The sequence below is a fragment of the Coloeus monedula genome (genome assembly GCF_965178545.1).
Source record: "Coloeus monedula genome assembly, chromosome: 2".
Lineage (NCBI taxonomy): Eukaryota > Metazoa > Chordata > Aves > Passeriformes > Corvidae > Coloeus > Coloeus monedula.
The window spans coordinates 25,579,641-25,651,729 of record NC_138782.1 but is presented as its reverse complement, the minus strand read 5'-3'; the positions used below and the strand labels follow the sequence as shown (position 1 = coordinate 25,651,729).

The following is a 72,089-nucleotide window of genomic DNA, read 5'->3' as shown; positions in this document are numbered from 1 at the left end:
AAACGCACAAACGAAACTGCTGATAGGGGTGTGCCTACGTTAGGCTGAGGTGTAGGCTTAGGTTAATACCCAGCTCTGTATGGTGGGAATCACAGTGGGATTTACACTGGGAACAGGAATCTTCCAGGTTAGCTGGGGATCCTTTGTCCTTAACCCAAATTATAGCAAAGATGTAGTGTTTGGCAGATGCTGGCAGGATGAAAATCCCCTCTCTCCTCTCCAGCTGCCTCTTTGCAGGGGTAGGGTGGGGGTGGATGCAGAAGGCAAGCCTCCACAGCCCTCTCAGCTGCTCCTTTCCTGGGAAAGCCTAAGAGCTCACGTGGTTCAAAGGTGTTCCTCTCCCATCATCGCTCCTTTCGATCCCATTAGGGTCTCTCTGCAGAAATGCACGCACTCGTGGCACATCTCCGCTGCTGTCATTTCTCTTTGCACAGCTCGCAGCTTGGCTCCCGCCGTGCTCCTGCTTTGGCAGAAGAGACCCATCGCCTCAGGGCACGCTCCACCCTGACCCCAGCTGCATGCCCAGCAGTGCTCCTGTGACTCGCAGCTGGCACTGGTGGCTTCCCACGCCTGCAGCCGGCACACGCTCAGTGCTCACGGCTGTCAGATTCCCACCAAGGGGTCTCAGATCAGCAGGGAAACAGACCGTGATGCCCTGAACCCTGCTGGAAGCTGTCTCCCTGCCGTCCCTCAGCCACCTGACAGCTTTCCTAATAACATCTCAGAACTTTGACAATCAATAATGTTTATGGGGTTCACCAGTTCCGCTGTTTTCCTCTCCTCCAAATGTTTGATTTCCCTCCTTACAGAGAATGTCATTTTTAGGAGGTTGTTCAACAACACTTATTCTCTCACAGCAGCAAAATCCTTATTAGTGAGCCAATGAGCAATGATTATTACCCTGACTACCACAGGGCTTTGTGTTTGCACTTCTTTTCCTTGCTGACCACCTAGTCCTGTGTGCTCATCCAAACAAGACCTTTACAAGCAACATGAGCAAACCAATGCTGTGTAGGCTGATCTGGGCAGGAACATCATCTGCTTAATTACACAGGGTGGGAAGGGTCAGACTCTGACCCGAGTTATGATAGGTATAAGCTGTCTACATTCCAAATTCCCTCATGAGAATCCAGAGTCTGACTCACATCTCCAAAGGTAAGTTTTATGGTACAGTCAAGAGACTGGGTGACATGTGCCCTCTCTAGCTGCTGTCTTTCCTTCATCTTCTTTTCTGTTTGGTCTGAGATACCTTCTCAGTGTCAAATGCTCTGTTGTGCACCATTTCTGCCCCAGAAGAGCACCACCATTTCTATTCCACTGGAGCATAAGCAGTAATAGCACTCAAGTGGAGGAGAAGAAATCACCAGAGCGTCTCTACTGCTCAAACAACATCCAAGAAGTTCCTTCCCTCTTTTCCTGAGTTTTGCCTTTAAAGTTTTCCCTCAAGACTGCAGAGCAGCTTCTCCTGATGCTGCGAGGTCCATATATCCCCCCACCCTGCAGTCCTCAGCTGCTGTGGTGCCTCAACAGCTCTGGGGTTTGGTCCAGTCTCACAAGGCAAAACTGACACAGAAATCCACATAGGCAAAGAGAAAAAGTGATCTTACAACAGTGGCTGATTTTTAAAAGTAATTTTTTCAATAAACTGAGCCTGCATTTGATCACCAAAAGCAGGTCATTTTGGGTAAAGGGCACTGACAGGGAACAGGCATTTACTGAGCTACTTTATGGCAACAGACTAAAAACCCTCTCCCACTGCAGCTTTGCCTCGAAGGGTGTGGTGAATAGGAAACAAATCCAGCCTTCCTCGATCCTCTGATCTCCAGTAATCTGGCCTGCTGGCCTCCTGCAGCAATTTTCTCCATAGCCCACCGTGCAGAGGGTGCCCTCATTGCCCTGGGCCTGCTTAACCCGGCTCTACCTTCATTTGCGCTAGCAGCAGCATTACATAAATTACTTACTCACTAATGATGCCTCTCTTAAGTAAGCAAATGGATGACATCACCCACCAGCGACAAAGCAGCTGCTCAGGGAGGGAGGGAAGGGGTGAGCCGTGGCTGCGTGGGTGTGCACACACAGACCGCTTGAGCCACGGCTGCATGGCAAAACCCAATCCTCCCAGGAATGGAGACAGGATCAGGAATAATTCAGACCTGGAAGAGACCTCAAGGGATCTCAGCCTACCCTCCTGCTGGCAATAGGGTCAGCAATGAAGCCAGACCAGGTTGCTCAGTGCTTTATACACCTGAGTCTTGAAAACTTCTGACGAAGCAGCAAACAGCTTCTCTGGGCAACCTGCTCCAGGGTTCAACTATCCTCACAGGGAAACATTGCTTCCTTGTACCCAGTCTGACTTATTTTTAGAACTTAAGGCCACTTTGCCAATTGTAAAGGTGGTTTTACACACCCTTATATACAAAAATATCATGTAGATGCATTCAAATCAATCCACATCTCTGCCCACAACTTTGTTCATAGCAGCCCAAGCCTTCTCCAGCCTTTAATAAACTTGTTATACAATATTTGAGGTACACAGCACCATTTAATTTGTCTGTGGGAGTGCAGAAATTGGTTCATCTCCTAAATACCTCAAGCAAGCAGGACTATAGCACTAAGGCAGCTAAAATGACTGCATAGCTTATGTTTTGTCCAGATGCTGCATTATTCCTTCATAGTTCAGCAACCTACTGTTCACAAATTGCTCACAGCCTCCCTCCAGGCAGGAGGATCCCTGCCAGGTGCTCATCTCCAGGAAGTTTCTTCCTGCCCAGCCCCATAGGGTCAGATGGTCTCACGCATGGGGCAGCCCTCCTCCAGCCCAAGCTGGCTGGTGACAGACACCACACTAAGTCCCCTGCATGCTGGGGGTCTGGCACTGGCCTCCGGCTGTGCTTTGGGAGGAAGATCTTCAACCTCCCCCAAACCATTGTCACCCCACAGGACTCTACCCAGCAGCACCAAACTTTGCTCCTCCCAAAAGAGTGGTCAGTAGGGTCTGGTGTGAGATGCTGCGATGGTCATGAAAGGAAATCACGTCCACCTGCCACATTCAGAAGCCATCTAGCAAACTGACAGCTGGTGAAGAGGAGGGGGTGAAGAGAGGCACTGGCAAGCACTAAAAGAAGTGGTGCTTGTTAATACCCACCTTGGGAAGGGGAACTTTGCTTGAGATGGTTTGGTGGCATAATGCACAACCAGGACAATGCCTGCTTGCATCTCTGGGCCCAGAAGTCTCCAAAACTAAATCAGCCTAATCTCTAAATCTCCAAAACTAAATAACCATTATGCACAGACCAGTTCTGCATTAGACACGTGGTGGAACCCAATATTTCCAACTGCGCTGAGACAGTTATTTCCAACACAAAATCAAGAAATGTATCAAAACCCCACTAATTCCCTATCCCTGCACTTAAAATGTGCTTTGAAAATTGCCAGCTTTAACATAAAATCAAGTTCAGGATATTTTAATTTCTCTTCTGATTTTGAGCCTCTTGGGTGTGCTCCAATTATGTTGTGAGGCTTCTTTCTAGAAAGATGAGTGCCAGAATTTTATTTTTTTTTTAATCCAAAAGCAAGACTGTCACAGAATTCTGTAAATCTGTGAAAGCACTCAAGGAGAACGAAAAACTATGCAAACTTGCACAGAAACAATGATAGCAAACTGTACCACTGCAGCTCATATTGCTCACACTGAGACACCTGTATCTGGGGAGGGGACTCTGTAAACACTAAGGAACACGCCTAAAAGGTAAAAATCCCAACGAATAGAGTAGGAAGCTTAAGGAAGGGAGGAGGTTGGCTCCTCGTGTGTTTTGCTCCCTGCCCTGCCTGAGGGACTGTTGTTGGCTGCACCACCATCCCATGCAAACACCAGTTGCAGGTTGACCGCCCACCACTCCCAGGCCCACTGGGTGTTAGTGCTTACAAAGCGCTTTGAAAACATGCCAGAGCAATTGTGCACAGAAATACAAACAGCACAGGGGTGCTGGAGATTAAGTATGCCTAGGGAATAAGGGGCTTTTCCTTCCAAAACTACCCTGAGTGAGTTGTCTCGGAGGGCAGGTGCCTGCAGAGACACTGTTTGGCATATAAGCTGCTGTATGGAATTCTTGCCTGTCATCTCATATTAGATCTGGTAACTTGTTCAAACTGGAGGAGAAAATGGATTTCTGCAGTAAATTTCAGGCATCATAAAGAAACATATGAAATTTTAGGCTCTTTAATTACCAAATTCAAAGCCAGAGGAAGCAGAGAAAGCTATTAAAATCTGCTCAAGGATAATTAAGTTAAGATTGCTTGAAAATGTTACATGGTTAAATGCTGCCCTTTGTGCATTGTGAGAGCAAGGTTACTGGCTCAGATATATCTCTTGGTTAGGAAGAAAGACCCACCTGCAGCAACCCTGCTCTACAGGCTTCTGGCAAGAAGGAGAAATTGGCTCTCCTCGGTGAGTGAGTTAGTACCATGCTCACAGAGATTGCTGGGGGATTGAGAGACGTCTCTTCTCCCTATGGCTAGATTCCTGAACAGAGCTCGCCAAGCCTACAGCCTAAAGAGCACTTCTTCAAAGTAAAATTGAGGGAAAAGTGTGTTCAGCCTGCGGGTTGCAGAAATCAGCCTCTCCCTACCCAAAGAAGAGGATCCAGCAAGCGCCAAAAATAGCACCAACTGCCCCGGAGACCCTTCTAGTAGTGCAGAAGTCCCATCTGTAACCAGAAAGTTGTGATGTCCCGCGTCAGTAATTACCAGCAGGCAACCCGAGGAACGCCAGATGTGTCTTCGCCACGAGCAGAGCGAGGCCTGAGCCTTCCAGCGCCTCCCGCTCGGGAAAGGTGCAGCGGGCTGGCGAGGCGGCAGCAGATGGAGAGCAGCCAGCTGGGAGCCGCTCCAAAGCCGGCGCCCAGACAGAGGTGAAAATCAATAACGCTGCTAATAAATCAAAGCGCAACCGCTGGCACACGGCCCGGCTTTGCCCCGGCCCCGGGTTAGTCACTTGTGGCTGCTCTCCTCTCCTGGGGCCGGGCCTCGCACCAAGCAGTGCCGCTGTCGACTCCTGCTGCCAGCACCGGGCCGGGACAGGCGGCTGCTCCCGGCCCCGCTCCCGGCCCCGGCCGTGCTCAGCCCCGCGGGCCGCCCCTTCCCGGGAGCGCTCCCGGAGCATCCGCGGGATCTGCGGGGCAGCGGAGGGAAGAGGGTCAGGCTGCTCACCCCGGGAGGGAAGGGGTCAGGCGGCTCCCAGGGCTGCAGCCCGCAGCCCCGCGCTGCGCGGCCGCCGGGCCGGCAGTGACACCGCGCGGCGGGCACCGGCACCGGCCCCGGCAGAGCGGGGACACGGCGGGGGGAGCGCCTGCTCCGCCGGGGGCCGTGGTCTCGGCTGTTGGCAGAGGGCTCTGCGTGCCCCATCCTCCACTGGGGAAGGAGCCTTCTCCTCCCTCTCCTTCTGGATATATATATACACACACACACGCACATACATATATATAAATGTATATATATAGCTGCAGCCCACCTCCCTCCTCCTCGACTCAAAGCCTATAACGCTGTCGTGTCTTGCCTCTACGCCCCGCATGCCCATTCCCACTGGTGGCGCGGAAGAGGTGCCAGCAAACCCTCCCGGCTCCGTGACACCCTCCAGGAAGCAGGCAGCCTTATCTGTAATCAAACTCACCCCGCTTTTTCCCAGCTTCAGTCCCTTACACCATCCCCATTTGGCTGGCCCTCCCGGGATGTTTTAAATGAGATTCTGTTTTCTTCAGGCCAGGGATGATCTTTCATCATGTCTGGTACAACCCTTCCCGCGCTGGATGCAGGCAGCATGGGACCTGCAGGCATAATTACAGTCCCGATAATAAGTACCAGTCATGTTGTTTGTCTCCCCGCTCAGCCTGCCACGCTGTGCTGTAATCAAACTTGCTGATTGTTTTTAAAAGGCAGGTATGTACTTTGGGCCTGATGCAAGGTTGTCCTACATTCTGCTCTGGGTCACGTCGGGATCTCTGGATTCGGTACTGAAGGGCTGCGGTAATCCTCCAGGCTCGTGTGCTGCAGGGCTCTGGTTCCCTGCCTTCCCCAGAAGACCTGAGACCCCGGCACTCAACACAGCATGTGGGCACAGTGCTCAATCAGAGGACACACCCTCTTGTTGTCTGCTGCAAAGGAGAGATGAGATGATGCTGTCCTCTCATTCCACTTTATGAGCTGCAGCACTTCCTGAAGGCTGCCAGCCCCGTGATGCCCGGCACAACGGACGTGCCGGGTACATTTCTCCTAATTTTCCCATTAATAAGCATGTGGTAAGTGCTGGTGCTGGACGGTGCTGTACTGGCAGTACCACAGACTCCCATGAGGAGACATGGCAGGACAAGAAGACTCCTCGCTGCCTATCGGATTAGCGTAAGTCAAGTCAAGCTGGTCACTCCAGCTGTGCAGATCAGGACAGGAGAGATATATCAGCACATCCTGAAATGCCAATTTGCCTCTGTGTGGCCAGCCTGCTCTGTGGGAGCCACACACCAGGGCTGCCACTGTCTCTGACGAGCACACTGGTGCTTGCAGACGCTGCTGGCACATGATGCTGCTGTGGAGCTGCACCACAGACACAAACTTCTGCAGAGTTCACATCCCTGGTTTTCCCCAAAGGGACCTGGTTAAAGGGCAAGACTTTGTCTTTGGGGAGACAACCAGATCTGTGATGTGGCAGATCACTTGGGGAAGGCTTGGGAATGCACTGAGACCCTGGACAATAGTCCTCCTTCCAGATGCTACTGTGCTGAGGCTGACAGGGCTGTGTATCTCTGTGCCCAAGGCCCCTTGGCACGTGTTGCCCAGGACCCATGGGCATGTGTTACCCCAGCCCTGGAGCTAACTCATCCCCACACGTCCAGAATGAAAATGCAGGCACATGTCTCTTCTTTCTGTTGACCCTGTCCCTTGAATACTAGCAGTTTCTTCAGTGTCTTCAGAGGCCTCAGATACTCATTTTCAAGCCCCCTCAAAAACATGGCTTGGGAAGATGCAAAACACATCCACACCTGGCATCGGGCAGATGCCCATCTGGATGCTGGAGAATGCTACAGAAGAGTCTGTTCTCTGAATATCACCGAGATCAGAGAACACTGGGCCTCTCATCTACTGAGCAAACAGTTGCATAAATGAAACTGCCTCGGGCTCGCTGGAGTAAACTCACACACCCAGTGTGTCCTGGAGTTCACGCGTTTTAGAGAAGAAAGGCACAGAAATATCACTGTCTGCTAGGGAGAGTTCACTGCTCCACCTTTTTCAGCTCTCCTCTGGCAGGTTGTCTTCACGCCTTGCCTATCACACCGTTCTCTCCTGCCCTGCACTCTGGGCAGGTTTCCAGGCTCCAGCTGGGGAATACTGACTTGATTAGATTTGATTCACAAAGGCATTTCACAACACTTGTTCACCTAAACAAAATAAAAGTCTTGGATCTAAGGATATTAATTAAGGGCAGGATAGATCCTTTTGAAGTAAACTTCTGGTAAGTCACCAAATTTAAAATAGTACACTTTCCTGCCAAAATCCCCTGCTGAGAGAAAGTTCATATAAGTTCAGCTGCCTAACCCATGACTTCCCAAAATATGAGGTGACATGTTTTTGACTTTTGGATCCCCTAGACATAAAGACTGCTGTTCCAATTTTGTCAATTAACCACTTATCAGGTATGCAGGAGGTTTTAGCCATTTTTCAGGCCTCAGACAAACAGGATGCCACCAAGGATGAGGAGGATGTTGTGTCTCTTACTCCTTTGCCTCTGGTTCTTTTTGCTTGGACTCCTAATTGATGTGTCCAACATGCACACTAGGAACAAGAGCAAAAAGCCATCACACCTGCAGCAATGTCCAGTTCCCAATAATTTCTGCTCAGCCTGACCTGAGAGGGAAAAATCCCTCCCTGGCCCAGTTCCATGCTGTGGTGTCCATCATACTCAAAATTCACTTTTCTCCCCAGCTGATTTCTCAGTAGCTACACATAGATGGGAATGAGCTGGCTCCTTTCTGAAAACTAGCAGACTTCAGTGACTACTGCTGAGTTTATAATGAGGTTTGCCACCCCATGCTCTCAGACTGACACCATATTCAGTTCCACAGCACACTTCTCATCTTGCCCATCCACAAGGCCATAGCTGGAACTGCTTTAAAAACAACAAACAAAGCATGGGGCACAAGGAGAAAACTAATGGTGACATACCAACAGCCTTCCTGGGTGCTCAGGGAGAGGAGCAAAGCTGACCTCTTTGGAACCAAGGCAGGGGAGCATCATTTGCAAGCCACTCTCTCCTGGTGAAGAGGTCAGCCTCTCTGACCAGCTCAGCCACTAGCCCCTCCTGAAGCACAGGTGAAGGGACCAGGCTGGCTTTGGTTTCCACCCTTCTGTCAGTTTCATCCTGGAAGAAAACCACTATGGGGACACATTCAGTTTCCTCTCCATTAAACCATTCCAGAAAAATAATCTCTACCAAATGCACTTTCTTAAGAAGCAGCACAAAGCCTGCTCTGTGAATCCCAGCAACAATGTGCTCATTAAAAACTTGCTGTTACGCAGTAATGAAAGTGCTCTTGGGAAATGGGTCTAAAAAAGGGGGTACGGTCAGGAGCAGAACATGGATGGAGAAAGGAATTTACAGTCAGACACTCCTTCACTAGGATAGAGTTGCTTCAGTCTTACTGCAAAATGCTCTAAGGCAAAGCAAGAGCTGTTCCTGAGCAGAGGAAAACATGCAGGCACATGTTACACTGGCCTAGGGACACTGCTCACATGATGGAAAGGGCATCTGAGGGCCACATGACAGCTCTCAGGAGAAGGCCATGGTTGAGGTGGACCTCTGAGAAGAGCAGGAGACTGTCCTGAAGCTCAGCTCTGTTCCCATCAGCTCCCAGCCTTACTGAACATAGAGGAGTTTCACGCAGCAACAGATGCAACCCAGGATTGTACCTGTGCACAATCCCCACTGTACCTGGGCACAATCCCCAATTCCTCTGGGGAAGCACAGCCCCCAGCTTGCCTGGCAGGTCTGGTGCACCACACTGCAACATGACACGAGAGAAAGCATTTTTGGTCATATCAAAATGAGTAATTCTTTTAACTGGAAATCTCAGTGAAGTGAAGACCATTGTGCAAAACATTTCCGTGTTGATGAATCAGCTTCTTCCAAGGGGAAAAGCTGAGCCATTTGTAGAACGCTGGCCCGTTATACAGCACAAGCGCTCCCCCAGAGACCTTGCAATTAAGGCCTGAGACAAGCTGGAGCAAGCAGGCAAAATAAACCCTAGGTTCACAGGTACCAATTAAGCAAGGAGAGCAGAAATCTGAGTTTACCACTGGCCTGACCAATGCCAGAGGGGAAAAGTGAGTTGTCCAATTTCAAAATTAGATTTAAAAGAAGAAAAGCTGGTTAACATGAACCAATAAGCCTCACTAGGCTGGAAAATGATGAAATAGCCCTCTGTGTGTTCTTGCCTCCCCCTTTTATGCATATGTCATAAATAATTAACTGGCTCTTTGTCTTCAGCCCTTGATGAATTCTGGGGTGTAGTAACAGGAGTAGCCGATGGTATCTTGACTCTTCTGCCTTCAGACAATACAACACTCTTGCATGTAATCCTATGATGGCACAAAGCAGGTTCTCCTTATCCTCCCAATCAGGTTTCTATCCTGTCTTCTTCCTGTGCATGTAATTATCTTCTGGAGTCACGTTCATAGAAGCAATAAGCACATACACCACTCAGCAGCACCATTCAGACTGGCAGAGCTGCTAAGGCTGGGCTGTAGTTACACAGTAGAAATCCTTCAGCAGCAGTCAGCAGCCCTGGACAATAACAGCAAGCAAGCAACACCTTGTAGGCCAGCTTACCCTTTAGCTTTTTATTATTTTTCTGGTCATGAGTCATGTGGGAGTACCTAGCAGGTAATATGTCACATACAAATGTTGGGCCTGGACACCAACAGAGCAGATGATATTTTTCTTTGGCTGTAATCTGAGCCACCCTCAAGAGGCAAGGTGTGTTATCACTGTCCTGGCAGTCATGCCGGTGGCTGGGCATGCAGCAGTGTCCCACCATGACCAGGAGTTAGGGAGTTGCCAAAGCAAATGAAACACAAGACAGGAGGTATGTGAATAAATCTGGTCTACCACCACTGCAGGCAAACACAGTTCATGCTGGGAACAAGCAACAGAGAATGGGATCCCATCCCACCCAAGGGCAGGATTGTCATATTCCACTTTCTAGCAAACCACTCAACTGTCCATAGCTTGGGAAGTTCTGCAAGACACCTTGCACACATTCGTGCACTTCCTGAGAGCACCATAAAAGCCACAGTAATCCTGGAAGTGTGACAGTACTGGAGGCTGAACTAAATCACACCACTGTGTGCATTTCATTTGATGTGGTTGAGGTGGGAAAAGGCAGCCTGGATGGAATAAGTGTGCACTTCTGGTGTGGACAGTCACCACGGGCTGGCAGAGGGAAGGGAGCTTTCTGGGGAAGGAGATGGAGCATGGCTGGCACAGAGGGCATAGATGGGAGGACTGGCCCTAGCCAGGGTGAGACAAGCAAGTTCACTTGAGATCTTGGGAGATGATTTAAAAAATGAAGCACAAAGGTAGATCTGAAGAGTTGCATGAGCAGCCACATTGAAGTAGCACGAACAGGTACCGCCAGTCTGCATCTCCCTCTCTCTCATCCACACCCCTCATCCTGCCCCAGCTGCTGGCTCCACAAGGCCTGAGTCTCCACAGCTCCCTTGTAGGAAAGGAGGGCTCCCACCCTTTCTCTCTGTCTCCTGCCAGGCTGGGAGGGCTCTGCCTTTCCCATGTACATGCTCCTGTGGGCCTCAGGAGGCCTGTGGGCTGTCCTTGGCTGGCACTGCAAAGGGGCAAGGAGCACCCACACCCCTTGAGGCCCCTTCTTGCAGGAAGCATGTACAAAAGTGCAGTGGTGAATTTCCCCCCTCCTTCCATCACGTATTACAAGCCTTTTGTGAAAGCAAATAATTAAAAAACAAATTAATAAAATCAAATTAACTGAGACATGACCTCAGCGTGGCCGCTCGGAGCAAGAGGCAGTGTCTGGACCTGATTGACTGTTGCTACACCTATGCCACAGCATTTTATAGAGTAGTCAAAGAAAAGGCAGGGTCCATGCTGCATGTTATTAATGTTTATTGGTCAAAGAACAACAGTAAATCCCCAATTTTCCAGCTTTTTCTTACGGGAAATGTAAGGGTTTGATTGGGAAGTGTTCACCCAGCTGCTGGAGCTGAGACTGAAATGAGCGTGTTGTAACAAATAAACTGCCCATTTTTTCCCGTGAAAACAAATATAAACACAGTGGGATCAAAATCTGCTCTTTTCTTTGGTAGATGAAATGCCTGGCTTGTCCCAGCTAAACTAAACACATTTCCCTCCAGCTTTGCCCTTCACTTTTCAGTCATGCCCCCAGCAAGCCTGCAATCCCAGAGCAACATGGAGACAACAGGATGCTCGATCTGGGACAAACACTCCTGTGCAGAGTGACAGACAACAAACACAAGGCAGGGTATTACTGCGGGCTAGGGAGTGTATCCACCTCAAAAATGCTGTTGACTGCAGATGTATGAGGAAACATGTCACCATTGTAGACAGCCGTGTACATGGCGATGTCTGATTGAGATCACTACTAATTACTCTGGCAGGGTACTTGAGGTGCCTTAGAAAGCCAACACCCGCTGATGAGGCGTGATCCTTCCTGGAGTGGTGCTCTGCCGCTGATTGCAGCTTGGATGTTTCAGCTTGTGCTTGTCTTTCCTCCTGAGAAGGGGGCTGCAACTTCTTCTGACCCTGAGCTCCCACAAGGAGTGTGTTCTCTGGTCTGTCATGAACTTCTGAATGACAACCCTGAAAGCAAGTAAATTTATGACAGTTTGATACTCAGCTATACGCAACTGCTCTTGGGGTGTGGGTTTTCACCCGCTTTTGCTTGGCAGTAAATTCACTCAGGAACTGAAGGAAAAGTATGATGCAAGCCATGCCCTAAGCAAGGAAGAAGGAAGGTGCTAGCTCTGCCCTCTGTCCATGCAGAGAGGCTCCAAACAAAACTAAAAGCAAAAAAGAAAAAGGCAAGAAGAAATGATGGATGTGAAATGCAAGAGGGAAATATAGTTAAGTATCAGAGGGGTAAAAAACCATTCAGGAAGAGATGTGCACTTGAAGCACCCCTTCTGCATGGCTAGGGCTTCCATTCCCAACTGTGACACCTCCAGCCCCACTGTGGCCTCTAACCCATCGCAGGGGACCTGAGAGATGTGAAGGCCACTGAGCCAAGGGTCACTCATTTGTTTTCAGGGCACGGTTCATCCTGCCCAGCCACCTCTGTATTTCAGCCATAGTGAATGAAGAGGTAAATGCCAGCTCTCCTGGACATTCCCATGGTGACACTGAAGCCACATAGCACAAACACTGATTCCTGCCAGACAGGTAGTCTTCAAACGAGTCAGTGCCCTGGGGAGTAAGTATTTAGGCATACTTGTAATTTGATTTTAAAGGTTGGAGAATTCTAGGCAAAGAGCTGGGGAAAGTGGTGTGAAAAGACCTCAGTGGTTTTCTAACTAGCATCTTCTTGGCATTGTAGCAACACGCATTAGCAGTAGCAAAAGATCCAAGACAAGACATTCAACAAAAACGAGGTCAGTGGAACAAAACACATTATTACTGAAACCACCTTGCCTCACAACATTAACTGTGCCATGAAAGACACTGACTCAAACCCGATAAGAGATGAAATATTAGAGGTTGCAGCACACATTTCTCAAGAGCTCCTCCATTGATCCTGCTGCCCAGTTGATGATCAGCCTCTTTGACGACTTCCAGTTTCACCAGGGGGGTCCTTTCATTTTCCCCCCTGTGCTGGTGTGAGGTTCCCACATGGCAACTTGTGCCATCCAGTGTTCACAGCAGTGCTGACTGCTCTGGCTTCTTCTGCATGGTACTTACAGATCCATGGCAGAGGCCTATCCCACACAGAGGCTGTGCTTTTCCATCACATTGCTCAGGCACTTGTTTTATACTTCTTTTTTTTCCAAAAAGGAAAACGGAATAATTTTTTTCAGGTTTTCTTTCTGTTTTGTTTTGGCTTGTTTTGTTTTTAAAACACCTTGATATTTTAAATCATCTTGATGCAGAAAAAGGACTTGCATTTTGGACTGATGCAAGTGGCCATGAGTGAAAGGATACTGTCATTCAAATATTGTACTGAGGTCACACAGCACAAGGAAGTCAATTAAAATATTTTTATCACTGTTATGGTAAAGACTCTTGAAAAAAACCCCAATATTTTGCAACCTTGCATTTCCTGACACATGAAGATGAATCTAAGTCCCAGCACTGGGAGCAAAGACCTTTGCTCCTTTGCTCATATGGGAAAAGAAAGTGGGAAGGCACATCTTGTGCTGCTTGTCTAGGTGCCCCCTGGAAAAATGGCAGGACCATGCTCCAACAGAAACAATTGAGCAGATGCCTGCAGGTGGACTTCAGAGCCACGACAAAGCTAAAAAACCCGCCAGTTTGGGTCAGAAAGAAAGGAAAAGCCTTTGGCTGGAGCTGAAAAAGGGCTCTTGACATTTAACAAAGTTTCCCGTCAAAGTTCCCCAAAAAATCAGAGGTGGACTCTGGCTGTTTCTCTAGAGAAAATAATGCCACAGGTATAGTGAAAACTGGAAAATGAAGGTTAGGAACAGGGTGGTTCTTTACTGATAAATCATCATGACACTCTTCTTTGCAGAGTAAACAGGAAGTTTCTCCTCTCCGGTGTACCAAGGTCTTCAGGAGGAAATGATTGCATACACAGTTGCTGAGTCTGTTACCGATAATTATAATCTGTTTTTCCACTGAAGTAAAATCCCTCACTCTTTTGCAGTTCAACTCAGGTGATAGTTTTCAACACTTACATCATCATCATAAAAAGGAGTGTCCAAAGTCTTGCAGGGACTGGGAGAGGCAAGCAGTGGGCATCGGCTCTGCCTCCTGCCCAAGAGCAGCAACAGCAGCTGGCAGGTGATAAGCAGCATTCAGTCTGGGTAGGGGCAGTATTCAAGCAGGGAAAATCAACAGGTCCTGAAGCAAAATAAATCTGCTGAGTTTTGAAATAGATTTCTACTTGAAAGAGAAAATCTAGCATGGAGGCGAAGCTGGGAGAATTAAAAGGGCTGCCAATGTGGGCTGCCCTTGCAGAGTGAAGAGGGAAACATCATCCCATCCCATGCCATCCCATCATTGCTGCTGTTTGGGGGAACCCAGGAACATTTATCCCTGGAGCAGAGCCAAAGGAGGGGAGCAACTGGCCCAGGCACCACAAGGACTGAGGGATCCCCAGGGAGGAAGCGTGGGGAGCTCACCCTGTTCCCTACACCCTCACACACAGCCCTCTGGGTCAGATCAGTACAAGTATTTAGCTGCCTACAAATGCAAATCAGGCACAACGTGGTGTTTCCCAAAGTATTTGCATCTCAGACACCCACATATTCCTAAAACTCTCCCCTTCCGCCTATGCACTCTGCGTTAGTTTCTTCATTTCTAAAATGGATATGGTAATTACCCGCCTCTCTGGCAGCAGCAGGAGAGGAGACACCTGCTCTGCTGCTGTTACCTCAGTGGTGTCAGCACCACATCCCCTTCCCATTCCCCTCTGTGCCAGGTGATGCCAGCTACTCCATCAGCACCTGCAATTGCATCTGGAGACTTTGGGAGAGGAGAGAAATGCCAGCTCTGAGTCTAGCCTTGTTTAAGATGGTTTTCTGGGATGATGCTTCCTGACCATTACCTCAATATCTTCAGGCTCCTGCCTCAGGAAAACTTCAGGCTCCCCAGACTGGCAGCACATCTGATCATTGTGTTTCACACATGCAGCTGCTGGCAGGCACGTGATGGGCACTTGCCAGAAATACCACGGGGTCATGAGCGTGCACTGCAGTGAAATGAAATCTGTGTGGGTGCCTTTCAAGGAAACCACAAGTCTTTGGGCACCCCAGCAGTCACACAGCTCAGGAGAATCTGTCTCCTGTGTGAATTTTTGCAGTGTATTTTTCCTGGATTGTCAGCCTTTTGTACTTGCCCTTCATAGCTAAGCCATATCTTCATCTCCTCTTGGCAGTGCTCATTTCTCACAGTAAGAGAATATCATCAAAACCTAAGCATAACAAACAGAAGTGTATTCTTGCCAACCAGCATAAAGCAATCCCACATTAAATTGACCTGCTGGGTAGTGCTTTGCATTCTACTTAAACATAAAATCCTGTTTTCCTTTATATAGGAAAGAGGGAAGTGTACAGGCAAAGGGGTTTCACTTCAGGAACAAGGAATACCAAAGAGAGTTCACCAATTCAGTTTGCAGGCTGAACTCAGCCATTAAAATATCACAACATGGAATCTATATGCTCAAACAAACACTTCAGCTGATCATCCACGTACTTCAGGCAGGCAATCCATCAGGTCTGACCACTCTGACACTTTTGAAAACTTGTGCAAATAAAAGCATTAGGCAGTGCAGCAAGTTAGACCTTGAGGCAGGTGCACCGGCTGTGGGCAGAGCAACACAGCTGACCTAAAAGCTCCCAGGCCAAAGAGGGCGCTATCAAGACCGAGGTCACAGCATAGCACATATGGTGGGGTCATGGTGTTAAATTCCAGGTGCTCAGGTGCTGCTCAGCATCTCAGACCTGACACAAAAGGTACCACCAAAGCAGCAATGTTGCAAGCAAGAGGATGCAGCTCCCCTTGGCTGCAGTAAATGCAGCTCGTTCTGTACAACCTCCCAGGGAGGTGTTGAGTGTAGTACACTAAATTAGCAGGAATGCTGCAGCTTGCTATTAATGCATCCTGTGAGCTGCTGGACTCACAGAAACTCCACAGAGAATGGTGGAAACAGACTCTCCTCAGCTGCAGACCTATTTTCTCAGCCATTTCAGCTCCTATTTTTCATCCGTGTCAGGCTCATCCTGAAATGGAGAGGAGCGAGCGTATGGTGATGGTGCAGCGGTCCTGAGCTTTTCCCTTGGCCACAAGTGTAACACAGAACAGCCCTGGAGTTTTAACTCAGCCCCTGGTGCTGCCTCCTGGGAATCTGCTACCAGTGTTTTTTTCTCATCTGAGCACTCAAAAAATTGTTTGGTTATCTAAACATGCCAAGATACACAAAACCAGAGGAAGATAGTAACAGTGGAGAGCTGGGCGGTAGTGATTAATAAAGACACCAGATCCTTCAGACTTTCATTAGGAAATACAGCAGAGACCTGAGTCACTGGCTGCTCCCAGGGTTTGCTGCAGCTGTGGCACTCAGCAGCACCTTGCAACACCTCTGCTGGCTCAGCCACCTCGCTTGCCTGGGAGTTCCACTACAGCCCACTCCAAACTGTGCTGGAAGATTGGAAAATTGCCCAAACCACTGTTTCTTGACCAGCACACTGGCTTATGGAGTATGTGCTTCAAATCTCATGCCATGTGGGTGAATGTCAGGGGACCCAGAGACAGGAGTCATAAGAAGAAAGCCACAAGAGCCCTGATTATTAAAAGGTCTCAGCACTTAGCTGCTCTAGGCAGGGTCTTTCTTCTATTTGCACAATGTCTGAAGCATCCCACATTGGTAAGCTCTTAAATCCCTTGTCACCTAGGGACTGTCACACTGGGTCTGATAGGTCTTTCCTTCTGTAGCTTGCCTCCAAAAGGACTCAGCAGTGGGTGCTGATGGAAAGAGGGTGAGAAACAAGGCATGCACTGCCCAGCCCCTCTCTTGGCGGGTCCTCCTTTTCAGAAATTCTTCTTTTTCCTACAAGGTGTGCAAGGCTAGAGAGGCATTTATGCTCACAGATAGCTTATGTCTCTGGTTCATCCTCAGTCCTGGGCCCCCACCTGCATGCACTGCCTACTGGCCAGCAGCAAACCTGCAAGCTTCCTTGGGCAAAACGCAAGGGGAAAAAATAGTGAACATCAGCCCTCAGAGCTACAGGGGGACTCAGGTCAAAGGGTCTCCCAAGCAGGCAGCCTGCCCACTCCTTGGCAACCCCCATTGCAAATAACCTTGCAGCAGAACCCACTTTTCCTTAGCAGGGCTTGCCAGCCACAGAGCAGAGCTGGGCCAGAGAAGCAAGTGAAAAAATTCCTGCTGATTTCAATGAAAAGCAGCAGGCCAAGCTCCAGTGCTCCAGATATTCCCACCAGACACCAATGCAAATTTTTTTGAGAGCTGGCTCTTACTGTAGTAGAAGACACAAAGCATTTATCTGGCTTCTTCTGGCATCCAGAGGTTTCTCCCTAGAGAGGAGGGATAAGTAAAGACTTTGGTAATTATTTGTGCAGCCTGGTCTCCTGCTGCTCACTCCTCTCACAAATGACACCCACAAGCATGGTGGAGGTGGGCTAGGACAGAGGCAAAGCCCTGAGATGGCTCTGGCTCAGCAAATGCTGCCTAAGGCTTACCATGGGCCAGTGCTCAAACTTCTTCAGCACACACCCCTCCACAGTGTTAGCTCCTGTTTTGCTGACAGCTGCATCTGTGGAGAGCCTTTTGCTGATTCACAGGCTTTGCAAGGGTTATTATTAGCTTATTGAGATGAAATGGCTGTTGATTTGAAAAGATTTGGTACAAAACCAGGGCAGAGTGACCTGAAAGTGGGAGGATTTCTTTTTCTTGATGGCAAGTGTCAAGCCCATCACGCTTTGCCTGTATGCACATACAAGCTGATGAGGATTAATGCACAAGTAGTACACTGTTGCCACTATTAAAACGGCAGCACCCTCCCCCTGAAGAAAAAAGGGGGAAAGAAAGAAATCCATTTACGTGGATCCCCATCCCCTAATAAACTGGGGGTGACAGCTCTGGGGGATGAGCAAGTGGGGCTGATGGTCACTGACACGAGGTGTCCACCTGCTCTGGCTGGCTGTGTTTTACTGTGCAATATTGTCTCCTAGCAAAAATGCCCAGTGTCTTTGCCCTCCATTTTCCACAACCATCTTAATCCTTCAGAGCAAGAGCTCTTGTAGCAGTAGTTGGGAAGTGGAGTCAGATGTTTCCTGAACTGTCCTATAAGGTTTCTCTGTTAAAGGTTTCAAGCAGCACTGATGCCACAGGAGAAATACAGCAGGAGTGGCTACACAATCCCTCCACCACCTCAGCAAAACAGCATAGGAAACTAAAGAAAATAATATGTCCTGTTAACAATTTATTTGTACAAATCATCCAACTCCAGAAGCAAATCAGATTGCTTCCTTGGTGCTTAATTAAGCTGATTTGCTCTCCCTCAGACACATGGGAATAGGATTGGTTACTGTCACAGCCTTGACAGACTTTTCAGGGCTCCAGATGGGTTCCCCCCTGGCTCCCTGGGTGGGTATCAGAAGGGAAGGATTGCTTTTAGTAGCAAGTCCTTGGGGAACACTCCTTGGCCAGCCACTGCACCAAGAGGTCGAAGCTGAAGTCCCTGTTGCTGTGGCACCCCGGGGTCAGCATTTGGGCCAGTGCTGTTCAGGCTGGGCGGTGCTTGACACACCAGTCCAGCTCCGCAGCCTCCTGCCGAGGGAAACAAGGGCGCTGCAGTGCTCCAGGCAGGCTCATGCTCAGCTGCATGCATCTGCCTGATGGATTCAGCCTGCGGAGCTACTTACACAGCTCTCCTGAATTTCTGCTCATCTCAGTGAAAGAAGAGAGATCAGCAACAGAGCTGACAGCTGAAGCCAGACCTGTTCAGATCTGCTGCCACCAGTGAGCCTGGCTCAGGAATCTCTTTCTGAATTTCCATTTGGACCCACAGAATTAGTTTGAGTACAAGAGGGCAGCAACAATGCACCTAATTTGTTTCACCCTGGAATACATCATCATTTAAAAGCCTGGAATATTTATTGTTGGCAAAGAGATATCGATTGCTTAGCCACAGGCAGAGTAAAAATCATTGAGGGGAAAAAAAAAGAACAAGCAACAAAACAAACCAGAAAAATTGCTCCGGTGGCTTCCTGCCGCGCTAGTGTGCCATGCGCTGCCTCAGTTTTCACTGCCTTCCAGCATCCCTCAGCCCTCACAAGCTTCCAAGGCACAAAAAATGGCCTTTCCCTTTGAATTTATTGGAGAATGGTTTCCAGCAGCTCCCAGGCACTTTATCACCTTCCTGCAGGGGAACATAAAACAGGGCCCTTGTCTCTGCCTGTGCCGTAGGAACAAATAAATAAGGGCAGCTCCCTGCGGCTCCGCCACTGGCTCATCCATGCGCAGGAGCTGGCTGCATTGTACCAGCGAGCTCAAGCTGCGGAGTTCAGAGCGAACTCAGCTCTGAACTCCCCACCGCCCCTGGATGTTTGGAGGCAGTTATTTCCTTCTTGGGGTTTGCCCAACAGGAAGGCTGGTTCCCACCCCAAAAACCTGGTTAAAAGCTAATGGTCTATTGTGGCTCTTGTAAAAGATGAATTTCCCTGCTAATGGGGGCTGCCTGCTTTCTTGTGGTGGCAGCGCTTCCAGCGCCGCTTGGACGCTGCAGTTGGGTGCGTGCGGCCGGAGCGGTTTCCTTTCAGCAAATTGCCTTTTAATAGCGTGAGGGCAATCGCTCTCCTCACTGGGGTGCTGCAGTGGCCCTGTGGCCACTCGCTGTCGCTCCATTTGCCACAAAACCCCTCGCCTAGCTTCTCCTGTGGCCTGCGCTCAGGGACGGCGGCACCGGCGCCTTCTGGGGCAGCTGTGGGGCAGCTCCGGACAGGGACCCACCAGCAGGAGAAAGCGAGGCTGATCCTGCAGGCAATGGCCTGGCCATTCACTGGCGTGGGGGCTCAGATAAAACCTCCTGGGCGAGTGAGCAGTGGCGGAGGGCTCAGGGAATTGCTGTGAGGGCTGGAAAGCTGTGGCACTGCTGCTGGCCAGGGCCTCCTCCAGCCCCAGCGCAGAGATCCCCGGGCTGCCTCAGGCCCGGGGGAGAGGCAGGGTGGTGCTGGGCCGCTTTGTGAGATAAGGGTGGGGCTGTCCCTCTGCACTGGCAGCCAAGCCTCTCTCATCTGTCTCCCGGCACCTGTCCATGGCCATCCCAGGACAGCTGGGCACGAGGACTGCAGCCATGCAAGGTGACTACAGCCATCCACAGGGACTGAAGCCAAGCACGAGGGTTGCAGTGGTGCAGCCCCTCCAGAGGCAGCCGCTCGCACAAGCCCAGGCATGGCAGAGTGAGAGACTGAAATGTTAACAAGGCTGTGCTGGCATCAAAGGGAGAGCAGCATCCCGGCACAGCCGTGCTCCCCGACACTCTGCTCTTCCCAGCACCCTCTTTGCTGGAGTGAGAAGGACGTAAATGAGCGCCTCTGTGGGTTTTTGCCACCCGCCTCTGGAGATCTGGTAGGCGTTCCTCAAGGTTTTGATTATTCTAATTTTTGCCCGGTTTTAAAGGGAAAAAAATAACATAAGGTGCCACCCATATTTCAAAAAGAAGAAATGTGGACTAACCTGTCAGTTTATTCACAGGGAACAATTTGTTGTGTTCTCATCAAGCCATACTTCTATTTCTTTTTCCAAAAAAATGTACTGTCTTTTCTCAGCCTAACCTTACTGATTATCCCTTCCCAAAAGCTTTAGATAATTATTTGGTTCAGCATTTATCACTTAAAGAGTAATTCATGTGCTAAAATGCATAATCCAACAGCCTACTTTAATTGCAAGATCTTAGCACTACAGTTGAACTGCATTGTTGGGTTTAATCTCTCTTATTCTTTTATGGTTCCTAATTAGACCCATGCAAATAACAGACTTTCTAGACGTTAGCAGCTCTGAAAGCCTTCAGCAAAAGCTACTGGGGTCCAAGTGTTTTGTTCTACTCAAAACATTGAGAGAACTTGAACTTGTAATTTCACTCACAAAAGTATTTCAAAATGGAAAGTGGTTTGGAGTCAGGGTTTTTTTATAACTATTTCAGGAAATTAAAGCATTTTACAAAACAAAAAGTCATCATCCCTTGAGTCTGTCTCTGCAGTGAAACCACCACCAGCTACTGAAATGTTTGTGCTGGTATGAAAATTTGGGGGGAGGGTGTGGATTTCTCCCCTTGCCTTAACATCACTTAAAGGAATAGATATTGAGAGCCCATGAAGTAAACCATCTGCTTAGTAAAGACCTGAGCATGGGCTTTGGGTCCCCCAGTGCCCCAGATCGTGTCTGGGCTTTCCAGTCATGCCACACGAGACGGCATCTCTGCTGTATACATAAGATTATCTTCCCCAAACAGAATAGTAGCATTTCCAAGACAATCTCAATCCTGTCTAAAGCAAACAAACCTGATTTAAGGATCCTAAATTCTATGCAAAATCACTTGTCTAAAGTACACAGGGGCTGGGAAGCACTTGGGAGTGCTACTGATGCCTCTGGGCTTTTTAGAGGTATCTAAGAAGCATGAGAACGTGGTGGTTTGTCCTTACATCCTGTGAGACAATGAGATCCACGATACTTTTGTGATACTTCTGTAGAATGACACCAGTCCTGGAGGTGGGTGTGGGCTGGATGTGGTGCTTCCTTGCCCTGAGGGAAGACAGTGAGGGAGGACAACCGAGTGCTCTGGGACAAGATGGATTTACTCTCCTGTAAAGCCACAGCTCTTGCTTGCATCCAACATGCTATGGACTCCGCCTGAGCACCAAGACAACTTCTTTTTTCAGCCCTCTGCTTCTCCCTGCCTGAGAAGCCGTGTAGCAGGGAAGCATTAGCTGCAAACAGATCACGGAGGGCTCTCATTTCACCACCTGACACATAAAAGCAAAAAATAAAGAAGTCAGAAACATTATCACCATGGAACTGTTCTGGATGAACTTCATCTGCGATTAAAACCAAACCAGGAGCATTTTCAGCATGGCAGGCATTTTCTTTAGCTTCCAGAAAAGAAAAACATGAGTCAACAGGCTAAAGAAATCTCAGAAACAGGTGGTGAGAGACACTGTATGGAGTTCAGTATTCATGCAGTTGCTCTGGTTCTTACATAGGCCTGTTTTAAATGAACCAAAATACCACTCTCTGTTTGTGGTTGATATATATTTACTGCCTTACAAGCAATGGACATCTACCATAGCTTTGCTCCAGTGACGTTTATTCATTTAATAAGACAGTCTCTTAAATCTCCTCTCTACAACCTTTAAGAAAATCAAAGTGTGACCAAATTCAGAAAAAAACCACAAAAACCTACCACATTCTTTTGGGCTTGGTTGGGGTTTTTTTTCTAGTTCTTCTGGACATCAAAGAGAACAAAATTAGGAAAATCCTTGAGTCTACCTGCTTCTGTATCCCTCCTAATTGACCTGCACAGGAGTCTGTCTCTGTATCACTTTCAAGCTGCTTTAGCTAAATTGCTTCAGGATACAAGAGGTTAAAGCATCCTGCTGGGCAGAAATCTTTTACTCTAAAGGTCTAACAGCCTTTCTCTTAATCTGCAGAGTGGAGCTGTGATCATACAACAGCTAAAGTCATGAGCTTGTTAATGCTAAAATGACAGATGTTATAACAACAGGATATTTATTAAGTTTCCCATTACCCTGCTGGGTTGTCAGACCCAAATTTCTTTCTAAGACTGCTTTTTGCTTTTTTTAATAACCAAAAGTTAACAGAAGTCTGTTTCCAGCATTCTAACAAGAAGTCACATGAGAGGAAAAAAACTAAACAGAAAACATTTGTAAACTCTTCATCTCTGTCTCAGCTTGACTCCTGTTAAAGAAGGAAGCAGTGCTACTGTCTGTCTTTCTGCCTCCATGTTATGCTATAGATTTGTTTTAGAGTAAGTATAGTTTTAACCTTTTACCTAAACACTATACAGCATTGCATGAAAAGTCAGAGTCCATGTGATTCCAAAGTCCTGGGACTTCAGTATCTATTAATTATTTAGTGAAACACTGCAAACTCTCTCATGGTGGGTGTTTCTCCTCATTGCCAGATTAGGAAGCATCCAGCAGCCCTGCCTGGAGGATACCTACCCCTATGATCAGTGGTATGCTGGGAGGCGACAACCCCTGCCCAAGCAGGGCTTGGAAGTTATTGTGGAAAAAGCAGACAGCCTAGAAAAGCCACCTGCACAAGGAAACAAGAAGTAACCAGGTTTAAGCAGTTATTTCTGCATAAATTGAGTTTCAAGACTCATTCATCAGTTCTAAACTCTGTGACAGCATTGATCCCAGACCAACTGGAGTGGCAGCCCATTATCAGAGTTGTTACACCACCAGTGGTGCCATTTCCACCAGCCTGTTGCTCCCTTTACACCTACGTCACACATGGCCTGGATTTGGAGGCCTTTCCTACAGAGAGAGTGGAAGTTTCAAACATTGAGGGCCAGCGCTGCACAGATGGGTGTTCTGTGACAGGAGGTGCTCAGAGCACAGGTTAGCTGGCCTGCACATCCCAGCTCATGGCAGTCATGCCCTCGCTTCTTCCATGTGCTGTGGCCCTAAAATCACTGCAGCACAGCCAGGATTACCAGGAGCAATCCAGACCTTTCTGAGGAACACTGTTGGTTTTCCATCCCTCAGGTTGGGTTGGCTTGGGGTGCAATCCAACAGAGGATGACTTCTTTCCTTAGCTGTAGTCCTGCTGGATGCTTCTCGAGATTTCTACAAGCTGCCCCTTGTGGTGAAATTTTAACCTTAAACTGAAATTTTAACTTTGGGGGAAACTGAAGTCCATGTGGAGATAAATGAGACCCCTCAGAGAACCACAGCTTCTACAAAGAAATCAGTCACATTTTCGAGTCCCAGAGAGTACTTCGTATTTCTTTAAGCACAATCTAGCAGAGTTTGAGGTATGAGAAGCACGACAGAGGTCAGAGCCCTGCCTGTGCTATGAACAGAGAGCACTTTTCACCTGTCAGAGTTCCCAATGCTGTACCAGGGCAGGCTCTTATAATCTACTTATCAGAGATGAAAAGTGAGATGGAAAACATGCTCTAAGGGGTCCTGTAACAACCATTACCATCCTATTCAATTTACTTAGTAAACATCTTGGACCTACCAAAAAGCACCTCAGTGAAATTTCAATGAATATTAAGTTTTCCTCCTTTACATATGAGTGGCTCTGTTCAGGGTTAGTCACAGGTGCAGAAAGTAAAAAAACCCAAAACAAACAAAACAACCACCTCCCATCCCCAAAACCCAAGAGCCCAACTTTTCTTAACAAAGGCTTAAAGTGTTGAGAATTAATCTGGCCTTGCCTTCAGCATATTATTCCACATTTCCAGGTCTTTAATACCTTCCATCCAGCTCAACTTGGTTCAGAGTCTTGCACTCCTACTGAGCACAGGAAAACAGTGTCACTGGCTCAGCCAGCCAGCGTGTGGCCCCTGAAGGCATTGTCACAGGAAGATACCTTGAAGCCAATTTGGTTAAGACAATCCCCTTCAGAAAGAATCTGTCAGAACAAAGCTCCTGTCAGAACCAAGTTGTATGAAAAGTAGGATAATCATATTTAGGTGAAACCCTCAGCATACCTTACATTATTTAAAAGAAGGATCACATGTCCTGGAAGGAGTAGCTGAGTGATGTGCAGTCCAAAACTGCATCTATCATGCTCTCCACTCCTCCCCTACCATACTTTCACTGGCTGGATAAATCACTGCATAGAACAGGATCTAATCTGGTTATTTCTGGAATAAATTCACCATCACATCACCAGTGTCTTGAAGGATTAGTTTTTCAGGATGCTATGTATAGTACAAGTTAAAATGCATCTTAGGAATAGATACATTTTCTTATGTATCACTAAAGCAGCTTCTTTTTCATGAAGTTCAAGCAAACATTTTTCCACCCTAATTTATTGCCGTGGTCCCTGTTTTCACAGCATGGTCTACAGCTACTCAGCTCTGCAAAGTGCTGAATACTTGTCAGTGGCGAGTGACCTGCTACCAAAATTGTGTGGTTAGCTCCACTTTTTATTAACTGAAACTTCCTTTTTTTCTAGCTGATATTAAAGAAAAATAATATGTTAGCAAAAATTCGACAGGTTTTTGAAAATGAAGTTTATTTCTATGTTCTGTGAATTAGAAACAAGGATATAGAAATAAGGAAATCATTTATGAAATGCTTTATCAGGAGAATTAATTATTTGATTTTAAAATATTCTTAATAATACTAAAAAATACTTGCATTTGAACTTTAAAAACATAGAAATATTTCTGTTACCTAGAGGAACTTTCATACCTTCATCATCATTGAATAAGTAAGATCTATTAAAACATAGCTGGTTTCAGTAGCTGCAGACACTCTGCACTGCCTTAACCTCAAATTTTCAGTTTGAGGTTAAGGTTTAGAGATAAAGGGGAAAGGAGACATGGCAGCCATCCATCCTTGTTTATCTCGTTTAATTTTTGTCCTAGCCCAGACCAATGACTTTTTTCTCTCCAAACCACTGTTTCAAAAGGGGAACTCTCATGTTGCATAAGAACCCTCCATATTTGACTTTACCTTAAGTCATTTTGAGAAATACTGCTCTGTCAGGATTTTACCACTGCCAGCAACAAACCCCCATGAAAAGACATTATTTTTGTCAAGCTGTAGGCTCTTGCAGAGAGAGGCTACTTCTCATATGCTTGGGGGTGAAAGAAAACTGCTGTTACCTGATTTTCTACACCATTTCTGTAGCAGTGAGTTAAGCTTGGTACTTCACACTAACCTTTCCTGATGGAACAGCTGAGGCTCTGCTGGCTACCTTCTGTCTCAGAAAGATTGAGGTCTCAGCTTCAGCTGTGCTATGTTTAAGCACGTTTTTCCATGTCTTTCACTAACTTGGATTTCCACGGACTCCAAGTGTAGGTCTCTCAGTAATAAGCTGTTGAGCACTGCAGAGCTATAGAAGAAAACCAAAGAAAACCATTACCCTCATTAAAGCAGCTGCAGGAGGGGGAAAATACAACCACTCCAAAATCAAACCCCATACACACTCCATTGCTCATCTTTCTCCATTGATGCCATAATTTCATTTGCTCTCTACTAACCAGAGTCACCACCATGGGAGAAGTGACCTGCCTTTTTGATACTATCAGAGATGAAAGAAGTTTTGGCAAAAATCTCATAGATCAGATTTTCTATTCTTAAGAAAAGATCTAAAGAACTCCAGTATCTACCCTATCGTATTTCCATGCCACATTAATTATTGCATGCACATGCAGTAATAGTAACTCAGGTAACTCTCTGGGAAGAGAACAGCAGATAAGAGCATTACAGAAGGCTACTGCAGAAGCTGTGGTCTTGAGTATCTCACCAGCTTTCAGTAGAGAAACATTGTTTTGACATTGCCTTGTTTTTGTAGATACTTTTAGAAAGGGCACACCAAGTGCAGTGGTGCTCAAACTCTGGGTTCAATGGCACCTTTTTTTTCAGGGCAGCACGCAGTGTTGCAAGGCAGTTGAGCAACACACTCTCCCCTTAGCTGTGTGGCTAAACTTCTCAGCATTAAGGGAATAGGAAAAGGGACAAAAAACCCCACCAAACCATGCAAGTTTTCAGCAAATGTTACTGAGGTTTTGAATAACACATAGAGCTTGGGTGATGCTCTGGGCTTTTCACATACGGCCCGTGATGTCACGCTGCGGCTGTGACGTCAGCGCAGCTCTGACACAGGAGCTCTGCCCACGCAGCTTGACTCAATATTTAGTTCTGCAGTTTTCCTACTCCTTCAGAAAAAGATAACTGGGACATTATGGTGCCAAGTGTCATTCCACTTCCAAGCTCAAGCATATGCACCAAACACCTCCTTTTTAGTGATAACTTGCCGACTAACTCGTCAGTGTCTCTTACTGTGCCACTGCTGCGTGCAGGGAGGTTTTCAACGAACTTGAAACACACCTACCAAGGCTGGGTAAGAATTCTTGTGATAATTAAACACAATTCTTTCCTTTTTTTTTTTTTTTTTTGATCAGCAATGTGAAGAGAAAATCACTTCAAACTAGCATGACATAGAAGTCTAAGACCTCTGCCAGTATGGATATTTAGGATGAACTGCTTGAGCCTGGATTTTAGCTGGTACTTAAGCCCAACCCCTCCTAACACTCAGCTGGAAGCACGCAGAATCAACCCCATCCATTTGGGTCAGAACCTTCCCACATGCCCACAAAAATACAAGTGAAAATCATCACCCAAATTCTGCTAACTCACATAATCCCTTTCTCAAGGGAAAATGTACTTGTCTGCAACTGACTGGGGTAGAGCCCAAGGCAGCACAGGATAAAACGATGGACTGCATCTCCAGTCAGCACTGCCTGATGAAAAGATCTTGAGGGTAGGCAGTATGTGCAGCATTTATCTGTGGGAGTGTTGTTCACTCCTGAACTAGGAGTATGAGCACCCAGCTCAAGTAAGCAGCAGTGACCCAGTTACCTGCAGAGACTCCCCGAGCTGTACTCTCTGCACCCTCAGCTAGAGGGATCACACGGTAACATCAAACCAAGCAGTGAAGCTGAATCCAGGTCTGCAGCAGGCCAGCAGCATCCCCTTACGCTCTGCAGACACACTCTAAAGCACAGAAGACTGGCAGCAAGTAACTCCCTCAGCTGAGGTCTTGCCTATACTGCAGAATGCAGCTGCCTATAGCACAGAATGCAACAGAAACAAGTGTGGGCCAACCCACAGCAAACCTAATACATGAAATTAAATCCAACAAATCCACCCAGTGAGTCCAGGGGAAGATGAGGACAGGCTTCAGCCCAGGCCAGCAACACAAGCACAAATGCAGGAAGCCCAGCAGGTTGCACATCCTGTTCCACAGCATCACCAGGGCTATTCTTAGCTGCAGGAGCTGGTGCAGGAGGGAAGCGCTGGGAAGCCAACCAATGTTGTAACTAGAAACAGAGCTTGGGTGATGGGGGGTAGGGATTGCCATTTGGTCTCAGCAATACTTTAACATTTGTGTTGATTGTCACAAAAAAAAAAAAAAATAGATAAACCAAAACACAAATACATATAAACGCTAGCCAAAGTTTCAGTGGCAAGGCTTTCATGCCAGATTTGGGAAACTAGTGCGGATCAGCCTGAGAAGGTGCCTGCTGTAAAGTGCTTGTCTGCCTGGAGTCAGACACTCGCATCCCACCCTTCTCCTGTGACATTAGCTCCTCTGAAAAGCAGCAAGGAGTTGTTCTGGGAGCTGGATCTGGTCCTTGTGGTCAGGCAGTTATCTGACGTACAAGGTCTAGGAATGACATACAGGAAGGTACATGTAAAAGCAGAAATAAGCTATAGACCTGAAGCTTCCCTTCCTGCTAATTTAAAATTCCCACACCAGCATGTCTCATAAAGGATGCTCATAGTAAATTTAAATCACATCCTGTCATGAAGTGGTAGAAGTAGCTTTGGAAAATGGCAAAACTCAAGCTCACATGCAGTGCTTACAGCACAACCAAACATACCCTCCTGCACATATAACTAATAATGTGGAATCACTTTTCCCTCTTGAAGCAGAAAAAGGAGCTGCTGAAGCTGCACCAGTGAAGGGCTCCAAAATGAACTCATCATTGCAAGCTTATTAACAGCTCAAGGCAGGTATTGGTCACCATCCTGCCCTCCTCAGTAGTAGTGCTGGCAGCTGCAGTCAGTCTTTTTCTCCCAAAAAACTGTGCAAACTGCAGTGTTTCTGAATTGAAACAAATGAAGCTGAAAAGCACCAAAACATCTTCTGCTCTAAAGCAGCTTTCTTCCAAAGACATTGAAAAAATAGTATAGACTCATATTAGAAAGCCTACCTTATTGACCCTTACATCAGATATTTAACCACGGCCAATTAACAGGTCCAGAAGAGGGTTTTATATTCTTTTCAAAAGCTGTTTTCCTTTGATATAAAAAAAACGTATTTTGCATAATTAACTCTTCCTGATACTAGAACTGAGCAACTATTCTTTTAATTGCACCTGGAACCCAGACAGTTGGAGGCCAGGACTTTACAACCCATTTACTAACCTCCTCTTCTATTTGTGCTCTTTGCATTTGATTCTGAGGTTCTGAGAGATGCTGACAGTGCATTTCTACTAGTTAGATTCCTTCCTAGGAGCTGATCTGAGAAAGAAATCCCAACTAAATGTATTTGACAGTCAAGAGCTCCATTTATTTTCTCAGCACTTTACTATTTAAAAACAAAAAAAAAAAAAAGGAAGAAAGAAAAAAAAGAATATTATTCTTTATTTTAAAATAAGGCAAAAAGAAATATCGTCAATGAACAAGTTATGCCAATCATACTTTAACATTGTTCAGGAAAAGGATCCAGGACATGAAAATAAAGAAGCCAAATTAATCCCATGTGCTTTTTGGAGACTTACAGATGAAAGGTGTTTTTCAGCTTTGTGGTTTTGCTTTTCAACTAGTTAGACAACACGGTGAGTGCAAAAAATATAAATGTGAGCCTGCTAAAACATGGTGCTGTACCTCACAGGCAGCTAACTACACAAAGCAAAGGTCACAAGGAATAATCAGACGTTCTGTTATCAGCAAAGCTACGTTTGATTTGGAAAATTGTCAAGTCTGGCTTTAGCTCAGGCAAATGGAGCATCCACCTCTTTCTGTCTAGCAGAGAAGGAAAAACCAATGATACTGTGGACCCGAACCACTTAAATGCATACCTCAGAAGGGTGTAACTGATGCTATGCTATGGAACTAAAATATGCAGAGCATATTTATATACTTTTAAATATAGTTAGCAGTATTTCCCATTCCCTCCACGTGGAACTCAGAAAATCTAGTTACAAAATTCGCCCCCTCCATCCCCCCTGGTCTCTCCATAGCTGAAGAGATTAGAAAGTGCAGTCAAAGCAGGGGGCAGGGGAAGGAGAATGGCAAGAATCTTTATCCCTCCTCCCCAAACCCCACCAGGCAGTGTTTAATAAATTCACATGGCCCGATTTCAGAAGCAAACAGCAACGTCAGTTTAGCTAAACTTGTTAACAAGTCTTAGGACACTCAGTGGGCTTTTTCCCATTTCTTTTTGGAGAATGGGAAAAAGGAATAAATCCTGGAATTATATCGAACTGACAGTATTTCGACAGCAAACTTAGAAACACCATAGAAGTCCTGATTTTAATACATCCAGAAAATCTAGGTACTTTTTTAAAAAGCCAGGCTGCACTGGCAGAAGCTTTGGACTCACTCCCACAAGTAATTCCTGGTGTGCAAGTAAGTACTCGTCAGCCCGATGAAACTATTTAAGAATACAGAAATGTTCAGGACTGAGCCCTTGCCATGACTTTTGGGGAGTCACAAGTTGGGGCCGGTTGTTTTACATAACTCTGTGTATGTCCATACCGCACACCGCGATGTGGCAGCTACAGATATTACCAAAAGCCCACACTGGCTGTTGAAAGCAGTTGAGCTGTAATTATTAGGGGTTCCACAGAAACCATTTACTCTGCTAAAAAGGAAGCTTGATGGTACTGTGGCTAGCCCACTGAGTGTCTGAATTAATTTTGCACTGCACTTAGGTGCAGATATAATCTAGGAAGTGATTCTAAAATAGCATGTTCCTGGATGAGACATGGAGTAAGGGTAAAGTATTTCATCCAGTGATGTTCAGTACATCTCTGACACATTTAATCAGAAGCCTAAACAATCTAGACACTGAAGTACAAACTTATTTTTCCTGAAAATCAGTGTTCCATAATTGTTTTTATTTTAAAAATTCAGGAATGTGATACACAATACAATTAGCTCCCCACCCCTGCAGTGTTCACTTACATGAGATTCACTAGTTTCATGCTTTGTGGGAAAAAAAAAAATAGGAAAGAGAGACTGTGCAGTGCTTTTGAATGCTCTCAGTGTTCTTAAAATGTGAACTTTAGAACAAATCAAGTCTGTACAACCCCAGACAGATCAAGTTAAAAAAAAAAAAGCAAGCTATTTCACAAGTTAGCGGGCTACATTCAGGTCTCCTACAGCCAGAACAGAGAAATTGTGTTCCTGCTGCTGCACAGCCACCACCTTGACCTCAGTCTATGCTTTCAGGGAGTTTGCCATTGAGGGTTAAGGAGACTAAAGGGCCCTGGTAACACCAGCTGGTGCTGCACGTGCAACAGGGCACATGACAGAGAGGCCACGAAACTCCCCATTCTGCCCCCATCATCATCATCATCATCATCATCATCACTGTCACTTCTGCATCCTGTCAAGATACTTAAAATAATGACGGGGAGAGTTTTTTGACTTTTTAGCTAGCCATTGCCTGCAATGGACACAGAAATAGAAAAATATGACTTCTGGCACAAAAAAAACCCCAAAAAAACCAAAACAAAACAAAAAAAACCAAACCAAAAGATTAAATAGTTTAAAATGGAATTAGTGACTACAACTCCATCTATTCAGATGCATTTACTGAGACTATTAACCAATGATGGTAACTGTTATGACTTACTAGTTGCCCTCATTTTATAAGAGCAACAGGAGAGAAGTCAGACTTCTCAGTGCTACCAAGGTTTGATTTGTTGGTATTATTTTAAACAAACTAAAGAGCAGTAGTTCTATGGTGCATTAGTGACATATGGCAGGACCTCAACAATTCATACTAATGATTGAGACCAATTTCAAACTAGTGATGAAAATAATTAGTGAAAGTTTACCATAGAAAGCAAGGATACACATTTAAAATAAAAATACTACTTTGTTCATTTCAAAATTTACTTGGTTAATACTCTGTAGTATAGTAGCAGTGGTAGCATACTCTGCAAATGTAGTCTCATACAAGATCTCATTTAACAGTCAACTCTAGATCATATACAGGTAACAGAAAAAAGAGTTAAGGTAATTCAGACAAAACAAAAACATATATAAATACTATATTAATACATTTAAGTTAGTTTATGAGACTATACAACAAGCATAAACACAGAAAAAGGTGAGCAATGCTGGTGACTGTGAAGCACCAACCTCCCCAAGCCAGCACAAAGCCAAGCCCACCCATCCAGCACCCACAGCCGATGCATCTGAGCAGCCAAGAGGCAAAACCCCCGGGCAGTGCTGTGCTGCAGCCAGGCAATGCAGCCTGTGATGAGCACCCTGGAAGCAGAGCCAGCACCTCCACCATTCCCATGCTTTGGCACACAGCGCTTGGCCAGAGCGTGGCGTGAGCAGGGGGCTGCTCTTGGCTCCACAGACTGCACAGTTAATGCACAACACTGGTAATCCACCCATGGATAATCGAGAGTTGACTGCAAAGCTCTGCTGAGAGCTTGGGTGAGACCACTGACATGACGTGGCCCAATCCAGGTCCAATGAGCAGCAGGACTATTTTGTACTACTTAGGAGAAATTATGATGCAAGACACAAATTAGAAATGCAAACTAGGGAGGTGTTATGTATCTGGAGGCAAAGCTACATTCCCTTCACTAACAAAACATTCTTTTTTTAAAAAATCTACATTTAAATACTGTTAAAAACCTGAAAACCACAGCATCAAAAAATTTCATAAGGCCAAAACTATCCTCAGTTCCCTCTGGTTGTGCCTAGGTATTGCAATACATTTGTAGAAGTAGTAAATGCCAGGTAATCTAGTATCTTATCCTCTTTCCAGTGCCTTCCAGTAACAGATCTCAGAGCTCATCACACAATAGTTAAGCCTCACAACACCCCTGTGAGGTAGGTATTATCCCCATTTGAAGACAGGGAAACTGAGGCAAAGTGTTTATCATAACCAGAGTCAAAGAGCAAACAATGGAAGATCTGAGCTGTTTTCCAGTTTTGCACATAGGAGCAATCCATTAATCACAAGACATTAGATCCTGTACATAACATGAGAGTGGATCAAAAGGGCCAAGGTTTTAGACTAGATTTCTTGTATGTTTTATCACTGAACTCTCATCTAGTCTCTGCCAAATTCACAGAGTCCACACAGCAGTTTCTCCTTTCCTAAGGTCTAAATTGGCAGCACACTCTAACAGCTTGTTTAGAGCCAGTTGTCAATTAACTGAGTCAAGATTTTAAACCACAGATTTGGATACTGAGGAAGTGAAATTATGTAATACATAAACATCTTGAAGTGTGAAATATAGTGAATATATTACTCCCTGCACCACTTCCCCAGAAGTCAGTGGAGGGCTCCTGAGGACACAGTGCGGACCAGGACTGAAGTCACTGCAAGTGTTTACAGACACACTCAGCTAGAAGCAAAATGCACCGTTACATGACTTGTTGGGGAGCTGCTGTCTGTGTTTGAAAGCATGAGTTACACTGTTGGTGCTTGAGCTATATTGTTGGAGGCAGACCTCCCCCAACAGAGCACTTATTGACATAACTGATTCTTTATCTTAGTAAACTCAGCATCAGCTAAAATATGAAGCTCCAGCTCTTTATTCATAGCACTGTTGAGTCAAGGGTTCTTTAAACCTCAAAGACTTTCATGACCAGACAAAACTTGGAAGTAAGGTAAAACAGCAGAAAATCTATAAAGTATAGAAGACTGTGTTACTTTATTGACCAGTCTCATGTCTCGATCACAGAGCAGTATATAGTAGCTTGAACTGCCATTCTGACAGAAAAAAAACCCTTTCACATCTGTTGTTTTCAATTACCTCACTACCTGACCAGAAGAAGAGGGGACAATTTCTGACAATCATATGATGTTCTCTTTAAAATATGCTGTGCAATAAATTCACTAGAAAAGCCTTCACATTTATTATTATTACATAGCTTTAAGAAAAATATGTGAAACTGCAAAGTGGTTTCCAGTTTTTAGTAGTTATATCTTTAAAAATGTTCTACGAACTTTGGTTTTCTTAGGGCTTCTAAATAAACAATATATTAAAATATCTACAAATCAAATATTAAAGGAGAAAGCAGGTCCAAAGAATCTGTAACACAAATTAAGTTCCTACATGCTTATCCCTCAAATACCTTTTCACTGGAAAAAAGTATCTTAATTTGAAGCACAGCAAAAAGTGTCTCTGCTGAAATGTTGAAACTGGTTTTCTGAAGTGTTACAGCATTGGTGCACTTCCTGTCTATCTCAGTCAAACAAAGTCAACACAAACACATTGTATCATGACAGTGACATTATATTCTTTAAAACAAGCATTCTATATTTAGCAATATGACAAGAACAAGGACTTCAGCAATTACACTACTTGGCAAAATTGCATCTCAAACATCTGTCTCTTCCTCTTGCAACACAGCTGTTGACAAAGTCACCACAACTCAGGTAGCACCCTTCAGGGAGTTACAAAGATGACTCAAACTGCTCGTTTTGATCGGTGTTTGCCTCCAGCTTCACTGAAGGGATGCTCTCTGACTTAGTCCTCCTCGTTTTTGGAAATTCAATGACAACTTCTGAACAAGAAATACTAAGTGACGAGGATTTTTCTGTCTTCTTTGCAGTACTATCTTCTCCTGTTCCACAACACTGCTTCAAAGCACACTGAGTCCTGCAAGGCAACTCGCATTTCCCTCTCCCTGACTCGGAGCCAACGCTGGCAAACTCAGGCTGAATGGTAGTTGCATGAATCCCTTCGTCGTGAAAGATCTCTTTGATGCGCTTTGCCACCATCATGTACGTGGAAGGGTCAGGACACTTGATGTGAGCAGTGCCAATGATCCTACTGCCTGCTAGCTGCCAAATGTGTAATTCATGGATTGCTTCGACTCCTTCGAGGGTACGTAACTTTGAGTTCAAAGAATGGACATCTATTTGTTTGGGAACAGTCTGTAGAAGGATAAGGGCTGACTCCCTAAGTAACGGGTAAGTTGTGTATAGGAGTATACAGACCATAATCAAACAAAGCACAGGATCTAAATATAGCAACCAGCAAGGACCAGCCACAGTAATGCCCTCTTGCTCGGACTTGTTAGCTCTGCCAAGTGCTTGGGATAAAGTAGCATTTTCCATGCAATGATTATTGACACATGGATTAAAGCAAGGCCCATCTTCAGGGCATGGATTCCACAACCCATAAAAGAGCAAGGCATTCACTACCACAATGACTGAGCCCAAGGCATCTCCAAAGACATGCAGAAAAACTCCACGCATGTTAAGTTGTGCACTAGAGTCTTCTTCAACCTCCTCTTCATCCAGAGGATAATGGCCAGCATTCCCATTCACTTGTACATCACTCATGTCATCTTTCATATCACCTGACAAGAAAACAATAAAACAATTAGGCATGAGCTATAATACAACATGTTACTGTAATTTCTTATAAAATCATATCCAACGGTAAGCATGGCACACTGTGTATGAAACCAAAAAGCAACTCAACCCACACACTTAGCAACACCTTCTCTGGCTGAGGAAAATTCAGTTGTCCCAATAAGTGATCTAAACAGTCTTAGAAGGCAACTGTTTCTACAGGGAGCTTAAAGCTGCAGAGTGGAAAAGAATGAAGATGACCACATTTTAACTTATTCTACTGAAAAACTACTTCCACCTTTTCCAGCTGTTTAACCATTTGCCTATTCACTGTTTGTTTCTTAAACAACATGCAGAACTCCAGAGCATATGTAAAATGGTGGTTTAAGTAGTTCAGTTGGTCACATTTGTTCCTTCTGTTGAAACATTGGTAGACTGATCACATTGCTAAAATCTCTCTTTAACCACAGGACTGCACTGCTATTTCAGATTAACATTTGAAGCCAGAAGCTCAAAAGCTGTATGAATACAGCTGTGTAGCAGCTTCTTTTCAGGTTTACCAATGCATTTTCAAGAGGCTTCTGAATTCAAGGAAAAGGAATTTTTTCCAAGATGGTGCATGGAGCCAGTGAGATACAATCAGCTGAAATTTTAGATTCAAAATGCAGAATTTACCAGCAGAATTGACTATAGGGCAGTGTAAATTATCACTGAAGCTCTGAGAGGCTATGAACTACTGTTATTTCTATTTCAGAATAAATAAATAAGTAGTAAAATTACATTTTATGCAAGTGACATATAGCTGTTGAGTGACACACAGCTTCTGATATCCAAAGCCATGTCATGGACTGTGCATAAATGGCCATTTTAGTGCCCTCCTTTGCCACACCTGTCTGCAATATTTACCACTCCAACACAGCTAACCAGCTACATGGGAATAAATACACACATCATTACAAAGAAGAATGCTTTCTGCAAGAAAATCATCTTCCAGTGTTCAAACTGGAGAGAATTCTACATGATTAACCTCCTGCTTTTCTTCAAAAGTTCTTCTTTGGATATTTCCAATGCTAAAGAAACACAACAGGCACTGGCCCCTGGCCTGACAAACTGAAACAAGGAGCTCTTACTGCTTCTGAGGTTATTGAGTTCAGAACTTTGTAAACATTAACAAGACGTGCAGCTTCTGCTGTTCTGCTCTTGTGGCTGCGATTCTGCAGTTGTAGAGTGTGCACAAGTCCTCTCCTCTCTGAAGAAGGAGTGGGCTCCTACCGAGGCTGAGTTCCAAGCCCCAGCTCATTAACTCATCCAGTACGCTTCTGCCCTGAAGCCCCAGCTACATTTTCCACACTGCCTCTAGGAGTTATGGAACATGGGACCTGTAACTTTCCAGAGAAGTAAATACATTAGAGGGAAATGTCTTAGGTTACAGAGTTCAGACCTCAAAGTCCACGATGAGAGTGAGGAAAGAGGAACGCTCTGCTCTGTACCAAGTACTTGGAATAATGGAGATCCGGAAAGTCAGTACAGCTGTCTACAAGAGTGGGTAACAGGAAACACAGCCCCAGAAAGATCTTGAATTTTTTTTAATGGCAAATGGTTAAAACAAGTCCATTTGAAATATGTCCATTGAAACATAACAATAAACTGATTATTTTACATAAAGTACATGCATAGAAATGCCTGTGCAGGACTAGCCCCTAAGGCTATGCCTACTTTTCACTTCCACCTTAGGAAATCGGGGACTACCCCACTGTGTGATTGCCAGTGAAGGCACAGGACCACCCTTGTCTTCAGCTCTACATCTTACATCTTCTCCCATGTCTCCAATCACCTTTACCTGAAACTTTTCCATGGGCAAACTATGAATAGCTCCATCCATTACCTAATCATGATAGGGCACAGAAGGAAACACAAACTTATTTCAAAGTTTCACTGTGACCAAAATTATACCCTATTACCACCTAAATACCCACAACAAATTATTTGTTATTGCCAGAGGCACATCCATGAGACATTCCAGCCAAGTTAGCTCACAACAATATGCATTTTAATCCATGCTATAAGTTAACCTTTTGGTCTAACTAGTCCAAAACTTGGCTAAAAGCACAATTTTTCACCATGCAAGAATAATTCCCAAACCAAAATATCTATGAGACAAAGGGTTAAGGGAATTTTACATTGTTTGAAACTAATTATTAGGACACCTCTGTTGGAACTAAACGAACATTAAGAGTTTATTATGTAGTCAAGAAAATGGTGTAGTGTATTCAGAGGAACTTTCCCATCCTCTTGAAAAACCTGTCTTTCCAAAGCCAGCATGGAGTCGGAGAAACAGAAACTAAGTTCCTCAAATGTGTACTGGAACCTCTGACCACAGAAAATCTGAAACTGTAGCAAAGTTCACGCCTATCAATTAAAGCTCCCTTTAAGCTAAAACAATGGTCTCCTGATGTCACCCTGAAACTGAAGGAGAGAAATTGGTTCCAAAGCCCGAAGTCCATTCCTTCTGGTGACAAGAATGCCCTAGGAACAGAGAAGTGGCAATCACACACACCTTTCACTCTGCTAGCACGCAATACTTGGCTTTGATCAAGCTGCTTCAAAATGAACTATCCAGGATTCTGGATCCATTAAAAAATAACCCAAAAAATTCCTACCCATAAAACAGTTTAACCACAATTGGGAAGGGAAGATTTTAAATGTATGTCTGCATGCAGGTGAGTGGGAAGGCGCATGCTTTAGAAAGCTAAAGAAAAATTATTCCAAGACACCACACATGTGCCCTGACACCAGCATGCTCCACATTCCGGCTTCCACAGTTCTGACTGGCAACTTCCAAGACTTCTTCCTATTAATACCGATGCTATTAAGAAGCACAGCATTATCGCAGTGGAGTAGACTTCAGTATGTTTGGTTTAGATGGAGAGTAGCTTCCCAGGTAGCTGATAACTGACCCAATGGAGCAATCCAGCTGCCGGGACCGAGGCACTGAGCCGCGCTCCATTTGATGTGCAGCCAGTTCGGATGGCATTAGGACAGCGTCTTGTGACAGCTCGTGTCGCTAGGCAAGAAACGCTTGTCATGTGCCTTTCCTTGCAGAACCAACTTTTTTCCCAGGGCAAACTGCTTTATCCTAAGACTCTTTTACACTCTGACCTGTCTGCAAAACAAACATGCAGCTTAGGGCATCCGAAGGAAAGGCGTGAGGAAGAGGTGCGACAGCCATGTGCCCCAAGAGCTGCTAACAAAGTTTCTCATCTCGTTCCCAGGAGGGCGGATAGATGGCCCTCACAGAGCCCGCACCAGGTGGGACCAGGACGGCCACCGCCCTACTCGGGGAAAGGACCCCTCCCGCTTTTCTACGCCTGGATGGGGCAGCGGCGCTTACCCCGCGGGGCTTACCCAGTTTCTCCTGGCTGACTCCGTTGGAGCTGCTGCAGTTCTCCACCAAGGTGCTGGTCTCCTCGCGGTGCAGCGCAGTCTCCCCGTCCCCGGGCGGCTGCTCGGGCTTGGGGCCGCCGCGGGGGTGCTGCCGGCCGCCGTGCGAGTGCCCGTGGCCGTGGGCGTGCCCGTGGCCCCCGACGCCGTGGTGGTTGAAGAGGCAGAGCCCCAGCAGGTTGATGATGAGCCCCGCCACCCCCACGGCGATGACCACCAGCGGCTGCTGGATCTCGTGGGGCTCCGTGAACCGCTCGATGGCCTCCAGCAGGATGGTGAAGCAGAGGGCGGTGAGGAACACGGCGTTGACGAGGGCGCCCATCACCTCGGCCCGCACCCACCCGAACGTGTTCTTCTTGGTGGCGCGGGTGCGCTGGGCGAAGCGCACGGCCACCAGCGCCACGACCAGGGCCATCACGTCGGAGAGCATGTGGAAGGAGTCGGAGAGCATGGCCAGCGACGACGTGACGCGGCTCACCGCCACCTCCACCACGAAGAACAGGAAGGTGAGCGCCAGCATGCACAGCAGCCGCGCCCGCCGGTTCTGCCAGCACCGCGGCCCGCCCGGACCCTGCGCCGCCATCCCCTCGCACATCGCGGCTGCCCAGCGGAGGCGCGAGGAGCGCGGCGGGCGGTCGGAGCCCCGAGCGCTCGGGCGGCCGCTGCGCTCCGCTCCCCCCGCGCCACCGCCGCCGCCGCTCCCTCCGCAGGCGCCGGGCGAGCAAACTTTGCACCCGAGCCCCCTCACTCTTTTCACACGGAACCCGAGCGCCGCCTCGGCCACGCCTCCACCCGCGCCCCATTGGCCGGCGCGCCCCGCCCGCCCGGCCGTGCCCTCCCGCCCCCGCTCCCGGCCCGGCTCGCCATTGGCCCGCGCGCCCTCGCGACAGCGAGGCCCCGCCCCCGCCCGGTAACGCCCATCGGGCCGCGGCCGCCCCGTTCCGCCCGCCCTCGACCGAAACGGAGAGCGGGCGGGGCCGCCCGTGACGCGCCGCGGAACGGCGGCTCCCATTGGCTCAGCCCCCCCCCGGCTTTCCCCTCCTGCCCCGCCCCCGCAGGCCCCGCCCGCGGCGAGCGGGACTCGTGCAAAAGGTGCGCTTCACACGGCCCCGGCCGGGCGCGCGCCCGGGGGCGGAGCTCCCCCTGCGGGCCGCGGGGGCGGGGCCCGGCCCGGCGTGAGGGGCCCTGTGACGTCACGCGTCCTGAGCAGGGATTTTGGGTGGGATTTGCGCTTTTTTTGGGTGAGTTTGTGTAGGGAGGTTTCTGTTTGACTCTTTTCCTGTTCGTGCCACTGAGGGCAGTAAAATAAGTGCGGAGGCGATCAATAATAGCTGATGAGCGGCTAAAAAAAACTGGAAGAGAAGAAGAAAGAAGTTTTGCTTGAAGTTTTGAAAGGCTGTATAATATAATAAAATAACATACTAATAAAATAATTATATAATAATTGCTACAATATCAAATATTATAATAATTTAAAAATAATAATACTGAAAAAATGTGCAGATCCTAAAAGGTCAGTCCCTGGACATTGTTTGGTTTATTATGCTTGCAGTTAGGAAAGGGAAAGCAAGTGTTTTGAGACCTCCAGAAAAATCACAGAAGTGTAACCACAAAATTAAAAAAAAAAATTCCCCAAAATTACAAAAAGGCAGAGCCGACCTCTTACTTTGCCCACTACATTCCAGGGAACCAACAAACATGGCAGCAAGAGAAAGAGTGTCGAAGAATATTCCACGAGCAGAACATGGAGAGGAGACAAGCAGCCCTAGCTCTTTGCAGCTGTAGAGGTGTCGCTCTGTGTGTGGATCCACAGAAGCAGTAAGAAAACTGATGCCCCAAGAAGGAAAACCTAGCAAGAATGCAAAACATTGTTCCTATACTTTCAGATTCCAAAGGATTGTGATTCAGGGCCCATGCAAAGGTTCCTGACTTCATTTCAATAGTAAAATGGCCGAAGGTGCTCACATATCCACAAGGAAAGTGTTATCAACAAGCCTAACTGAGAGCACTGATTCAGGACAGGCTTCCCCAGTGCTCAGCAGCATCCCCATGAGCCCACAGCTGGATACCACAGTGTTATCCATGTGTGCCATCCCCACACCTTTGCTTAACCTTCCTCACTTGGCAGAGGTGGCTCGGACACCACAGGCACTGCTGTGCTGACCTGTGGCGCTGATCCCTGCTTTCTGTGAGATTATCCTGGTGTCAAAATCTAGGTGTGCTACGCCCTGAACGTAGCGGTAGCAGCCCACACAGAATTCTTTAATGCCCATTGTAAATACAGTCAGCAATTAGATTGCTATAGCGTTCTCCTCATCTGCCTGGCTTCCCATATGCCCTAATGTCACTAATTAAGAAATAAATAACCAGGAAGCTGACCGGCAATTACATAGAAATGGAACACGCCCATGTTTTGTCGTCCTCACTCCCACACAGGGCCATTAGTTTACAAGGAAGAATTGCCCAAATTTAGGATATATGGGTCAAAGAAACTGGTGCAGCTCAAAGCTCTTTTAATTCCTGCAGGTGAGATGGGTCATCATTTTACAGGGATTGCTATTAATCCAATGGAATTTAGCTAGGAAGGAAAGGAGCACAACAAGTTTGGTGTCTCTCATTGGCTCAGGTTCAGGAATTACTGAAATTGGGTGTTAGTTGGTTGCCCCTGGGTGTCATCATAGTTTTCCTGATTAAAAGTACTCAGTCCCCTCCTGAGAGAAATAAACAGGATATCGTTATCAGTAGAACCCTGATGAGTAAAACTTCATTATACACTGTGTCAAGAGCTTTGCATAATTTAAAGAGGGGAGTTAGGGCTTTTTGGGCTTCTTTCTTGGTATGCAAACAATGTCCAGATCAATTTGTGACCCTTTTAACATCTCTTTACCATGAGACCACCTGATCTGCTCAAGCACACCCACACCACTGGTCAGCGTGCTTCAGCCTTCCCCTTACAGGATGGCATGTTGTTGATCCTTAGCCATGTCCAGGGATAGCTTTTTCTCCTGCTATACCAGGCTGAATGTTTAATTCCACTGGGGGCCAAAAGCCACAAGACATGGACCATATACCCCAGGAGAATGGGAGGGCCTGGTTTCTTCCCAGGCAGGGAAGAAAAATGGTTCCTGAGGCCTTCCACCGCTCCGTGATGAATAGTTTTGACCCAGCCACTGTTGTCTCCATGGGCTTCAAACACAGGGACTTTGACGAATGATCTCCCATGGCAGCCCAGTCCTGCTGCTGGACATGCCAGGCACAGAGTGGCAGCTGGACCACACAGGAGTTCACACATCTACCTCTTTCCCACACTCTTTCTTGTAAACCAGTGGGCTGTAGGCTGCTGTTTCCAGGCTTTTCTATTGTATTACTGTACACGAGCAGCCAAGAGGAACAGGGAGAGTTCCTAAACTTAGGGCTGTCCATCTGGCAACATCATCAATTTTAAAATTAATCGGAAAGTGACTGATAAAGGTACCTAATGAAACCAAAAATGGTGTTTTACAGGAGACACAGTGTTCCTGCTTAGGCTTTTAAGGAGAATACTTTGTCTTCAGAGTAGGGAAGACTCTGGATTTTTTGTTAGGTTTTTTTTTTTGTTTTTGTTGGTTTTGTTTTTTTTTTTTTTTTTTGGTTTTTAGGCTTCCAGGTATTGTTCGTGACTCAAAGAATTCTTTCTCGGCTCAGCTTCCGGTCCACAAATGTGGAAGAACCCGTCTAAAATCTGTTTGCTTACCATAAATGCTCTGTGTTCCAAGGAGAGAAGTAGCTGTGGATGTCTGGCGCACAGCTTCCTCCCCCCCAGAGCCAGGTGACGGGTCTGAACAGAGAGCTGCTGCTTGTCACCTGTCCTGCAGTGAAACGTTTTGCACCGAGTCCTGCTGGGCTCTCCTGAGCCAGCCGAGCACTGTGTGAAGAACAGGACTTTGGCTGGGAGTTTTGCTATTACTCAGCATGTTTGCTGAGCAAATAAAGTCACTGCTTTTTCCCTTTGAATTTCTGCACAGGGTTGCAAGCGAAGAGATCTCCACCATGGAGGGCTCTTCATCACTCCGTGCCTTTCCACTTGGAAAAGGTGAAACCCTGCCTATAAACCGCTGATGTACAGAGCACACTGCCTCCTTTTAACACCTAACTCTTCCCTTTTCTGTGCAGTCATCAGACCTGCCGGCTTTTAATGAGGGCTTGTGGGACTGTGGCAAACATGACTCCATCTGTCTGCTCCACTTCAAGGCTGTCAGTGTTCATTTTAGGCTGCGTTTCTCGCAGCCACTGTCTCTCTCTCTGGTAGCTGTCCTTACAAGGTTTGTTCAAATTAGATTTGGTGTTGCAGTCAGCAACACCGAAGCAAACAGAAGCACTCACTGTCCAGCTACCTGCATAAAAAAGGTTGTTCCTTGTAATGAAAAATAACACAAATGAAGAGTATTACTGTTCTTGTAGCTCTAGGTTGGAGTCACTGTTATGTACTGATTAAGGAAAGCAGCTTTATCAAGGAAAGGACTTAGACATGTGTTTGCATTTAATTAAAAGGCCTTCTTTGAACAGAGGCAAGTTAAGCATGTGCTTACATGCTTTTGTTTGTGACCTGTGAAGAAAGACTATAGCAGTAATTGGCACTGAGATAGGAAATGAAGGACACCTTGCTCTATAAAGAGATTTCTTCTTCTACCTGGTTACTGCATCTGTGAAATCTGGGCTCTTTGGGAGTCGGTGGCAGAACTCCAGTTGAGGGGATCAGCATATCGTCCACTATACGTCTTCTGAACCTTTTAGAAGCAAAACAGATTAAAAGCCCATTTTTTTCCCTTCCAAAACATTTTCTCCCTAATGAAGAAACAGCTGGTTTTAAAAATATGCCTTTCTTATGTCCAGTTTTGATCTTTCCTTTATTTTGCTTTTTTACTTTCAAGCTGTTGACTTGATCCAATGGCATTCAGTAGCCTGTAACTGCTCCAGAACTTCGGGCCCAATTAACTGTATGGCCAATCTGTAATTGTTTCTAACAAACAGGCATGCCCTTTTTGGTGGACTAAAGAGCATTTCCTGGTTGCTTTGATCACCAATATGTCTGCTTATGATACAAATAGTATTTTCTTAAAATCCACAAGTAGGCAGGCAAAATAGTTGCTCTAATCAGCTGTGAAGTTAATACTGATAAGGTATTAGTTAGAAAAAATGCCTTATTCAGCCGATGCTTGAGTGGATCCAACTAGAAAAATCACCACCATATTAATCATTAAAGGAAAAAAGGCAGGAAAATTTGTGGTGTTTTACTCACTTTTGCACACAGTGTGGCTCTGGTGGAAAGACAAACAATGATTCAACAGGGATGGGAAAATTCTGTAAATACGGATTCTGGAATGAAAAAGTGTCTTTGCAGCTGATTGGTTCATAACATTTTTAATTATTACCAAAATAAACGATTATCCTTCATATGGAATTTTTAATAAATCATACTGTTAAGCTCAGCCTCTTATTATCTGTAGAGAGAACATGAGAACAAGCCAATTCTCTTGGAGCCATGGTAATGAGTATCAATGAATCCATAGTAATTGCTGAGGACAGACACTGAGAGAGATATGTGCTAATCACAGTGGTGCCTGCTACACCTATTTACAGTATCAGGGCCTGTCAGAGAGCTCACAGTACTTTCTGGTGCCCAAGCTGCTTAACTGGGGGGCAGGGATTTCAGCTGTCACAGTAGGATGCTGGATTCCATTGGTGAAGGGTGTCTACATGGTCTCTTGCTGGAAGAAGATCACTCAGGTCCTCTGAGGTAAGTCCCTACAGGAACAGTTAATACTGTAGGAACTCATAAATGTGCATGTACTGGCATTGGAAAAGTCAGTTCAAAACTATTTCAACAAGTGCAGCTCTGAGTCGTGGGAGGCTGCAGAGCACCTCCACGTAGTGCTGCAAAGAAATGCCCCTTGGTGACACATTTTGCCCTGAGGAATGGAGCTATGCTGGTTTATCTCCATGACTCCTGGGAGTTCAGTGACATCAAGGGCACACTGTGCAAAGACCTCAGTCCCAGGGACTGAGCTAGGCAGTGTAAGAACATGGTATCAGAAGAGGAAGATCCCCAGGGAGATTGGAATGGAAGCCATCCCCCTGGCTGTATATATGCAGAGTTTACAGGCTGCTTCCTGCAACAGCCATGAGTCCAGGGATACAGCACATCCTATCATTTCTACTGTGCGAGACAGGCCTGCCTGCAGCATGGCAAGGAGCCTGGTGGCACAGGACGTGCAGGGCACACTCAGGCTTGGGGCCCCTGTGCAGCACAGCTTGACAGGCCCCTGCTCTGACCTGGCGCCAGCAGGTCTGATCTGGAGGGCAGCCTCAGGCTCGCCTTCCCCAGCAGCCCAGGCACTCCTGGTGCTTCCAGCCAGCTCATCTACCCACACACTGCTCCTGCTGCCACAACACACACCAGGCAAGAGCTGCAGCCTTCTGTCCTGACACAAAGTCTTTTTTAGGTAAAGTCATTCAAGTGCCTGAGCAATAGCATACTCATCATTTTACCCTTTATGTATTAGATATTTACTGTATCAGCTTGAGATGGATGAATTTCCCTTTATTACACAACAAATACTGATGCTTTGACTTGGAATATGCTGCAATCCCTACTCTGAGACCTGCTGGACACTGCTGCTTTTCCCAGACACCAAATGTGGCCTTCACATGAAGGCTTCATGTTAAGGATCAATTATATTTGATGTTTGTCAAATCATATCCCAAGGCAGTAAGCACACACATGTAAAGTTTATGTTCTGTAACTGCATCTATTAATTTTCAGAACTGCCTTTCACAGAGGCCTTTTTTTTCTCAACTTTAGCTGGTCCAACTAAAAGCTGGTGCAAAAAAGAGCCACCGCAAGTCCCTTCCAGAAATTACATTCCTGCTCCCAACAAGGCCTCAGATCTAGCAAAGAGGGCATGTGATGCCATGAGGGGCATCAGCTTTGCCTGCCAGTGCAACCAAAACCCAAATTCTTTTTCATCTTCATTGTTTTTCAGCCAGTCCAGCCAGATAATCCTATTTACCTAGGGCAGCAGGATTGCTAGAGCTGACACACAGGACCATGTGATTTGAGCAGGGAAAAGTGTGTGACCATATACTGGCATCCACTTATGCTGGTCATGAAACCACAGCCTCAACTGGACAATAAGAGAGGGATTCATGTTTGGGAATTGGTAGCTGATACACAAACATCTTGTGATCATGAGTCTTCCTTTAGAGTCAGCAGAGATCTAATCACCTTTGTCAGTGGAGTCTGCCATGTGGTTTATCTCCTCCTACAGTGCTATGTACTTGATTAGATGAATTCCATCCTTAGAGTGTGGATTTCTGTCCTGGATTATAAAGAAAACCTGGTGTGAACTGCTTGGAGATTAGGTCAATGGTTAATGAAGTGTCTCCTGCACCCAGTGTTAGTTTTGCCCACTGTAAGACAAGGATTTTCCTTATTCTTACATTAAAGAGCATGAGCTAAGCGAGTTCTTTAATGTCACAAACTGAGTAATGCCAGCAGGAAGAGTAGAATCCAGTGGCCTGTCCTGCCAATGCTAGAAATGTGATGCTCAAGGCTGTGTCTCCAAACTAAAATTCACAGACATAGCAGAGGTGTTTTGATTTAATCAGTCCTGGGCAGTTGACAGTTCTCTCAGAAGCAAACATGAGGGGTGGCTGCTTTTGGAAAGCAGGTAATTTGTGTAGGTGATTAAGCATGGAGGAGCCTCACTTGGGGCATGAGTTTTCAAAACACCTTCATCCAAATCTTACGAGCTAATTCTGTACAGTTCATTATCGAAGTCTATTTGCATATCAAAATAGTGACTGTGAACATTGCTTCTTGCAAAATTTATTTGTGTTAACCTACCTTATATCTAGCCAGATGTTTCTGCCTTAATGTTTGGGAAAACAAAGGTTCACATCAGCATGGGTGGATTAAATGATGTTCTACAGTAGCTGCAGAGCCAATGGAGGGAACCCAATTCTATCACTGCTAAGATGACAGAGCAGTAATTACATCCAGCAGTTACTGTGGCTGGCCCAGGAAGGACTTGTTAGTCAAGTTTGCAAGTAATCCATTTGTGAAATATTCCATGTACTTTAGTGACTAACAATGTATATTATCTGGTTGGTTAACTGTGGAGATAAAGGTCTTTTTTCCTGTCATTTGTCAAGCTCTCGTGCAAAAAGCTGCAGTTAAACTGTGTATAACCTTAGGATCCTGAAGAGTGCCAACTAAAGCTCTAGGAATATGCTTATTCAGTTTTTTATTAGCCACATAAAATAGAAAAACTTTGTGCCTTTGCCAATTAGATAAACCAGGGCCTATCTCTTTCTTGGAAATCTCTCTAGCGAATGATATTCTCCTTGAAAAAAGGAAATATATAAATAAGCAAAATATGTATTTGAGGAGCAGTAACATAGCAGGCCAGCGTTGTTAAAGCTCCAGTACATGCATTTTATAGCATTGTAGTGATATAAAATCACCATAGGCACTATCAAAACACATATAGACACTAACTGTTAAAAATCAATTAATTAGGAGATCTTTTGCAAACGGGTCTTCAAAGCTTTTGTGTCCTTGATAATTATATCCAACACCTTTGAATGTAACCCTAAGTAGGAAAAATGTTTCATGGAGAATGATTGGAGACTTGGTTACAGCCTATAAGCACACAGAAAGTCAGCCAATAGTGTTTGTGTGTTCATGTGTCCCCAATGAGTTGTAACAGGCTGGGCTGACACAGTCCTCCATGGGAGACAACCATTCCAGCGGATTGCCCTCTAGGACACTGCGTGGGTGGACAAGGATTTGGGTGTGCACATGTAGGCCCCTCCTGAAATATTCTGTATGGCAACATGCAGGCACTGTGTAGGCTGGGGAGCGTTACAAGAGGGAGAGGAGGAGCTACTTGCTCTCTGTCATTATAATTAGCCATCGTTGTATGTGATGGATTCCTGGCATTGGCTCTGGCCTGATCCAGCAGTCGGGGCAGCAAGGGCCCAGCACATCCTACCAGGGCGCGTAGCATGAGTGAGCCTTCCCTCTGTTGAGGTGATTCATCCCAGCCCCGCATACCACAGCGTCCTCCTGACCTCCTTAGTCCTCCTGGCCTCCTCAGTCTCTCTCTGACCTGCTGTAACTGTGTCACACAGCCTGCTTGTGCTGGTCGGGATGCTGACACAGATCCCAGAGTACGGACATGGATCTCTGGCAGCCAGATCCCTGCCTGTGGCAGGGAACAAGCAGTTACAGGACCCGGTGCTGTACCCTCTGACTGACAGGCCCCAGTGTAACCCCAAACTTGGAGGCAGCCCAGCTTCATGTTTCTGTCTTATCTGCTTCACCCAGCAAAGGAACCCTCTGGGCCAGCAGGATAGCACATGTGCTTGGGGGCCCTCCCACCTGCAGCACTGCTCCCAGCTCCCCTTCCTCACTCCTGCACGGGTGTTTATCTGGGACAGCTGCAGCCTTTCAAGGGGAATGGTCACCTCCAGCTCTTCCTTGCAAGGCCTGCACAGCCTTTGGGTGTGCCTGAGTGCCATGATCTGCAAGCTCTCCACACGGCCTCTTGAAGCCACCGAGGTGCAAACCAGCTAATAATTAAACCTGCTTTCTCAGTTTTACTGCTGGAGAAATGCTTCTGTGGCAAAGCACTGAGGAGAGTACAATACTCCTTTCACATCAAAAGAATATGCAGATACCCAAGGTAAATACTGTCCTGCATTGAGCACACTTATTTGTGTGCTGCTCTCTATTTACCCTGATGGTTTCAGTGAATTGAGTTCCTCAGCCCTCCAAAGAGTTCTCAGCACAGTGGTCAAACAATGTAGTTTTCTGGGTTTTATTTGTTCCAGTAAAAAACCCCAACAGTGTGACTGAAAAGTACAAAGGAAATGGAGCAGACAGTCAAGATGGAGCAAAGACAGCAAGTGGGAAAAGCAAATCAAAAGCAAGCAATTGGCAGAGTTAGAATTAGTTATTTCTATTAATTCCAAAGTTCTTGCTTCCTTCTGCCAGCCTCACCTGATTGTTGGGCAACAGGGGCGGTTTCTATAGGTTTCCCTTTAGTTAAAATAATTTGTTTATAAGACATATTATTTGTAATAAATATAAGGGTATCATTTTGTAAAAACATTCTTCAGGAAGTAATAAAACACTTGCTCAGTTAAAAGTGTGTCCTCAAGTGTTTTTGCTGGATGGGTGTTATGCTCATGTGGCTTTATTCCCCATAATCATTCCCAGAGAGAGTAGAAATGAGGGATGGTGGGGAAAGAGATTTGGAAACAAATAAACACTCTAAATCAAAAGGACAGGACTTTGTATGCAACCCAGGCCACAATAGCATCAATGGCTCCCACAGGGCCAGAATTCCTCCTGCATTCACAATCCAAGGACAAAACCTAATAATCTTGCCCTTGCTTTTCCTACTGCAGCAACTTTCCTTGGTAGCTTGCAAACTTCAGTTCATCAGTGTCTGACGCATGGCAGATGTCCCCCAGAGCTGTGGAGCCCCCACACTGTCATTCTTCTGATGTCACTCGTGCCTCAAACTTCAAGGACTTACCAGCAGGGGTGTGGGGGAAATGCATTTGTCAACAGCTTTTAGTACAATAGTTCTTAGCAGGATTTGTATGTTGTGAAAAAGGACAGGTTTCCTTGGGAGTTCCCCATCCTTTGCAGATGCTGTAAGGGAGATGAAAGAAAATTTACAGAAAATCTAAGGGGCAGGTTCTGAAATTATAGCTCAAGGTTGATCATTAGGAGCTGAGGCTTTGATATAACTTTAAACCCCGACTCAGAGATTCTCACATAAGGGACTCCTGCCTAAATTGTGTACTGTCCTCTCGAAATCTATCCAGCAGTGATGGAAAGGTTTTGGGTTGTGGGGAAGCTGTCTCACTCCTCGGTATCTCAGCCCTGCAGTCTGGCTACTCCCTGGCTGCTGGTGTCTTCTGGCAAGAGCAGCCCCAATCACTCAGGTCCACATGCTGGAAATGTTTCAGAAGTACATAAATAAAACATTAATGAGGATCAATGTAGGAGAAAATCTAGAAGTAATACACTGCAAAGAGATGACCCTAATAAACAGCTGAAGGGGTCAATGGACTTTTTATTATGATGTTAAGCCCAAATTTTGATAAGAAGTTTCTCCATAACTCACTGAGGAAGATGTAATCGTGAAATGGGTACTAAACTAGAACTCCCAATTATAACACATGCCTTGAAAAGGCAATTACATGGAAATCCTTTGCTTCCAATGATGCTGCATTAGGGTTAATGTTTCTACCATTGCAGGAAAATTACAGTGAAACCCCAAGTACCTGTAAAGAAACTGTTGTTTTAACAACCACTCTCCCTCCCATACCAAGGGACAATTAGCTTAGACAAAATTTTAAAAAAGGAAAGTATGTCAAATATAGTCTTTTGATACTTCCTCATTAATCTATGCAAAATTACCTAAAATTATCCTTCCTCTTTCTTGAAGAAGTAACCACTTCATAAAACACATAAGCAAGAGTGACAGTACTCTGAGCAACCTACGTGAGGAAGCAGAGCACTGAGTGCACGTACAGACAGGCTCACCCTGTTAATTCAGAGCAAACTTCCTCTCATCAGTTACTGGGCTTAATCTGAGTAATAAAATTAGAAGGCTGGATGTTGCCACAGAGACATTTCCAGTTCACCTTGTGGCCTGCATTGGTGTGTTGAGAGGGACCCAAGAGCTGTGCAAAGACAACGTATGAGCATGGGTTTGTTTCTGCTAGCTGCATGCTTAAAACAGACCAAAAACCTCACTGCCAGGTAATGCAAGTCCTAAATAGGAGTTTCCTTAGAATAACTCCCAGGCTGAGAAATGTCTAGTGCATGCATTTATTTAATTCTTTATTATATATTTGCATTACATATATGTATTTATTAGACATTCTATTTTATATTTTAATATATGCATGTATATGTTACATATTTATACATAAAATTTAATATTATGTATTATGTTCATGCTTATTTCATGCATTTATTGTTACTTATTACTTGCCGAGGGCAGGAAGCGACCTCACTGCTAATCGTGGGTCTTAAGGCAGCTGGGGACATGTGGTGTGAGGCTGGCTTCGTGTCCCGTTCCTCAGCACTGCTGGGGCTGGCACAGCACAGGGGGATTTACAGCACGGTAAGGAGTCCTCCTGGCATTAAAGAAGTGAGCAGATCCTGTTCTTCCAGGCTGAGTCACCAGGGAGAATGAGCCTGTGAAAGGGGGAAGACGACCATTGTTCTGTGTTTGGTTACTAACAAGGAGAGTAGGAGACAATTCTGTGTTTGCATATACGGAAAGCTGTCCTCACCACTGCAAAGACTCGATTTGATTCAGTGCCTTCCTTGTTGATGCTTCTGATTTTCTGTAAGAGAACAATTGGTGATTCTACTGTAAGATCACTAAAAAATATTCATCTGCAGCCCGATATTGTGGGATACTGGATTAGGACTGAAGCTGGCAGCATATTTGGTAGTACATGTTTGTATAATAATAACAACAATAATAGATCTATGCAATGTATGCAGTTTTTCTCCAACTTTGTACCAATTGTTTACATACAGTGTGTCTTGTCCGCTAGTAACTAGGAAGAGTTAAATAGCATTATTCAGTATGTACAGATCTCAAAGTACTTCACTACAGCATGGTAATTTCTTCAATCCCACATTCTAAAGGTGAGAATTTTTTTGGTTTGGTTTTTTGGGTTGTTTTTTTTTTTTTTTGGTTTTTTGAGAAGGTTGTCAGTTTGCCCAAGCTGAAGATGTAGGGAAACAGCTCGGTAAAGGATGCAGGGGCAGGACCTGCAGAAAGGCTTTAGAATCAATTTCCATTTGTGACAGCGAGTCTTGCATGCAAGTGAGGCAATGCAAATGTAGCAGGCCACGTGCAAACGCTGCAAATCACTGCAATAATGCTGAGCTTAGAACTGACCTCGGCAGCAAGTGCTACTTCACTTCGAGGAAAGTGGCTTTGAAGATGGAATATAAACTAAAATAAAAGAATTTTAAAAAACCCCCAAGTGACCGATAGAGCATCTGCATCAGCAGCAGCAGGAGCAGTGACTCTCCCGAGCGGTTTTCTGCCTCCTCTCCCTCTCGTTATCCCGCTCATCCCTCCCATGCCCTCCGCGCCCCTGTGCTCCCGCCGCGGTCTCGGCTCCGCCGGGCTCTCCCCGGGACGCTGCGGGGAGCGGGCGCGGGGTCACCGGGGGTCGTGGAGCATCCGGGCCCGGGCAGTGCCGAGCACTGGCGGGGCCGGGTCGGGGGACACTGGGGCATCCCCTGGGCGGGGGGTACCGGACCGCCGGGGCAGCATCAGCCCCGCAGGCGGCATCGCCGTCCCCCCTCGCCTGGGGCCGGTGCTGCTCCTCTGGGTGCTCTCCCGTGGCTTCCGCAGCCGTCGTGCGGCTCCTGGACTGGTTGGAGCTCCCCGACGGATCTGTGCTTGTGATGGAGCATCCAGAGTGAGCTCAGGACTTCTGGGATGTCCTGGGGAAGCAGGGATTCCTTTTTCGTTTTCAGTCGCAGAAGGATTTGGGCTGTTCTACTCCCTTTTTCAGCTTTGGCCTATGATACTTTTCTTAGCTAGTGCAGGTGTAGGGGGTAAGGGGATAAAGGCAGCGTTTTGCCTACTCAGCTGTTCTCTTTCAGCACCGGAGGCTTTCTCTCACAACCCAAAGTTTGTAAACAAGAGTCAGATGCTGGTGAGAAGGCAGTGGGTGTGCCTCGTGCCAGCAGTGCAGCCCTCACATCCCCAGCAATGCCTGAATGAACGGGGTCTGAGAGGGAGCAGCATGCACCTGAGGAGCTCTGCCTGTGTCCTGCAGGAATGCCAAAGTGCAGCCCACCAGAGTGGATCTGCTTTCACTGCTACCATGGCAATTCAGTGGTAACTTGCTCCCTGGACATCCTGCTCTATGACATGGTCTGTGGGGACCTTCATGTCAACAACGAGGACATCATCTAGGGCTGGCGGTTCTTCCCACCATGGGTGTCTCAGGGTGGTTACCTGGCTTCATGGCATGGAGCAAGTAACAGCATTGGGAGAGCGCAGGTGGCACACAAGCATCTCACTCTTGCAGCTCTGGAGAAGGTGGCACATATCCCGCCATCCTGCCCTTCTCCAAAATGAAGAATTAATTGGGATGCTTGGGTGCAGCTCTGAGCAGCCCCAGCATGGCTTGAACACTGCAGACCCTCAGAGAGGGTGGACAGGAGCTTTCTCCCACTGACCAGCAGTTTCTTGCTTCTCTCCATCTCCCCACATTGCCAGCACCTAATCATATCAAAACATCATCTCAGCCTATGAGTTTGAAGGAAGGGGGTTAGGAGACAACACTTTTTCTGAGGACAAAACACTTCATTCACTGTCAAAAATAAACTTTGTGCTTTTGGTCCCCTTCCTCCAAGGAAGTCTTTCTGTGTCCTTACCACCAGCTTTATTGCAGTTAGGTGGGGGTTAGGCATCCCAAAGAATGAAACAACAGCCCCCATTTCAAACTGCAGCAGCCACGCCAGTGAGCCTGAACTGCCACCCAGGCACACACTATGAATGTGAAAAGCAAGTGGGTTGCAGGGACCAAGATCTCACCCTGCTGTGAAAGCTGGGAGGAAATCAGAAGTGGCAAAATGCCATTTCAGCTCAACCCCTGCCCAAATTCTTCATCTTCCACCTGTAGGCCCCTGCAAAATGGCCAGGCAGAGCTGGGCTCTAGAAAGGTTCAGTCTGGAGTGCTTTATGCCCCGTCATGACAGCGATCAAATAAATGATAGTATGTATTGATTGGAAAATGGATACTGAAGGAAGAAGGGGATCGTTGGAGATAGGGAAGTCTCTTCTTGCCTCTCCTTTCTCTACCGAGGAGCTCCTTATGAAAAGAAATGCCTACATGACGTTTACACCTGGCATCTCCCCACCCGTCCACCCCTTCCCTCACTCCAGTGTCTGATCCATTCTGTGGACTTCATTAGCTAACCTAAGAGGAGTCCCAATATCAATCAACACGGACCACACAGAGGTGAACCCTGCATAGTGAGGGAAGATTACAAATCTTACTTCAGGGGTAGAATTTGAGAATTGTGTCTTTCAGGAGTGTATAATTTACTCTAGCAAACCACAAAACACTAAACATAGGCTATGAATCTTAGATGAAAAAAGCAGGAGGCCTGAGAGCACAGAGATCGATAAACCATAGGCCCTGGACTGCAGGGATACTGTATCATAAACCATCAACCCTAAGCAGTAACCACTAAAGCTGGGTAAAAACCTGGAAATGTTGCTACTGGTGTTTTACAACCTTTTTGGGGGGTGGAGAACATGACAGGGAACAGTGGGCTCTGGCTGTCAGATAGTGTTCCTGAGAAGTTTTATATACTGTTACACCTAGACTTTATTAACACCCTGTGCAGGGGTACTGGATCTCCGGCACAGCATCAGCTCCACTGATGGCATCGTGGTCCCCCCACATATTTTCCACATCCCTTTGCTGGAATGGCTGATGAGCAACAACCAAAGGTCTGCCACAGCTGGACAAATGCAGATTACCGCCATGGAGAAAATCGTTCTGGGGTGCAGGGGCTGCACTTGCCACAGGGACCGAAGAGATGGAGGCTCAGAGGTGGCATCTCTCACTTTTACGAAGAAGCTTGACAGTCTTCTATATTTATGTCTGATTTTTATTAAGCTTTTTATCCACCCAGCTGGCCAGCACTTTCACACTGTTTAAGTGCTGTTCAGCTGGCTGCAGAGGGCACAGGGCATGACTGCTGAAAATCAGGAAACTGGCCTGTGTTTTTCAAAGATGATGCAGCTTCCCCCCAGGCTATCCTTGATGTTCTTATGCATGTAAAACTTCTGTAATTTCAGAGGTGCTCTCAACTAATCATATTATTAAAATTCCTGGCATCTGTATTAAACATTAATTTCTCTCACAACATTCCACAGTGTACACTGTTATTACCATCCTGTAAGGCTTAAGCTGTACTATATCCATATGTACACACTTACCTTCCCTTTTAAGAAATAAGTATATCCATCAGCATGATGGCAATGTTTTGCAAGCACTCCATAAGCAGTCACCATTCCCATAAATGTTCTATTTGTGAATGCTCTCTTTCCTGAATATGTTTGAAAATTGCATCCTGAGTGTGATTCTAATGCTACACACGTTCTATTGGAAAAACAATTACACCCTTGTAGAAAAATGTGAATTTTAGGATTCCAGAGCAAAAATCCTGAGAGAGAACGAAGCCCATCTCCAGGATGCCTTTCACTATGTTTGACACGTACTGGTAGGAAGTTCTTATTTCAAAAACCTTAGGAAACACTGCATTTATCATATTAGAGTGATAATACTTCAAGAAGACACTGTAAATAATGCAGTTAAACAGCTTAATGCTACAGTTGTAACCAAGCTGTTCTCATTTACTACTGCCATTGTGATTGATGCAGTTTGCACTCTCTGTAGCATTTCGGATTCATAACAGTGTAGTTGTTAACTAGGACTTTGATTCAGCTATTTTTATAATGCATGCATGAAAGATGCAAAATGGCAAATCGGAGATAATTATAATTAATTGCACCAGCATCCGTAGCCAAAGCAAGTCAGCATCTTGCAGCAACGTGCTTAGAACAAACAGGTAAAAATAAATGTAAATAAGATATTATATTTCAGATGAATGTATGGTAGAGGAAGTTCTTATAAATGACAAGGCAACAGTGCCATCTTGAGGTTACTAGGATATTCAAGGGCGAAGAAAGCCGCAGACCATGCTCTCAAGGCATTTTACTTTTAAATTGCAGAAATGTGTATTCCAAGGGAAAAAAAAATACTCTCAAGCCATTTTCTTACCTTGGTCGTGTTAAAAGCAAAGCATTTGTAAACACTAGCCCTTTCACGAGATGATTAGAGGGATGGAGCACCTCTCCTATGAGGAAAGGTTAAGAGAATTGGGATTGCTCAGCCTGGAGAAGGCTTCAGGTTGCCCTAATTGTGGCCTTCCCGTACCTGGAGGGAGCCTACAAGAAAGATGACAGTCTTTTTACAAGAGCATGTCGTGACAATGGGGAATGGCTTTTAACTGAAGGAGAATAGGTTTAGATTAGATTCTAGGAAGTGTTCCAGGCCAGGTTGGATGGAGCTCTGAGCAACCTGGTCTAGTGAAGTGTCCCTGTCCATGGCAGAGGGGTTGGAACCAGATGATCCATAAGGTGCCTTCCAACCCAAACCATTCTGAGATTCTGGAAATACAGTCTTTCATGAATCAGTATTAATTTATTTTCTTGGCTGCTTGTTTTCCTCCTTTCACTGATACCTGCATTTTACAGATGGCAAAACATTCTTGCATCCTACATATTTTTCAGACTGTACTGACACCACTGCATATCCTACCCTTTAATGTTTTATGGGTTAAGCCATAAAGATCCACATGAAGGCCAGAACTCCATTGCAGGTCTTCTGACTGAGGCACAGAACAGAAAAATCTGAGTGCACAGATGCGGTGACAAAGCAGGGATTCACCCTCCACATAAATGAGAAGCTTCAGAAATACGAAAGAATGCAGAGGAAAGCTGCACTGACCCATGTGGCACAGCTACTCTGGCTGTGTATACACCTGCCAGACATTCCCACCACACCTAGTGCTGGGCAATAACCACTAGAATGCTGGTGGTTTTACATTAGCAAACTAAATAGTCATGTCTAATTCTTTTAAGCAAAGGTTGTGGTGAAAACAGCAACCACTCTGCAAGCAAATGTGGTGGTTAAGAATCTGCAAGATTGGGTTATGTAGTTGGGTTACACAAGTACTTCTCTATCAGCAAATCATGGAATGGTTTGGGTTGGAAGGGACCCTTAAGATGATCTAGTTTGTCAAATTAAATTGATGTTTCAAACAAGATTCTCTCCTATGAAGTAAAAACCATCTAGAATTCCTCCTCAGATAACATTCATAGCCCAAAGGAAACAAATGTTTTGAAAACAAGCTGTTTTCTAAGAATGTATGTTTTATGGCATTTCAATCCAGAGAGAAAAAAAAATATGTAAAACATATGCCAGACATTAGTTTCAAAGGATATTTTAAAATTTATGAGTCTTGAGTTAGTGCATGAAACTTAAACCACCTTAAGTGAGCAACTCCTACACCAGCAGAGCATTGTTGAGGTTTAGATGGAGATACCTCCTAAGCTTCAAGAAAAGAAGGATTTACTATTTAAAGGACAACTGCCCCGCCCCAAAACACAAATGTTAATACCCTGGATGGCGTCCCATCCTGGACAGCAGTCTCAGGGGATCAGTTTATAACAGTTTCAAGGCAAGTAAAAGGTGTTATTTCAAATGCCATGCCCTGACACAGGCCTTGCAGGAGCTGGTGGACAAGGCATTCAGCTGCTCAGGCAGAAAAGAACATAGACTCATAAATTATGTTATTCTGACCCACCCCACTCATTAGTCAAAACATAACATTAAAAGTAACCTGCTTTGATAGGTCACTTACTTAGTAGGAAGAGACAGCATAAAATCTTTGTGCTCTTTTGTTAAAAAATATTTACAAGTGCAGAAAAGAAGGCACTGTTTTCCCACATATACAGAATATCAATACTTCCTTTATCAACAACTGTGCATTACATACAGCATCATTTTAACCTACAGACTGTGAATCTGTACATTTTTCACCTGAAAAGTTTTTCACATCAGATTTTAAACAAATCATTTATATATATTCATTCTTTATATTGTCAGAAAAGTATGGTAAACAGGATGACCAAAATACCTTTCTTTAATAATACAATTAATTCAGTTTGTTTTATTTGGTATCAAAAATACCTATTTTCATCATATAGCATCTTATGCATTTATCATAAACTACCTGTCATAAACTAAGAGTTTGTACAACAACTGTTAAAATACTTTTTCAGTAGGTTCTAGCTTAAGAGAGGGAGGCACAAGTATCTGCCTATACATTTAATCTTCTTTTCAAAGATAAATACATCTGTTACAGTTTCAACGCATGCCCAAGATTTGTCTGCTCTTCAGTTGATAGTTTTTTTCCAGTTCAGACAGTGCTTGAGCCCGTAGATTTGCAGCATATAGACGCCTTTTGAGATCAGAGCTTTTCCCTTTGGAAAGGAAATAGTTTTCCATATTATGAGGAGGCACAGCTTTCTCTTCACTTCCATCAAAGAGTGAGTTCTTCTTGGTTGTAGAAAGGGGAAGCAGGAGTGCATTATCTTAAGAAATCAAAAAGTACTGCATTAGTGCATCTTCCAGCATTTATTGCTTTTAACCCTGGTGCCCATTTTGTCATCTACCTATGGCTTTAAGTGATCTAATTAAATGCATCTCCATTAATAGCAACAACTCTTTTCTCTTTTTTGAGAAAAAAAAATTGAAAGCAAGCCTTTTAAATGATGGTGGTAAAAGGATATATGCCATAGTAGTTTTTAGGGTGCACCTCCCAATACCAAAGGAAATATTAGTTGATTAAGAAAAGAAGACATGATGCTTCTTTTGAAGGACAGAAATTAAATAAACAGTAACATAAGCCCGTTCCAAAAGAAAATTGAAAGAATTAGACATTAGAAAATTCCTAAAGAATTTTCAGCTTTTAAATTTTTTTCAGCTACTGAAAAAACCTTGTCTTTTCTTCACAGCAGGGGCAGACTCAACCTGTCCAGTGGTCTTTCTACATTACCCACATTGTTTCAACTCTATCATTGTATTAAGTCACTGGGGTACAAATTAGGCTCTGACTTGATGAGTAATGAGTTCACATGCATTAAAAATTAGCAAGTTACTTCCGCTGCAGCCTCCAGAACAGGAATTTTCATAGTGTATCCTACAGCATGCCACTATCAAAAGGCAGTTAATGACTCAAGAGTACAATAACTACCATCAAAAGCTACTATAACAGCTGAGTTGCCTCTCATAAGAGCCAATTCACAAGGCCCAACTTAAGGTGTGATTTTTATTTAATCAAAGGTCTAACTATTCTAAGTTTAACACTGAAGCCTTAATTGGCAATTGATGAGGCTACAGCAAGAATGATATAAGCACTAAAGAGCAAGAAGGGATTTAAAAAGCCAGCAAATATTTCAGCACTTTCTAGCTTCATTACTCTAAGTCAGATCTGTTTTAACATTAAATGGCTCACTAAGAATCAGAAAAGCCCTGCAAAAATAGGGTAGCATCCAGGACCCTGTCTTAAAAACCAGGATTTTTGGTATTCCATTTTACTGTCAAGTGAACCCCTCAATGGACTTCTAGGAGAACTTAGGGATCTAAGAGATGTGTGAGATGCAATCCAGTTGTGAAAAATATAGCCATATTTAAGCAAGTGAAAGCACAAGCAAGCAATGGTGGTACCAAGATTGGAGAAACACTTGGTCTGTTTATATGAGAATAGGCATAATTTTAGAAACAGTGGAACAAGAGCACACTGGACTGAAATGGAAGAGCAGCAAATCACATGCTCTACAGCTATTGCAAGGTTTGGACAGTTTCGTAGTAACTATGTTCACTTTCCTGAATTATCTATCTTGAGGTATTAACCACCCAAACTGGTTTTGCCTATCCTCAAAAACTAATATACCTGGTAAGGTCACAATATCATGTAAAGGGGTGGGAAATGCAGAAGAGAACAGAAGCAAGAGCAGAAGCTCATTTGCATTCAGTCATCCAGTTTTAGATGCAACATCAGAAAGCCAAAAGCAAGTTTGTTCTCAAATTCTTTAATGTGCTGAAGTCAGACAAGATGTTGAGAGACGGGTGGAATTCTCAAAGCTGACAAATATTAGAGACTGCTCAAGGAGCACTCACTTTCTAGGGGCATTTTACTTGTGTCCTTTCCTGCTGTGATAGGCACTTCTTGAAAAAAAAAAAAACAAGGCTGCTTCAGTTTTATTTGCTTTGGAGGCAGTGACATGCTTATCTTGCTTTATCAGACCAAAACTAAATGAAGAGAGTGTTACTGCATGTTAAAGAGTGTTCACATGTCTTTGTTCTAGAGTGCTACTTCTGACCCAGCCCTTCACTATTCCTACCACTATCTAAAAAGGCATTTAGATACTTGAATATTATTTTTAATAATAAAAGATGGGAGCAATAAACAGACGATACTGCCCCTTATGATAGCAAGGATTGAACAACCAAGTGAGTATCAAATACTACTGTAAAACAGATTGGACTAGAGGCAGTCAGGAAGTCTTTTAGCACGTTTTCAAATCTGAGTTTTTCTTTCTATAATAGCAGTGTGTATTCTTCATAGTTTATACAATGCACCAGGCACACCTGCGTCACTTGCAACAAATAATATTTCCCATGTTGAAGCTTTTGCAAGTTTAATGAAAGCTGAATTTATTAGAAGTGTGCAATTTTATTAAAATTAACTAAATCAAAGGTCCATAAAAAGACATCCATACATAAAATAAGTGCAGCTCTGAAAAAGGTTTGGGTTACAAGCAGGCACTTCCCTTAGCTCACCACAAGAACCTAATTTCCCAGACAGCACAAGACTGCAGTGCAAACAGTGCTAACTCAGACTTATGCTGAGCATCACTCATTAAGTCCTTCTGCAAAGCAGAAAATCAAAAGTCTCTTCCCAACCGTGCAGCCATAGCTGGGCTTTGCATTGCCCCAAGGGGGCTGTGCCAAGCACGTTGAGCACCAGGGGCTTTCTTCCGGTCACACCAGCCTACATTGGCCTGAGCAAGCGCCTTCTTGCGTATTTGCATACCTGGACCTTCCGCATAGGTTACCTCCCGCTGCTGCTTGTGGAGATTGCACCTCTTCAGCAGGTTTTCAGCTCTGGTTTGGGAAGAGAAGTTTAAGCTTTTTGTTGCAAGACTGTAGAGTTTCTAATATAGACTATTATAGGTTAGTAAGGTACCTAGCAAGTTTGTCCTCTGCCAGTCTCTCCCGAACACAGAGTTCCCGTTCTTTCTCTGGAAGTAGAAATATGGTAGTATGCAGTGTGAACACGTAAATGTTAGAGTGACTCTGCATGGTGGGCTTTTCTTAGAGGGAAAGAGCAGTAATAGCCAGGGAGATGCACCCACATTTCTGATTCTATGGCTCTAAGCAAAGATAACTGCTGCATAGATACAACTTTATCAATGCACTAATAAAGCATTGACAAGTACTCTGAAATGCCAGGCATGCTTCTGTTCCAAAAACTCTGACATGTCTGCAACAGTGAAGAGATAGCAACTTTCTATTCTACACATTAACTCGTGGCACACATGACACCAGATTTAAATGTTTATATACCAAATACTATAGCTCAGCTATGACTAAACACCCTGCTTACAACAGTAGCAGCTGTTATTCAGGCTCAAGAAAAAAAAATAATACATATGGTTTAAAACTATTGCAGAGCGTACTGCATATGCAAAGAGGTATCTTGTGTGGGCAGGAAATGCCAACACCTGAGGACCAGCCATCTATTGTCTCACAGGTAAGCTAACCTGTGGGGTGCAGCTTTTATAAAAGCAGTTGACAGTTTACTCAAAGATTTTTTTTTTCTCCTCAGCATCAAGCTCACCTTAGGTTATATGTTAGTATAGGCAATGTTTACTTGCACAGCAGGTGAAAAGAAACATAGACTGCACAGTGCAGACCCAACTTTTCTGTATGCTTTCCTAACTGCCACTCATGTTTAATAATCTTCACAAACCAGTCTTCCATATCTAAACTGCCAATTATATCTTAGTAATTTAAAACAGAAGCTAGTATAGCAGAGTAAAGCCCTAAGCATTCTTGGTTTGGCCTTTAGACAAAATTCTAGTGGTGCATGCAGGACTACAGTATCCTACTGCATTAAAATGAGGGTTCTGAAAACTGTCTACTTTTTCTTTTTCCAACTGAATCAGAATCCCAGGGCCACCCCCATCCCAAAATGGAATATCATACGCTCCAGACGTTGTTCTCTCTCTTTAACGGCTTTCTCTCGCTCCTGTAATTGTTGCTCCTTCCATTTCAGCTCATTCACTGCAGCATCTGAGTGTTGCAGCCTTTCTGGCTCCCATGGTCTCAAGCCTCTTCTATCATAATTCTGTTTTTGTTCTTCTTCCACCAAGTCTTCTATCAAGGGGTGCTTCAGAATATCTTCAACGGAAGGTCGGCAGTAATCCTAAAGGAAAGACATTACCAACACGTTCCATCTGTAAGAACAAACATTAAGGCCAGAGATTCCCAAGCAAGACCAGCTGAGGTGCTACAAAGTGAAGGACAGATTGGAGAAAACAACTTAGGAAGGAGTAGCACAACCAGATGATAAAAGCCAAGGGAGGAGGCTGCTACCAGCCTTCAGATCCAGAGCTGCAAGTCTGTGTCTCCCAGGCCAGGCGCCCTCTCCTTGCGGAGTCAGAAGGGGGGTGGGTGAGTGTGCAGAGGCAGCTGTCAGCAGATTCCTCAGCTAACAGTCTGCTGAACAATCCATACCCGCTGGAGGCTTGGGTGTTTGATACAGCTTTGTTGTCCCATGCCATGTTCTTCTCAACACCCCCACACTAGCAGCAGGGAACAAGCTATACATTACCCATATAAAGCAAACCCCAAAATGAAGACAAAACAGCCCCTCCCAACTTCCAAACACACTGGAACCATTTTAACCCTGAAATTATAAGACCTCAATAAGCATGCTGTAAGGAAATTCTGTGTAAGCCAATATTGAGGCAGCCTTTTGGCATCCTGTCACCCTGGCAGGACACTTGAGCTGCTGCTGCCTTTGTTTGATGGACTCAGAGCACAACTCCTCCCTCCTTCCCCTACAAGTGACACTGCCAGTGACAAGGTGATAACAACCACTACTTCAGGTTGGTTTGTTTCATAAGTGAGAAGAAAAACCAGTATTTCAGTTCTATCCCAAATTATAGGTGGAAACATTAGTAATTGATTCTTACCTTTACATTCAGCATCTCCCTGAGAAGGTCGTTCAGCTCGTCTGAGTAACGATACGGTATTCGCCTGAACCTCCCTTCCCTTATCTTTTCTGCCAGCTCCTTTTGGTTGTAAGCTGTAAATGGAGGCCTGAAGAAGAAAATTTTTCTTGGATTCTTTCACTAGTTTTGCAGGACTTATTTTCAGAAAACAAAAGCATCAGACTATGAAAAAACCCTGCAGTCAAGGTTTATTTTGACTACCTCATGTCAAGACCAACACAGAAATAAAAATCTAGGACTAGTCTCTGAAACCTTTAAGCTTTCATCTATACAAAATATAATCACACCTACATTAGCAGTTATGTTTCCACATTTGTTATCACACTACCATACTTACGAGAGAGCACATAATTCATACACAAGACATCCTAGGGACCAGATATCAGATTTTTCATTGTATGACATGTAGTTCATTTGTTCCTAAAGAAAGAGAACAATCTTAGGTTTATTAATGAAGACATGGTTCCACTATTGCAGGATAATCAGCTACTATTCAAACCTGAAATAAACCATTATATACTAGAGTTACTGCTAACATTCCATCCTAATTAATATTCATATCTAGTCTTACTAGAAGGATTTTAACAATTTGTGGCAGTACTACACTGTAGAAGACTGAAGTGTTGCACCAATCTTCAACTGATGCAACTCTATTTCAGTGAGCATTAATCTTTCCCACACAAAATCCCCTGTGTCAGGGAAATTAGTCATTCCTTCTCATTTCCACTACAAATTAAAATCCTGTCATCAGGAGGTAATTTAATAAGCTCTTTACCTTAACTCTATGAAACATAAAAGCCCCCTAACTTCCCTGTTCTTTTACAGGAACAATATACTCCAACAACTCTAATGTCCCAAGAATATAACAGAACTTATACAGTGAAGAGCAACTTTAATTAGAAGGAAACTGATTGCGTGGGGAGGAAAGGAGATGAAAATAACCTTGTCTCCAGAACATACATTGTCTATAAAAAAAAAAAGTCACCTGCATTTAAGACCAATAAGGCTTCATTAAAATCTCCCAAACAATCATGGACTCTGAGACCAACACAGCACACCTTGGAGGGGCAAAATGAAAGATCATGTATAGAGGGGAGGTCTTACTGGGGACATGTAATACGGAGTTCCAACAAACGTTCTGGCAAAGCTGGTGTCATGGTGCAATATCCTAGCCAGTCCAAAATCTCCAAGTTTCACATTCTGTTTGCTATCTAGAAAGACATTTGCTGGTTTCAGGTCACGGTGCACAGTGACTCCACCGTCGCTCCGTCTGTGACACTCCTTCAAGGCCAATGTTAATTGAGTCAACACTCGGAGAACAAAGCTTTCTTCCAAGAAATGCCTGAAAAATGAACACATTGTTTAATGGGTTTTCTGAGCACACATCAGTTTGATTAGTCACTGCCAGTCTTAGTTCCATAACTCTTTTAATACTACTATCATAAAATGCCACTGAAATAGCCACTATCAGCAACAGGCATCTATGCATTCTCCTTTAAAACTGATTTTTTTAAGAAAATTCACTGCAAACATGTTAGAAGACATTTAGACTTTTATTACGGAAACCCTGCAGTATTTCCTTCCTTCCCCAAACCATCTAACAAACACACAGCATTTTCACTACTTACAACACAAATATCAATTTGATGCTTGTACGATGAGATCTGCCCCTTTGATCACTTAAGATAACAGTATGTTGTCACCTGTTAATAATGAGCAACATACAATAACAGCCAAAACAGGGCTGATTTTTTAATACAAACTTCCTTAAACGAAAACACTGATGCTGGGGGGGCAGCTGCAGAACTGTTTTAGACTGTTGTCCCAAAGTAAAAGAGGTGGTATCCTGTATTTGACCTAAGAATGTGAAAACTGATACTATACTTACATAGGATGCTTAGACCAAGGTAAAGCCTTATCAACTTGATGTCTCCCCAAGCTTTATATATAGGCACATAAAGTAGCTTTTCACATTGTGTTCAAAATCACTCCTCCCTTCCACATATTTTGGTGTTCCAATAGAACACAGGGGCCCAGTAGTTTTACTCATGGGGAAGGCCAGAACCCACAGAGCAAGCTGCCTGTCTACAAGAGCTGTGACCTCCTGGTTCATGTTCTCAACCCCATTCATAGCCAGAAACCCCTCAACTGCTTCTCCCTCACAGGAGAGCTCTGGGGTTTTTTACCACCTCAGCACCAACATCCAGCCCGGTGATGCATTCAATAGCACAATTCCCATCGCTGTTGTAACTTTGTACAAAACCTTTCGCATTTGAGAAGAGTTGTAGGGTCCAAAGGGTTAATCCCGAAACTGCTCAGGAGTTACAAAATAAGTTTCCCTTCTCTCTGGACTGCCCAAGACTCGTGCAAGATATTCCGAGCGTGCCACAAACACATTTCACGTGCCTTTCTTTCGCGCGCTTGGCGATCAGGCTGGCCAGGTCTCCCCCATCGCAGTACTCCATGACGATGTACAGGGTGGTGCTGCTCCTGTCGATGATGCGATCGTAGTAGCGCACGATGTTCGGGTGCCGCAGCTCCCTCAGCAAGTTCACCTCCGACACGAGCATCTGCTTCTCCGACTCCGTCATCGCGCCATAGTCCAGCTCCTTCCATACTAAGATCTGCGGAGGCAGAAACACCCTGGGGAGTGACTGGGACGGCGGCCGCGCAGGGGGAAGAGGGGCTGCCAGAGCCGCTCGCTCGCGTGTCGCGGAGAGCCGCCAGCACCGGGCAGGGACGCACGGCAGCGGCAAAGCTGCGCCGTTCCCGCTGCCGCCTGCTCCTCCTCACCTTGCCGTCGGCCTTGCGGCGCACCTTGCGGCACTTCCCGTAGGAGCCGGCGCCGATGGTGAGCAGCACCTCGTAGTCGTCGGGACGGCCGGGCATGGCGGGCAGCGCACGCACGCACGCACCCCGCCGGGCCGCGCAGGCCGCTGCGCTCGCGCCGCGCCGTTCAAACGCACCGCCCCGCCCGCCCATTGGCCGCACCGCCCGCGCGCGCCGCCCGCCCATTGGCTGCGCCGCCGTAAACAGCGGCCGCGCGGCCCGGCGGGTACGGCCGTTAGCGCCGGGGGCGGGGCTCGCGCCCGCAGCGAGCCCCTCGCCCCGCCCCTCGCCCCGCCCGCGGCTGAGGGAGACGCCCAGCGCAGCTTTTCCCACTTTTTCCCTTGTTTTCCGCCACGTTTCCCCTTTTCCGTTTTTCTTTCCCTTCCCTTCCCTTCCCTTCCCTTCCCTTCCCTTCCCTTCCCTTCCCTTCCCTTCCCTTCCCTTCTTCCTAATTAGACAAATCACCGGGCCTGCAGGTATTATCAATAAGTCGCATATTCATAGCTCCTCAGGAAGGGGCGTTTCTTTTCCATTAAAAATAACAGTAAATCATCACCTTCCCTGAAATGTTTACATGTATTGGATAGATGATGAGAGAAAGTTGGAACATCTTAGCAGAGTTGGTTTTGGTTGTTTTTTTTTTTTTTATAATATTCAGAAATGCTTAAAAAAAACGCTGTTTAAAATAATCTAATCTGGATTTATTGCAGTCTACAACTCCTCATGAGGGGAGGAGGAGGGGCAGGCAGTGACCTCTTCCCTGTGGTGCCCAGTGACAGGACCCAAGGCAGTGGTCTGAAGCTGTGTCAGGGCGGGTTTAGGCTGGATATTAAAGAAAGGTTTTTCACCCAGAAGGTGGTCGGGCGCTGGAAGAGGCTCCCCAGGGAAGTGGTCACAGCACCAGGCAGCCTGGCAGAGCTCAGGGAGCGTTTGGACAACGCTCTCAGGCACATGGTGTGACTCCTGGGGATGTCCTGTGCAGGTACAGGAGTGTGGATACAAAAACGCTGCTAGCAAGGATTTTCTTGCTACTTTCTAAGTCCGTGAGAGACTTTTCTCTCTCACAGAAGAGGTAGCAGTTATGTAAACAACCAAACACCTGCAGCCTTGAGGAGTCTTGTTTATGGTATAGTAGAAAAATATTTTCACAATGGATGTTTTAGGATTTCAGCCAATCACCCCCAAGGGGTGGCTGATCCTTTGTCCAATGAGACTATGAAGAAAATGTTTATAAAAGAGTTTGTAAAATAATCAAATAAATCAATCTTGCTGCACAATTCCTGCCTGCTGGATCTTCTCTCCTCCTCCTCCCTACGGCTGCAGGACACAGTGATGTACCCTAGGGCCCAGGCCTGCGGTAATACAGGAGTTGGACTCGATGATCCTTGTGGGTCCCTTCCAAGTCAGCATGTTCAGTGAAAATTCTCCTTTAAAACCAGGGAGGAAAATTTCTCATAATTCTTAAAAAAAATCATTCATGAAAAACTACAAAAATCATGGCAGCTCTACTGGCCCACCACATATGAACACTCATGCTACATCATACACAAACCACCTGCCGAAAATAAACCAAATAACGTAATGGCTTAAAATGTGAAATTTGGAAGCAGCAATGTGTGGGCCCACATCCAAACATCGAGCCAGCAAATACTGAGGTTACATAAATGGCACTGAGTAACACCACAATATACTAATGACATTATAGAAATTTTAAGACGGATGTAGTGTGTTTTCTAGCATCATTTATGATAAGGAATGATGCCAGGGTGCAGTTCTGGATTCAATTTAATCCGTCTATGTGTGGAAGTGGCTGTGACTGGAACAGAAACTCCTTCAGCAAAGCATTGTAACAGGCTTGTATAATCATAGAGTCGTCATGGCCTGGGTTGGATGGGACCTTGAAGATCATCTTGTTCCAACCCCCTGCCATGGGCAGGGACACCTTTCCTGCATCAGTTGTGAAAGGGAACAGTTGTATGTCCTGACCTAGAAATTCAGCAACAGGACAGAGTATTTCCTCATATTACATCTCCACATGGTCTCAATTATTCCCCAATTTTGTTTCAGGTTTGAAATAGGTTTGATGGGAGTAGGTGTCATGGTGTTACTGAATATTTATCAAATATTCTTCTATTAGTCTTTAGAAAAATTGAAACCTTTACTTTTATCACCAGGAGGCACAAAAACTCCTGCTGTCCACTATAAAAATTGTATAGATTTCTATCTGTAGAGAATGTGTGTTCTTTACAGGAAAAAATGAGCAAATGAATTATACAGTGTGAAGACATTTTAGTTTTGTAATTAATGAGTACCAGGGTGATCTAAAGGGTTCATGTTTATTACTGATTTCAATTACCTTGAAAGAAAATCCTCACATGTATCATTAGCATAGTGAATAAATTACAGCATTACACAATAAAAATGACAAGCAGTATGTATTATTCAGACTGTAAGCTTCATTTCTGGTTTCAAATATCTCTGTTTCAAACTTCTGTACTTTCAAATTAGCAGAAGGTCATTGTGCATTCCCACTGTTATCAATGGGAGCCTTTCTATTTATATTTCAAAAGAAATAGAGTAGGATTTCAATACTGTGTTTTGTCTAGGGACTATCTTAAAAGATTCTTTAGAAATGTTGGTTTGGATCAGAGAAATGTCAAAATGTCATGCTTCAAAAGCCAGCAGCAGAGTCATTTTACTTTTTTTTATACTTACTAAGAGCTGGCTAATTTTGAGAAAAATGCATTTCTAAAAGTGGTCATTAAAATTTTTAACAGGCACTCCATTTTCTTTCTTTCTGATTTTCATACTTATAAAAAAATGTAAGAATTTTTTTCTTCTTTTATATGGACATGTAAGTGAACCCAGACGCCAATGATCTCAAAAATACGTATCAAGTTTGGAATGGGGGCCTCTTTTGTCAGGTATTGTATTTTCAACTCTGGTCTCTAGTTCAGGAGGAACTCTCAGATTTCTAGTCCTGAAAATACATGTGCTGACTTCAGGCCCTCAAAAGCCACCAAGTAGTTTTCAATAACCTGTTTACAATATTGCTTCTAATATTTTATTTTTCTTTTTTTTTTTTTTTTTTTACATCAAGATAAATAATACTTTATGCAACTTCATATTTCTCTAAAGATACTTTGTTTCTTGTACATGGAAATAGGTAAAAATAAATGTCTTACACTTTGCTGTGGAAGTCCAACACAGCCTAATTATACAAATTATAGCAAAAAAAAGTATAGTAAAGCACTGTAGCAAATTAAGTTATGTTTCTGGCAGCTTTTTTTTTGTTTTCCAGTCAGAGAAGATTGCCCAGGTTCAGAAAGTGAAAATAAGCTCAATAGGAAAAGTGCTGTAAATAAAACCATAAAAATGATGAATGATGAAAAATAAATGCACTTTATAAAAATAATTAGAAAAACAGCTGAGAAAAATCTTGGTTTTTTTCTTTTCAAAGAGGTGAAAGACATGTAAAGTCACAGTCCAGGATCTCAAATGTGCCAAAGTCTTCTAGCAAAAAAAGGAGGAGTTAAGTATTCAATATTAGACAGGTAAGAGATCTTAGAAATATTTTTACATGACAACAAGACAAATTATAAATACTGGAGTGACTGAGACAATGAGTGTTTTATTTGAGTTCATTTTCACCACAGAAGTAGTTTGGGGTTTTTAATATTCAGTTGCGTTTGTCCTTACATGTCTTTGTGCACATTGGGTTTTTTCTCCTCACTTTCTCTCATTAGGTCCATGCCCAGAAATTTTACATTTACCTAGGACTGTTGTACACAGACGACACCATTTTTGGTAATGTTCTGGCTACTGACTTGAATGACAAAAATCATACACAGGATTAACAAAAACATATAAAATACTGGGATATTAGAGAGAAACACTCTAAAAAGTATCAGAGGATAAAATTTCCCACTACTGTTCCTCTTTTGCTTTGTGAGGGAAGCAAAGAATACATTCATTGAAGAAACTCTGCACAATGCAGCCGTGGACAGGACAGCAAAAGAACAAAGTTTAGCAGCTTTAATTGTAGTATTTAAGACCATGCTACTTCTCATCTTCTGTAATGCTTGGATTCAAAGTCGAGTGAGAGTCCAAGAGCAATGTGTGCAGCAAGGCAAGCTTCAATGAGGGAGTTTGTTGCAGCAGCTGTACCTTGAAGGTTTTGCATTACAAACCATTCAGATGAGAAAATCATAAACCCACATGAAATAAATTCAGCAGCAGGTCAAGTCTTTACACAAAAGACTGTAAAATCGACAGGCTAAGAGGATGGGAATTAATGAGGAGGAGACTGAGGAGAAAAGACACATTTTTGCTTTCAGAGAGGGGAGCATATGAATTCTACTAACTCCAGGTTTGCTTTATTATCCATTCCTTATGTTCTGTAAAGTAATATTTTAAAACAATGCATGGCTGGACATTTTGAAAGTATGTAATTACTTAGCTCTCTTTCTTGTAATGAAACTATCAGCCCTATATGTTATACATGTCTTCATATATATGCTAATTTTCAAAATAGTATTCATTAACCTTAAGAACAGAACGTGCTCAAATTGATCTTTAAGACCACTATTTAAACTGATTAAAAGACTGATTATTTGAGATGTATAGAACTTCAAAAGTGAAATTCTGGAGTGTCCTTAAATCCTTAATAAATCAAAATTTAAAGTATTGGAATTGTCTCTAAGGAAGGATTCTAGTATGATAATCCATGATTTCTGTTGGCTCTCTTACTAAGTCATTCCTAGGAAAGCGGACAAGTTTAGGATCTGTGCCTCAGTTTCTCCTCTTTTGAAAAGGAGGTAGTGTACACCTTCCAGATTAAAAATCCTATCTAGAACCTCTCAAAATATTTGTCAAAAAATGCTCTAAGTGATACAGTAAGTAAATATTTTGCTGACTTGAGCTGCCTAAGCAACAATATTAGAGTTTCTTACTGTGGAACGGACAGTGTCAAATGATTTTTCATTAATTTATTTGTACTCACAGTCCCTTCAGATATATTGGGGGAAAGTTTTTCAAGTACAGCCATCACCAGATTTCCATGCACCATTGTTGTCACAGAGATTTTCATTACCAGGTAGGTCAGTCACTATTTCTCTAACTCCCAATGTCTAAAAAACCCATGCTATGATCCCAAAATAAGATTTTCTCCTGCCTTGTTTCTCCTATGGGAGAAAAATGCACAGAAACCACATTAAAGTCTCATCATGAGCAATGATGGCAGAATCTCGTCCAGGTTCTCTCCCAGGTCATCACACCTGCAGAATGTTGTGCAGCTCCGGCTTTCCCTGAATCCGGCACCTTTCTGTACACTTGGAAGGGATGGTCCTAAGGCAGTGTGATAGTGTGCAGCTCCTGCCAAATATGTCCTGGCTTACAAGCCACCACGTCTGGAAAGGCAGGCAGCAGAGCCTTCAAAAGGCTTCAGTGTACCTTGGGGCACTTTAGTGACTCTACAGCTTCTGCAAAGCCTTGATAACCCAGCTGTTGCAACTGGAGAGCAGCCAGGCCCTCTCCAGTTTCATTCACACCACACTTCCTTTGGCTAATGCTTTGTACTTCCTGCAAAAACTGCAGGTAGAATGCCAGCTACTGCTGAAGTCTTTTCTGCCTCTTCATTCTCTTTGGCACTCATACAACTGCACCTGAAAGTAGGAAAAGTGCCTGCTGACCTCTTACTCTTAGCAGTGGTCTGCAGGCTGGCTGTGCCAACGTGTGTCTCAGAGGCAGAAACAGGAAGCTCTTCATCCCTGTGCTAGGGCCTTTCCTGTTTGGGCAGATTGCTGTTCATTTCAAGTTAAGGTGCCAGAAGCACAAGCCACACACTTACAGTCACTGACCTGTGAAAAAGTCCTGCCCTATGGCCTTGCTTAGAAGTATCATTTGGCAGTTTTGCCTGGTATCATCAGAGCCTCTGGGAACAGGTGGCATACATAGGAGCTGATGGCAAATGTAGTCACGTGCCTTTGTTGGGAGCTCTAACAAGCATCCTGGGGGCAAGAGGCCTTCATTTTCAATCACATGATGATAAAGTTGAAAATACTGATGTAAAAAATTATTGGGAAAAAAAGAAGTGGCTTAAGATTGTGAAATATTTTTTGAAGGTTTGAAATGTTGTGCTGATTATCCTGTCACCAAAATTCTGAGATAAATTGTAGCCAGGGAAATGTTAGGAATTTGACAGCTTGGGAAAATCACTGACATTTTATGCACTATGCACAGTATTTCGCCTTTTACATTTTTAACAAAAACGTGTACTTAGCTAAGGACTATTCTCCTCGCTTCCACGAGTGGCAGAGCAGTGGCAGGGAGACTGTCACAGGGGTTTATTTGTTTCCAGTAAACAAAGACTGATATTCATCCTTCTATTACCCTCTTCTGCCTCTCAGAATCCTCTAGTTAAAGAGTCTTTTCCACTATGCTGTCTCTGTTATTAAGCTTCCAAATAAATTGTTGTGTACGTCACTGGAAGGCTGTATAAATAAAAGAGAGAATTACAAGAGTAGCAGGAACAAAAATGAAAGAAAGCTTTCTAGCATTTTTATGTTGAAAGCTTATGTTTCCAGGAAGGTACATAGTAAATGAAGCACTTACACTGCATAAAATCCACAAAAACTCTGTGGGCTTCCTAAATCAAAATATTGTTAAATCAAAAATTTGTAATGTGCCTCAGTAGTGTGTGGAAAATCACGCTGTGAAGGGCCAGTGTCCACAAAGGAGACAGAGGAGCCCTGCAAGAATTTGC

The 72,089-nt window shown here is 44.9% G+C and overlaps 2 protein-coding genes across 2 annotated transcripts; both read right to left on the bottom strand.

The window, feature by feature from the left end:
- Positions 1 to 30,614: 30,614 nt before the first annotated feature.
- SLC30A1 (solute carrier family 30 member 1) lies at positions 30,615 to 39,211 on the bottom strand. The gene is made up of 2 exons (XM_082276684.1): positions 38,472 to 39,211; positions 30,615 to 35,071 (listed from the first exon to the last, which is right to left on the bottom strand). Exons 1-2 carry the CDS (start codon positions 39,100 to 39,102, stop codon positions 34,161 to 34,163), a joined length of 1,542 nt encoding a protein of 513 aa, XP_082132810.1. The 5' UTR covers positions 39,103 to 39,211; the 3' UTR covers positions 30,615 to 34,160.
- An 18,349-nt stretch (positions 39,212 to 57,560) lies between these two features.
- NEK2 (NIMA related kinase 2) lies at positions 57,561 to 65,386 on the bottom strand (the record flags this gene model as incomplete). The annotated part of the gene is made up of 9 exons (XM_082302446.1): positions 57,561 to 57,787; positions 60,292 to 60,362; positions 60,445 to 60,499; positions 61,467 to 61,686; positions 62,459 to 62,585; positions 62,835 to 62,917; positions 63,602 to 63,839; positions 64,904 to 65,121; positions 65,291 to 65,386. The coding sequence occupies 9 exons, from the start codon at positions 65,384 to 65,386 to the stop codon at positions 57,561 to 57,563; spliced, it is 1,335 nt and encodes a 444-aa protein (XP_082158572.1).
- Positions 65,387 to 72,089: the final 6,703 nt, after the last annotated feature.

Bases quoted from the DNA above. Each gene is read 5' to 3' on its own strand.
- SLC30A1 (XM_082276684.1), bottom strand. From the start codon at position 39,102: ATGTGCGAGGGGATGGCGGCGCAGGGTCCGGGCGGGCCGCGGTGCTGG. The intron at 35,072-38,471 runs GTAAGCCCCGCG...TTTTCTTGTCAG, and splicing joins AGTCAGCCAGGAGAAACTGG to GTGATATGAAAGATGACATG.